The sequence below is a fragment of the Genypterus blacodes genome, unplaced genomic scaffold (genome assembly GCF_046128005.1).
Source record: "Genypterus blacodes isolate CSIRO-AG114 ecotype Tasmania unplaced genomic scaffold, CSIRO-AGI_Gbla_v1 ptg000118l_1, whole genome shotgun sequence".
Classification (NCBI taxonomy): Eukaryota; Metazoa; Chordata; class Actinopteri; order Ophidiiformes; family Ophidiidae; genus Genypterus; species Genypterus blacodes.
Window position 1 is genome coordinate 529131 of NW_027466921.1, and position 72089 is coordinate 601219.

At 43.9% G+C, this 72089-nt stretch overlaps 3 protein-coding genes across 3 annotated transcripts; 1 reads left to right on the forward strand and 2 right to left on the reverse strand.

Annotated features, from left to right (window-relative positions):
• Window positions 1-4245: 4245 nt before the first annotated feature.
• kcnj3a (potassium inwardly rectifying channel subfamily J member 3a) lies at window positions 4246-26406 on the reverse strand. The gene is made up of 3 exons (XM_076161981.1): window positions 25729-26406; window positions 24570-24786; window positions 4246-5319 (listed from the first exon to the last, which is right to left on the reverse strand). The coding sequence occupies exons 1-3, from the start codon at window positions 26404-26406 to the stop codon at window positions 4724-4726; spliced, it is 1491 nt and encodes a 496-aa protein (XP_076018096.1). The 3' UTR covers window positions 4246-4723.
• A 13372-nt stretch (window positions 26407-39778) lies between these two features.
• galnt13 (polypeptide N-acetylgalactosaminyltransferase 13) lies at window positions 39779-61269 on the reverse strand. The gene is made up of 12 exons (XM_076161898.1): window positions 60886-61269; window positions 56975-57255; window positions 52439-52607; window positions 50342-50508; window positions 50047-50254; window positions 48226-48396; window positions 47672-47789; window positions 47012-47192; window positions 44797-44936; window positions 42161-42259; window positions 41528-41662; window positions 39779-39974 (listed from the first exon to the last, which is right to left on the reverse strand). Exons 2-12 carry the CDS (start codon window positions 57114-57116, stop codon window positions 39789-39791), a joined length of 1716 nt encoding a protein of 571 aa, XP_076018013.1. The 5' UTR covers window positions 57117-57255; window positions 60886-61269; the 3' UTR covers window positions 39779-39788.
• Window positions 61270-62622: 1353 nt separating this feature from the next.
• Window positions 62623-63617, forward strand: rprma (reprimo, TP53 dependent G2 arrest mediator candidate a). The gene has a single exon (XM_076162011.1). The coding sequence runs from the start codon at window positions 62817-62819 to the stop codon at window positions 63123-63125; it is 309 nt and encodes a 102-aa protein (XP_076018126.1). The 5' UTR covers window positions 62623-62816; the 3' UTR covers window positions 63126-63617.
• Window positions 63618-72089: the final 8472 nt, after the last annotated feature.

Genomic DNA, 72089 nt, shown 5'->3' on the forward strand with positions numbered 1-72089 from the left:
TCATTAGGCACATACTGTCTGTGCGCCGTCATGATTGCATCGAGCGAGAGGAAACAGCGCCACAACACAACCTGCACATCGGTAAATCACACCCAGAGCCGGTGAGTCATGAAAATGAATTAGAAATCTCTACGGGCACCTTAAAAACACGATTCAAGCATTAAAGACGAGGATTTCAGAAGTAATCATTTGACATAAGAGAGGTGATCTACAAAGCTCAGTTCAACTAAGTAATGTTTATATGGTAAATGGCTGAATAATAAGGATACTTTCAATACAAGAAGAAACACATATACAGTATAATCTGCTATATTTCCCATTCAATATGGTGCATGCAGGGAAACAGAAGAAATAAATGTCATTTGTTTGAGGACATTTTGTGACCTTAGAATGATAAAGTTCTGTCTGGTTTTGTGATTCGGGGCTTTAAAGTTTTGCCACTCTGTTTTGCTGGCTGACCTCTCGTATCGACTGACTTTTTGAAATATTAAACCCATAAATTTGAGAATACACAAACATAAGCCCGCAAGAACATAAAGCATCCCTCACTGACTAATGCTCTTAAGTCATTTTCGACCAAAATGCCAGGCAGAACTCTATGCACGATTTGTCTTGCTTTGCAGCATCTGTCAGAAACAGCACCAGCCTCACTTACTGTATGTCACAAAATTCTTTTAAATGTGTTTTAATGAAGAGGTTAACACATGTAGAAGACCCTGGATAATCAATGGGTAATGATTTTACATCTAGTATTATTAAAGGGTCTGGGATTATTAAAGGTTTTGGAATCAGGGACTTAATTCACAAAATGTACTCTTGGTTTCTATCTAAATCTAAATAAAGCAAAATATATCAACAAAGAATAAAAGTATTTGATCCAATCATTGGTCATGAATTTCAGAGAGCAACAAAATTAACCACAATCACAACATAACATTTGGAACCAGATTGGAATTCTGGAATTGATGAATTGATGAAAACCACCTGGAATTCGATCCGCACCCAAATCTGGTTGCGGTGTTCAGACCTGCAGAACTGAACCGGACCAAGAGGAAGAGAGGAGCTTTTGTCGGATTGAACTGGATTAAACCAAACCATCAAAGGTGTGTAAACGCCCCCACAGTAGCAGGTGCGACCGACCCAATCCAACATATTAGATAATGAATGTGTAACAAACAGCAAAGAAGCTCATTGAATCGAATATTCTCAGTTCCATGTGGAAATAAATCTAATATGTATTAAATATCACTGCGACGATCATCAAAACACACAGATTTCTGTAAAAAAGACCCGTGTTCACTTCCCAGTCTCAGTATCTCAAGCTTCCTTGTGTCTTCTTACCGACACAATTGGGTTGGAAGCAAGGGGATGTAGTCTTCGTCACTGCATCAGTAACTCCTACTGGTCAGTTGGGGCGCCTGCATGGATGAAGGCAGGATGTGGGGATAGCGTGAGCCTCCCGGGGATGCCTGACTTGTCAAGCCTGACGTATCACGGAGGCAGCATCTGTCTACACCCAACTCCCACCCCCCCACTAGGCAGACAAGCAGTGACAAGGAAACGCAAGAGGATGGGGAGTTATAGAGTCCAAATTAGAGGAATATCAAAAAAGTGGGGGAAAGGTATAAAAAAGGAATTGAATCAATATCTCTAGACATAGCAGAAGTAGTAGAAAGTGGGAGAGAGTTGCTGTGTTGTATATTGCTTATGTATTAGACTGCTGTGGTACTGAATACAAAGTTAAGTAAATTTCCCACTTGGGTGACTGATGTGTTTTGGTGAAATGCATGTATGGGGACGAACTCCTCAGAGCCATTTCCAACACAATTCAACCCACATTGAACCCTCGTTTCAGTGCAACAATTGCATTCCATTTGGACTGTAATCAGCAAGTAGCGCCAGCTGTTTTCTTGCCACCGGCTGCTTCGAAGTCAGATATTAATTGTGAAGAAGCCTGATAATGAGCAATATCAAAACATCTCTCAAACATTAAGCTCTTTCCTGAAATGCTAATGAGCCTTTAAACTCTGAATAACCGCTTTCTTTCCTCCTACTACAATACTCCCACATCTCCCAAATACACTTGAGTCAATTATTTTAGTATTGAAATGCTATTTGTGTAAGATGCATTAATGGCTCTGTCGGAGAGCTCCACTCTTCCCAAGACTGAAGGGAAAAAACAAAGACCTCTAGAGCAAAGAGCTCTGTGGTGATGAAAGGTGGCTGCTCTTTGGCAGAGGGAGCGCTGATGTAAGGCGCACTAACAGGATTTGCACTCTGCCTTGAAGACCTGAGAGGAAGATATTGCCATCAGCAGTTCTAATATCATGAGCCATCCTAAAAGTTTATTTGAACAATTCAGAAGAAAGAGTTCTCTCAAGATAAGGAAGGAACAAAATTAATCCAACTGCCTTGGATGCCTACAGTGATGGCACATACTGAATTTACCCTTCAGGATATCTCTTGAAGTACAACTATTATTTATAGAGCTTATTTGACAACAACAGTGTGCGTACTGTGACGGGGGAACACAATAGCAGTGACACAGGTGTGATCGACATAATGAAAGACCCCGAAGAAAGACATTTGCCCTGTGTCACTGTGAGTGCTTTTATCTGGCACAGTTACCAGCCTGGTCTAGATTTAGAGAGAGAGGGGATCAATTTGCAACCTGCACAATGTGCCAGTAAGGTCAAACACACTTACAAAAATAGCAAGAGTGATTCAATGGGAATGTGAAAGGTCGATCAAATGAGACACTGTTAAGACTCCCACAGACACTAGCCGCTGACGAAACAAAGCAATTGTGAGATAATCAGAATGAAATCTGTACAGTCTGAGCAAAGTTGCACGATGTGACCGGCGATGAACTCGTTGGATCGCTGTAATCACAGTCTGTAGGAGCCTGGAGATGTTGCAGCAACTCTTTGTCTACTTCAATGGTTCTCAAACTGTGGCGTGGACGTATTTGTGGTAGATAGAGCGCCCCCTGGTAAATAAAATGGGTTCCATTTGTCAAGTTCTGGCTCAAGTTTCAGACAAACGGAAGGAAGGAGTTACTCAGGTTTTTCTGTTTCTTACAATTGGTGTCTTGTTAATGTGTTAATGTGTCTCAGGTTTAAACCAAAAATACATTGTTGTTGTTGGAATGGGCCGGTACAAAGTACAGCAAGCATTATCATGCTTTTGAAATAATAATCCAAAGTGACTGGTACACACAGGCGTTGTTGCTCTCGGTGACAAGCGTTTATCTCAAGGTGACTATGACTAATGACTGCATATTAATATTCATATCCTGAAGCAGGGATTAGACCTATAGCGATGTAGTTAATGCACCATAGCTTAGTTGTTATTGTGTTGTTTTTTTTCATCATTTTGACCACACAATGTACGTTCATTTGGAATATTGAAGTAATTTGAGTGGGTAAAGCATGCATTACATTTAGTCAAAGTATCAAGATGTTAAACTGTTATGCTTTATTCCTGAAGAGATTGGGTATCATACAATGTCTTTGATGAATTTAGAGCAACCAGATTTAATGGCATGGAGTCAGTAAACAGAATGAATGCGGGGCTGTGGTGGACCCTGTGGCTCTATAAAGATTATAGTTATAATAACATTATTGCTTTCATCACAGAGGAGGGAGAATATGGGCTCTTAAGACAAAAGTTACATTTCCCCTTAATGTAATAGGGCCATCTCTAAAATCTATGAGGAACCAGTAACACCTAAGTTGAAATTGCAATGAGGCGTATGACAAAGCAAACCTACTGCAGATTACATTGTTGTGTCTAAATAATGGAACAAAGTGGCTGCACAGTATTGATCTGCTGCACTTAGCAGTTCATTTGTGACAGAATGCTCATAAATGTTGTTGTTTTTTATAGTAACAATCGATATTGTGCTTATCAGGTAAAAGTATTGAGCTTTCAACTTAAGTGTTACTTTATTAAATACGTGAAAATTGCGTAGCATCGTTCCAAGTTCATGGGTAATATGGTGGAGATAATGCATTTATAAATGGAAAATGCATCAATCAGCAACATATATTTTATCAACTAATAAAATGATAAAATTGAACATGGTAAAACAAGCTATATACTGTATGAAATACCAAAAATACAGCTGTGAACAAACATGGAAATGGAAACAAGGTAATATAGTTAAGGCTAAACATTTTTGTCAATTACCTTTGTATAGCTAAGTCAATAAGAGGAGCATGCAATCAACGTAACATTGTCACAATTTTACATTAAACAACAAAAGCAAGTAACTGAAAAACAAATGTATGTGCCTTTTGCCACTACAAATCAGAATCATGTAAAGTAAGGTTTTCCACATCGTAAACCATATGGCTTTGTGCAATTTTTCACTCGCAGTAAAATTCACTAATGAAATCGCTCTTGTAAAATAATATATCAATAAATGTCATGCCAGAAATCGTCGAGATTCTGATTCTACATGCGTTAAGTGTTTCTTACATGCCAGATTGTGCTAATTGTACATCATCCCTAAAAAAAATCAGGTCTTTCATCATAGCATGTACATTTACATCCAGAGACAAATGTGCTTGGTTCCATCACCCTATGTTGTATAAGGTATATGTGCACAGATTCATATTCTACAGTTCTTTTCATATAAGAATATTGTCCATTAAAATTAAGAATAGTAGAAGATAGGGCAATAAAAGGGGATGGCATAAGATAAAATACGTGGCCTGCTTTACGTAAAGCGATCAGAGTTCATCTTTCTGAGTTTGGGGGGGAGGTGTCCATCCATCCTGCCCCCGCCTCCCCCAGCCAGCCGCTGCAGCTTGGGAGGTAAGTCCGCCACAGACTTACTGATGGGCTCTGTGCTTATCTTGGACACCTTACCGGCGTGCTTGTCGTCGGACACGCCGGGAACAGAGCTGATCCGCTGCAGCTTCATGGGAAGGTCTCCGAAGCTGTAAGTCATCTCTGAGGTGGTGGAGCTCATCCTCAGGAGCTTCTTGGGAATGCCGTCCCGACCTGACATCTTCTGGAGCTTGGTGGGCAACTTGGTGGTGCTCTCATTGTCCTCCAGGCTCTCAAGGCAGTCCAGGGAGTTGTTTTTCTCCCCACTGTTGCACAGGGACGGAGCCATTAGGGGCGAGGAGAGTAGCAGGGCCTCTTCCTGTTCCTTCACACTGTAAGGAGGGGTCGGTACCTCAAATGTTGCATGGAACTGTGAATAGTCCACCTTGAAGAAGCCCTCCTCCAAGGAGATGACTGGAAAGAAGCGGTGTCCCCACAGAACCTCGTCCTCAGTGTACGATGTCCTGGCTTGGCAGGTCATCCCTGTCAAAACAGAAATGACAACAGAAAACACCGTCACCTGGATGCATTTTCAAACGGCAAATTCATTCAAGGTCATTCTCTACAAGAAGCTCATTCTCTGAGATTAAATGTTGAAGACATTACACCTCGAGTTTCTTTCTATAGCTTGGCACCATGTTGTTCATTCATATTCTATCACTTGGCTCGATTCCATAATAGTAACAAACACGGTATTCATTTCTCGCCATTTCAGGACACAAACAAAACAATATTACAAACAAAAGTGCTTCACTGAGGTCTTAGTATAGTATTACAGAGTACTTGTTTGAACTTTGATTTACAAACAGGAGGTTTATAAGTAAATGCCAGCAATATAACCTGAAAAAGATTTAAATGCACAACTGGGTCTGTCACAACGTTTTTACATGAATGACATTGTTCCTGATGTTAAAGACAACATTTAATCTACACTTGCTGAGACATTAAATGCCTCCAACTCTACAGTACACTAGTCAATGTAACTATAATAGCATTTGATTGTTTAACTGATGTATTCCATCCATGCTCGCTACACTGATTTAGATGTAAAATGTATAAAACAGGTATGGGCAACAAGCTTTATAGTGTATATACAGATATTTCTCCTCATATTATCATTTAAGGTCTATCTTGTAATATAAATGTTTGCATTGCTTTGCCCACTGAATGAAAACAGAGCATCGTGAGTGCTGTGTTTTGGAGGCCCCTTCCCGGCAGACTGCTCTATTCTGACTGACATCAGGTCTGAGCTGGCAACACCCACAGACTGCAACACAAACACTTGCACGTTAGCCTCGTACTATGTAGGCGTGTATAACCACATGTTGTTACATGATGGCATCAAACTGTTATGAGAGTAAAGGACCAATCAGAAACGATGCTTAGAGGGCAGTTCAGGACCCACGAGTTTGTCTGGATGGATGCATTTCTGTAGGCGTCAAGTTCTCAAGTTCTGGCTCTTTCACAATGTTCAGTGTTCAATATATCTCTCTTTAAGACAGAACATTACTATTTGTTTTACTTATTGAAGCATGAAGTTAATGTACAGGCCCTCACACAGTCTGCTGCTATTAAACAATTGAGTCCACAGCTTAACCTTGGCTAGACCCTGCAAAAGATAGTGGATTAAGATAACCAATTTACTGGAGAGGCTTACAACTGCCGGCGAGGCCTACTGGGGATTCACCTCTCAACCAAATGTCTTAAGATAGTAGAAGCTTCCCCTAACAACAACAATGACAAAGGTGCTTCATACTAAAGCAAAAGCACTTCCACAAATAACATCTTTAATGCCTTTAAAATCATTCTACACCCGACGTTCAATGATGATGTACTTGTCACTTGTTAAAGCCACAGTGAAACATTTCCCTCATGAGGTTTACAACGTTTTTCTTTAAGTTCCGAGATGTTTATCAGCGATCACTCATTACCATTAGTCAGCGGGTGCTATCAGACCTGTCAGAGCGTTATATCACACAACGCTGCGTACAACAAAGGCCTATCATCTCTGCATCGTTAACAGCGTCACCACTGGAGAGCAGGAAAGAGTCTATATTTATCTATATTGGTCATGTGAGTCCACAGTGTAAGTATCAAGCATGTTGCAGCACAGAGGCCTGGTCAGGGATACGCTACACGTTTAGGCTTGTTAAAACCCATTAAGGAAATTAGTGAAGGCAGAATGTTATTATCACATTTTAATAACTGATTTAACATTGTTCTAACAGTGCCAATTGGGTCCAAACCCAGATGAAGCTCTAATTCACAGACGCCGCCGCTGATTGCGTAGATGTCATAATAGCATCTGCGATTCCACCCAAGGTCATGAAATAATTCACTGATAACGACTCTGCGCGTAATCACAGAGCGAGAGCATCAAGTGTGGATGGGGTGTTCACTGAATTACTTCTGCACTATTGCTTCAAAGTCCTGGAGGCTTGAGGCATATGGAAATGTGCTGCAGTGAATAAAGTGGGCAAGGCTAATGAGAATGTTAGGGCCGGAACGTTTGCGCGGAAGTGAGAAAGGAAATCTGTGCCCGTCGCGAGTCTGTTAGAAACGCCTTCGGCCAAAACGCTCCAGCATCAACAGGCGTTTGCATTCCGCATTAGTGGAAAACTCCTTGTTTTATTCGATTCGGCTCTTTTCTTACAACTTTTTAAATCGCCGCACCATCAGATCTCTGTGTTCTGTGCTTTGTTGAGACACTTGAGAACTCAGACTTAATGGTAACTTAGCTGGTACATGATAAGAAGAGGCTTTCAAATACCGACGGAGAAATTGCTCCTCTGGCACAAAAGGTTGGTACAGTAATACAAAAGACACAAAATAGCTTCATGTTACATCTATTAATAAAGCTCTAGTGTTCCTGTCGATGGTGTAGGAGTAACGGTTAGACCTCTTGTCTCTGTAGAAATCAATGCACCCTGCTGGCCTGGGGCTGAATCCCTGAATACCCCCCTCGCCCCTCCCCCCTGCAACCAATCAGCCTCCGACTGCCTCAAAATAGAAGTCTCAGTGGTGCAAACTGTCCGCTGTTTTAGGGGGAAAAAAAACACAACTACGATAGTGGGGTAGATTGGCTTCGTTAATGCGCACTTAAGAGCGGTACATCATCATATATGCACTGCTGGCTCGCTGACGACGCGGCGCTGTGCAACACCAGCACTCACACGCATGTAGGGTAACGGAGGCAGCAGTGCTAATGAACTACACCTGCATGCCTTACCTCTCACTCACACTTACATTCACCAGGAGAATGTATTTACTCATGACTGCGTAAAGTAAAAAAAAAAAAAAGACAACAAAATAGCAAGAATCCGTTCAGAAAATAAAGATTTACGGTGGATTATTCCAAATAATACAGACAAACCGTGCTTGTGTATATTTTGTATTCCTGGTAATGCCTTATGTAACTCTAAAAGACATGCCTGCCTGGAAGTCAGTGTTTCTATGGAAACCAAACTGTAAGAATGTGTGTGTGGTTGTGTGTGTGTGTGTGTGTGTGTGTGTGTGTGTGTGTGTGTGTGTGTGCGCGCGCGTCTGTGTGTGCGCGTGTGTGTGTGCGCGTGTGTGTGTGTGTGGCAAGACAGCCATAGAGCGTTTATACTGCTGAGTTTGGAGGAAAAGTAAGAATGACAACACAAAAGAAAAAGAAAAAGCAGCACCTCTGAGATCACAACAACCACAACAAAAACCTCCTAATGGCTGCAAAATGGATGTTCCGCTGCGCACAAGGTCACATCGTCCGCCCATCGCTCCAGACCCAAATGATTTTATTGTCAGTCCAAGCGTGACCTTTTACGACAGATAACCCGTGATTCATATATTTCGCCGACTTCTCATCAAACCGGGCCGGAGCTCATATCACACACGTCATCTCTAATAGAACACAGAGCAATGTTCTCTTCCCGTGTCATCCATCACTCGTGCATCGTCTTAATGTTTACACCAGTGTCAGCTTTGCGCGGCTACATCCTGTAGCGCCTGTTGTTTTCATTTATGGCTCTGTTTTGGAAACGTTTAATCGCATTTTTTGCCTTAATCACAGTACAGACAATCAGAATATTGAGTGCGTGTAAACATTGTGATTAATCCACTTGTGCCACCCCTCGCTGTAGCACTGCTGAGTAAATTGCGTGAAAACAGCTCCATTTCTGAACAGTTCTTTTCTTGTTGGCCAGATGCGTCGGGGTCTGAGACAATAACATCCACTAACTGTGAAACATGGATCCTGGCCAAACACTAACACACTAACCTCGCACACTAACTAGCCTCGCACACTAGCTTCACACACTGGCTGGGTGTGTAAAGGAAAATGTGTTTCATGTTGACATCGTCATGTAAAAGACTATTTGAAAACAAAGCTTTTACAGCAAAAGGACGTATAGATTGGATGCATTTCTATAAATGTCAATATTCAACACAAACTTACTTACTACAAGATTACACTATCAAAATGAGAGAAATCATTTAAAACACTATTAAAAGGTAAAAAAAAAGGTAGAGGATTGTGTCTCTTTCTATGGTAGAGGCAGGTGCCGTCTGACAGATTTGTAATGGTTGTGATTTGTGACGCACAAGTTTTCCTACTATTAATTACTAAGAATGAGTTCTGTAATAGTTCACCACTCAAAATATTTACTAACTGTACTAGTACAAGGAGATAGGAGCGTGTTGCTTAACAACAGCCTTCCAGTGGTTTAGCTGTGGAAAGCTATGAATATGAATCAGCTGTATTCAATTTGCATTAACAGAGACAACACGCAGCAACAAACCTCACATGTCCAACGTCACAGCAGATCAGAGAACAGGAGGCCGCTGTGTTTGTGGTGGACGTGACAACAGTAACGTTCTCAAGTTACACGAGTAGGAAACTGTTTACGTTAGAACGTCCCCAACATTTTACAATGGTCATCTCTCTCTACTTCACTCGTCACATCTCAGGCCAGTCGGTTTGCAATAAAGCTAACACAGGTCAGAGTGCATCCCCGCCCTGCTGTGCACTGGCTGCAATGGAAACATGTACAATCACAGCAGGGCACCCACAGCTACGCTCATTATATGGAGACAGTGGAAAGTTCAACACCAATAAGGTTGCACAGTCAACACTGGATGTTCCCCATGTACGCCAATACAACCGCTTCACTATATAAAGACTGAATGCATTATTTATGTGGCTTGAAAGGTGACTAATCTATGCAAAGTGCTATGTGAAGTGCTTCCACAGAATTTGAGCTTTCAGACACAGAATATTATGCCACATTAATTGATTAATAGAAGCAGTGTGCACAGATAATTAAGATTGTGGCTGTGGCGAGCCGACCTATGTCGAGTGACAAGTGGGAATTAAATATTAACTTCATATTCATTAATTTAATTAATCTCATTTGAGTTTTATTTGAGCGTATCTCAGCTGCACAGAGCTCAGAGGGAACTTGTACTGCTGCTGTAGCTCACGCTTACTCACCTACAGCACATTTCTGGAATTTCAGATTTAAAAATGTACTACTTATACTTGAGCATATAGTTTAAAATACCAATTAATTTTATTATGTTATTTCAGAGACGTAGTGATAACTTTGTAGATAACTAAATATATATAAATCTAATTTGGAAGACACCATAGAGCCAAACAAACACCACCATTCACCACTAGGGGCATAAGCACTTCAACTGTCGCTCATGAGTCATTTTTCCAGGTGGGAGGAGCTGTGGGGGGGCAGGAATGAGGTGCAGCAAGTGGGGGGGTGGGTTTGATCGTGATACCACCCACAGACTGCTGCTTTATCCACAGCACAGACACATTCAGTGTGCACGGAAATGATGGAGGCCTCTCCAAGACGTTTGATTTGCTTTTGATAATCAAAGGTGGAGTTTATTTAATATGATCAACACAAGTCCGTGTCTGTGGCTGGACCAAGACCACCTCCTTCTACAGGACAGCACAGTTGTTTTGGTTGTGACTGCGCTGTTTAGACTTAAACAAACAAGTCAGGCGTTGTAGTAAAATGACCCAATTCCGCCATTTCACACCTACATGTAAACAATTTAGGCATGAAAGCGTCTGGATTTAAACAAATCCACTTAGTCAAAGTAAGACGTTCACTTCTTGTTGGAATTCCAGCATGGAGTGTCACAGTTTTCAGTCAGTATAGCAGAATTTTACGTTTCTGTGTCATTATGTCATAACAAACTCTTATATGGCTTCTTTACTCTGTAGTCGCTTTTTAATGTTTGTGTATTTGTCATTCCCTCTGCTTGCCCTAGGGACAGCTTAAGTGTGTCGTGCGAAGATCCTTTCCTCTGGCTATACGGCAACTGTAAACCATCTTACAGGAATATCAATTCTTTTCATGTCTCGTGATACAAATCGGCTGTTCCTATTGGTCCTGACCTTTCTGTAGAGGTGTTCCATGTGACGTTAGGGCCATGCATAAATGATGCCACTCATTTGACTCACATGACGCCCCGGCTGCTTTTAGCGTGTTTAGGGTGTTTTATTCTCTGTTTTGTTCAGACTATTCTATTATTTATCCTGTGAGGAGAGTAGTTGAGTGAGTGATGTCGAGGAACCCTGGAGGAGGAATGCATTTGAATCTGGTTTCATTTTTACGTTTTTTGTAGATTTGACCACAGATTTGACTTGAAATTAGTAATATAAAATTCGAATTTGCAGAAGTAGATGAACTCTGAGCAATTTCATTGTTATTTTTCACCTGAGACAAAAGACAAAAGAATACCTTTTCCCATCTGTTCTAGATCAGAGTAATTTCACAGTCATATTTGTAAGGCTAGTTTCATTTAAGATGGATTCCGAAGATTGTTGGCTTTCCAGCGAGGTCATATCCGTGCATATTGGCCTCGTGATTGTGTAGTTATTCTTCATTTGTTTGGGGTTTTGTCATTTTAAGCGAGAATACACCTTAAAACGCCTGAGGGCTCGGGGGATTCATGGGTTGAATGAACTCGTATTCATTCCCCTTGGATAGAACAGCAGCAGTGCTACATTATGTGAAGCATCTTAATGTGGATCTATAAAAATTACCTGCAATTCTGCTTTTTTTACGGTTACAACATCCCCCAGCAAAACAAGTCATAGTGTTAAAATGACCTATTGTAGAATGCGTCTACATGCTCAACTATACTGTGTAAAGGGTTTTACGTTTCAGAGTTTTCCACACTCATTTCTACTGTGAAGGACACTGGTTAGTCACACTTAAAGAAGATTACGTTGTTGTTTTTTCTTAGTATAAAAAAATTAATTAAGCGTGAGGAACAAAAAAAGGCATTTCAACATCACTTGTAAAGGAAATGTGCGCGTGTGCGTGGCCTGAATTTATTCAGCGAGGCCTTCACACTTGATAGTCATTCCATAAAGACTCAAACAAGCTGATCAGTCAACATATCACATAACCGCAAGCTCACAGTGTTAGAAGAAAAAAAACGGTAAAATTAAAAACCCATTTACATATTCTGGGGAGGGGAAAAAAAGGCAGCATAATAAAGCCACATCTGCAATCATCTTCTACAAGTATGTGCAGATTCGCTCACAACTGGGATTTGGTTTCGTGGGAATTGTTGGAGGAGCAATTCTTCATTCGGCGTGACACCAGTCAGATTTCATTTTGCACCTATTTTCGGGAAATAATGATCTGTCCCCTCTGGGTCTTGGTATACATTCCAAATCAATACGTTTCAATTCCTTATTAGAGTGGCCCAGCTGAATAAAGTGCTAAACAATGGGGAGACTCTTTGACTCGCATGCAGCGTTTATCATTAGCTCCCTGCTTTGTTTTACCAATACAACCCCCAAATGCAGCAAACGATGTATATCACACGCTGTCGCAGTTTAGAGCCGTCTCATCTAATGTTCCTCGCTCGCACTACGACACATGAAATATTTGTACAGACAATGAATTAGCAACATTTCCACCCCAGCCTGTGATCTGAGTCTTTCTGAAGTCGGCACATTTGCTTTGACTGCGCTATTCTCTTATGTAAGCAGCCTTCAACCTCCGAGAGCTCCGTTTCATTCATTATCTGCTCTGTGTGTTGCTAAATAATCAATCAAATGCTCCCACTTAGTTGGCAGAAGAAGTAGTCAAATCCCATTAATGAAGTAAAATTACAAATGGTAAAATGTCACTATGTATCAAAAATAAAAGTACTCATGATTAAGAATTGTGACTTGATTGGATCTGAGGTGATTGGTGTGTGTATGAATACAAATCAGGGTTTGGAATTATTGATGCATACAACTTACATATGCTATATATATAATATCTTCCTTACATAATGTATGCAGTATTAAAATGTAAATGACCTGAGCAGAGATACAGCAGCATAGCATTACATCATACCCTCGGGGAGTTTGTTTCTAACAACGAGTCATATTCCTACCTGCTAAAAAACAAAATGCATCTCCCATTGTGGTGGTTTCTATGCGTACAAATCAGTATGAGGATTGCATGTTTAAATGTAATGTAAATTGTATATTATATGTTTAAACATTGATTGTGCTCTTCTCAAAAAGGAAGATACAAAATCCCAAACCTGCAGATTCTGAAACCACAAACTATTCACCTCTGGAATGTATCTGGCTGAGTCTAGTGATGATAATATGCGTATAAAGAAGCACAAAGCTGTAATGTAAGTCCTCTGTTTACATGCTGTACCTTGTAGTTTCTCATCCGTGGCTATAAGTTTTCACCGCCGTCATCCCTGCCGATATTTGTGAGCTATCATTTGCTAATATTGATTGGCAAAGATCCCTGGAGGATTTTGTCTTTACTACTTTCCAGCTCAACCTGGCATCCTTGCAGCAGAGGCCTTTAATGACTTCATGTTTCATAGAAGCTCAATGTTTGCCCAATAAATCAGTAAACCTACTTGTACCAAATACAAATATTATCATATTGGGAGTATACGTGCTGCAGCTTGTAAGTATGATCCATTTTTATTCTTCATATCTGTGCCTTTACAGGCTGCACGTCACAGTGTATCTGAGTCCCACACAAAATGTTCCAAGTGTGAAATCCCCTTTGAAGTGTCTGGTTTGCCGAAGTTCACCAAGCAGTTTACTCCTGTCACTCCTGTGCGCATTATCCATATGACAGCATGAGCGGCATTAGAATAAGCCTCTGCTGATTCCACAAATCAGAAGAAACTGACACATCATAAGAGTCGCGTCTCATTAAAAGGTAGCAGATAACGCTAATCAGGAAAAACGGGACATCTTCAACATTCCTCCATTTTGAAATCTCTTAGATTCACAATGTCACTGTTAAATGTTGTGGATGGAAACTCTGCTGTCTGTAGTATGCATACAGTATACTGCGCAGAACTGTTCCCATTATGGGGCTGCGATAAAGCTATGAGGCAGCAAATCGTATCTTGAATGAACTTAGATTCAAAGATCCCGAACGCCGCCGTCTCAGTATGAGACTCCAAATGAATGCACTCTCCCTTGGTAGAACAAAGCCGGCTGCTTCTGTGGCCTTACAAAGTGAAGCAGCGGCAGCAGCAGAGTCAGCGGAGTGACAGCCAAGATAAAATGGGTTCTTTGGTGGCTGGAATAGAATAGCACTGTAAACTCTGAGGCAGCGCGCCAACGGTTCTTGATAGTAGCCGAGGAAAGTGGAGTGGCAGTCACAGACTTCTTAGGTGGCTCGAAAAGAAGAAGGGGAAGAAGATGAAGAAGCTTGTACTAAGTCATTTCCATGTTTCCCTCACTTACATCTTCTCCTCTCTTTAAACCTTAATATGAACACCTGCACCACATTCTGTCGTCTATTCTTTGATTCGCCTGCGTATCGCACATGCTCGCACGGTTGAGCTACAACGTTCATCGCCGGCTGCAGCCATTCATCAGACCACAGACCGGATCAATGTCCGGGTCAGGAGAGGATTGAGGAACAAGCGGACGCTCCAATAAGAGCTTTTAGACGTCTGCACATCACATCCACGCTTCACTCATATCCCCCGCCGCTGACGTGCCTCAGATCGGACCGATCAGACCGGAGTGTATAGATCTATTTATTGCGGCGCTGTCAGTCAATCTAGGCTGGAGTTTGAATCTGGCTTTATAAAAAATGCAAAAATCGGAGCTATTATATGATTCAACAACCCACAGGCACCAAGCAAATAACACTCAAAATTGATGGCGATGTGAAAATGAAGGTTTATTCAAATGACTTCTCTAGATGAACTCTCACAATGCCAGTTACTGAAAGGAAGGTGGGTGTTGATGAGTTCTTTGCAACCTCCTATTTTGTGACAAATTCACAAATAACCTCCCTACCCTCACTCTGCCCTCCCCCCCCACCCCCACCCCCCATCTCCCCCTCTCTCTCTCTCTCACTCTCACTCTCACTCTCTCTATCCCTCTGTCTCCTTTTCTGCCTCTCTATCTTTCACTAAGTCACTCAAACGCACACACGCACGCACACACTCCATGCAGTGCTGTCAGCAGAGTCCCCTGACAGTCTATCAAGGCTGTGGAAAAAGAGCTCAAGTGTTATGTATGAGGTAAAAATGCGAGCAAAAACAAGCCTGAGAATCTGGATGGTGACTACAGAGAACATCGATACACGACACCATCCCGGATCCATAGTTTTGTCCGAGCGCCGCCGCCATTGTTAGGCACCTGCGACGGCCGAGCCGATCGAACAAACGCTTTTTTGCATAGCTAAATGGTGAGGAACAGCAGTTAATGCCAGACAATTACTCTGTTCCTCATTTTGAAAAACCACTGAGAAGAGAATTCCCCTTTGTCTACTTTTAGGATCTATGATGTGACGAGCGGTATTAAGCAGCGAGGCTGAACGAGATGACTAGCAGAGGGTAGAGAGCTGAAGAAGAGGAGGGAAACGTATGCTGGGCAGCGTTCCCAAGCTGACTGAAGAGAGGAAAGATCAATTTGGAAGATGAGCAGTTTCGCTTCTTTCGCAACTGGCTGAGGTTCCTTTCAATAAAACGCTCGGCAGAACAGACAACAGTATCTGCAATACAATGACAAAGTCTCATTTTGATCAGGACATTTCCATTGAGGCTACAAGTCTTGTCTCATTATCTGTTTCTATGGTGACCACCATCAAGTGATCAAGTGTGGAAAAATCCAGAAGCATTCAGTGACCTGTTTTTTTCTTTTTTAATGGTTTGACTTTTGGAAGATGGAAAACAGTGTCAGATACTGTTTTGGTATTCAATCCATTAGTAAGGTGGCTTCCAGCCTCTGTGTTTATTCCTCCCGTACAGCACTGAGCGAGGAGCACAGAGAGAACAGAGGGGAGGGGGGCTCACAGAAGGGAAAAGGCAGGGGAAGCGTGCTGCTGTGGGGGAGGGGTGTGTGCGCGCGTGGAGAGCCAGGATGCTGAGGCAAATGCTCGAGTGTGGAGGTTGTTGGAAAAAGGAAGGAAGAGAAGGGATGAGGAGCAGGAGCTGCCAACCTTCTCCACACAAGGTGGGGCGTCGGGCGGACTGGAGGAACATATGGCTGCGGGCCATTAACCCAGCTGGGGAGGCACACATCACTGTGCTGCATGCAGCTGTAAAGGGAAGCAGCTCGGCAAAAACGACTATCCGAGGATTCTCTTTACACCGGTGCAACCAGTATGAGCCGTGAGACGGTCACGCAGGGGGTTGTTGTGTCTCTGTGCAGTTATGAAGGGCACAAATGACAAGAAATTACATAAGATGTGTCGTGTCTGATTGATCCTGGCAAAGGAACGGACAAAGGGACGGAGGGAGGAGACAGCTGAGGCCTGAACGCTGTAACGATCTGTGTTACCGCTTCGTAATCTGTTGATGTTTATAATCAGCCAACGCTTTGTTCCTGCGCGGACTTTAACTCGTGGGTTCTGCCGTGATGTTTACTGTGATGTAACCTGAGTCAAACTTGAAGCGATCGGTATGTTTGGTACGACCCAAAACAGGGGGCTTATTTAGTTTTGGTGTGTGCCGCTACTGTCCGTTGTGTATTATTATAATTGTGCGTGGCCGTCTGGCTCCTCACTTTAGTGTGCGCCTCACTAACGAGGAAAATGTCCCTGTTGTTTTCCTGTTTGCCACTTCAGCTCCGGCAAATTATCCTTGTAAACTCAAGCATGTCTGAGTGACAGGGAGAGAGAGCGATACCCCAGAGGAGGGTCGGGCCGCGGAGACGACGCCTCGGAACAAAACCGTCACGTGGCTCTATGTTTAGGCCTCCGATTGATCCGCCTGCACTTCAGGGACGGGCATGGCTCTCCAAATCAATACCAGGCACATCATAAGGGAAAGCCTCTTAACAACTGGAGCCTGGATATTCTGTCAGTTTCAGCCGTGTTACGCATCGCACCGGTGTGGGCCCCGGCCGCACATTGTGACAGGCGTCGTGAAGTTGTCAGAGCGCTGAGTAAACGCATCTTCGGCGACGCAGGAAATCATTTGGAATCAATAATCTCTCGTTGCTCCTGCCGTAAAGACGGCGGCGGCGTCATCGGCTCGAGTATTTCGGGTGCTTTGGTCACTGAATGAGTTCATCCCAGGTCTGCCACCTCACCTCCTCTACCGGTGATTTATTGCCATCCAACAGGGACTTGACAAATCCCTGAAGATACAATTACCTTGTTTCCACATGGGAGGCCAACGCGGTTCATCTAAAAGGGATAATGAATCCACAATGTCATCGTTGGTTCGTTGCCATGCCTGTTATGTAGAGTTCAACCCCGGTGCAATTATGATATACAGATATACAGAAGTGATGAGAGGTGAGGCTCATCAATGTGTTAGCAGAAGAGTTTTATTTAGAGTGTTCATTTAGTCTGAAATGTCTAACCTTCATTCAGGGTTTTTGCTGTATACGTATAAAACACACACCACACACACCAAGCTGCCGTGTCCAAAGCACAAAGCAGAGTCGGAGGGTAGTTATCAATAAATGAGGCGTCCACACAGTGTCAAGAACATATTGACGGTGCAAATGGACGCATCAGCCCCGCGATAAATCCTCTCTGTGAACTTTTCAATCGTCGTCACGAGGCTTTATTCATCCAGCTTTGTACTAACTTTGCCAACAGAACACCAAGTGCCTCCAGCTGGTGGACGTTTTCCATCCAAAGCCTCCAAACATGGCAGACAATCTGATCCATAAAGCAAACCAACCACCCAGAGCTCAAACTGACCAGCGCCGTACATTAAACATACGCCTAAAGCCACCAGTTTCAGCCTATCCTGGTTGTTTTGTAATTAAAAGTCTCTTCAACCTCTGTGTAAGCATACAAGCAGGAATTTGGTCCGAAATTGAATGATCCCAAAGAGGAAAATGTTATATTTTGCATGATTCTGCATATGTACGCTAGTGTTTTCTGGGAATTACAGGATGAAATCACAGTTTAGGTGTATAGAAACGTCCTATCTCAATATTAAAGGAAGAAATATTCCCTAACCTGCCCACTGGGTTTCCTAAACATTGATATATACCTTTGAAAGTTGTCCTAAGAACACACAAACATATCAACATGGATGAAAATACTGCCTTTACAGTGAAGGTAACCAAAGAATTAGCATGATAATGTTTCACAGGGGCAGCGTTTACTGTGGGCGTGTGTGTATTGCTGTTCATGTAGTGTGTCCAGTAGCCAGTGAGACGTATTTTACTGCCAAGCTTGTAGTTATTTCACAGCAGATCCTATTTCCTTTATGGCCAAAACTAATATGTGCAACATTCGGCTTTCTGTTTATGACTATACTAAGTTGTTGTTTTTTGTCAACGCGATAAATAAAAAAATGAATAAAAGAAATTAGCAGTAGGAATCCTGATGCCATTGTGCTCTGATCCATCCTTTATGTTTCCCTTCATCCCTTAGTGACGCTGCCAGCAGAGGCCATGTTGGATGCAATCAAATATTCAAGGCAGGTACCTGGAAAATGTGCTGTTAATAGAGTCAAATGGACCAAATACATGAAATCCATTTGAACATGATGACTATGAGCTTTCATAGCGATGGCTTATGGTCTCTGCTACACAGGTCGGGCTCAGCGGGGACGGCCTTTCGTCTCCTGTGTCCTCACCCTGAGCATATTAGATTTAATTGGAGAGTCTCGCTCTCTGCTGATCTGCAGGTTTACTTCCCCGCTGAACCCACATTAACCCTTTGACCGCAGGTCCGAGGCAGAGAGGACAAGCTCTCTGTGTAATCACTCAGAATGAATTATGGTTGCGTATCTCCAGAGGTTTCCCTACAGTCGGCGCGCATTGTGCCAATGTTTGCGTGAGTCTTACAGCTGCTGACTTCAGGTGGCCTCACTTCTCCAGGGCCGCAGCCTCTGAACCACACGCCTGAAGGCATTGGACCTCCAACCCAATACAAAGCTCTTCATTTTCATTTTAATTGATGCTGCTAATTATAAAACATGGATCGGACCACGACACCGGCTGCTCTGTTCATTTGAGGCAATAGATGTTTTCAATTCATTATGCTGTCTGGCATTAGGCAGAGTCTCCATCAAACTATTTGTTATCCTTAAAGTACTTATTGTATTTATATTTGCTGAATATAACCTCAAGAAACAATACTAGTGTAACACAACTCCAGAAAGTTGCTCATTAGGGTTCATACCTCCACCAAAGCCGAACAAGCCTGCAGTATGCCTTGTTCTTTTAATATAGAGTAAAAGTTATGGTTGGAGAAATAGATAATCAATTGTATTCACTGTTGGTAATCAATCAAACAAATATGCCTGATTTATTTCCAAAGGCATTGATGTATTACTTTTGAAGTAATTTAAAAAATTCCTGGATTTGCTTTGGATCTGCATCAGCATCAAAGCTCAAAATCAGATCATCAATATTTAAGTATTCCTGCTAACAAACAAACGACGGATAATGGAATTAAATGGACGATAACGGAAGTAAAAGATTGCTGAGCTTTATTAATTCTTTATTTTTTTATGAAACTGTTGTTCAGATCCGGCTCTTCACCGCATCGTCTCCCTGAAGCCAAACTCCCTGAGGCTGATTACACAAGTTCAAACAGAGACTCGCAAAAGCTGCTGAATCCTGTCCATAGGTGTTTCATTACTCACAGCTGCTCTCTCTCCACTCACACAGTGTAGTTTATCAATGCATATAAAAAAACACATCAATAAAGACAAACAATACATCCTGCCTATATGCACCATCATCTGCCTCCCACACTGACTTTTAAATGAGCGGTTTACTTGATTTCTTCCATTTCTTATTCTATAGCAGTGAATCACTTGGTAAAAGGAGCTTTGGGCTTTTGAAAGTGATCCAAACTGACTTGATGGAGGAGAAGTGAGTTTTATCATCTCTTTAGCACAGTTGGATTGAAAAGTAGTCAGGAGATGAAGTGATATGCAGCGTTCAGTCAGTGGACGACGCACATTTACACACGTGGGGATTATCGATCGTTTAGAGAGTTTACATACAAATGCAAGCGTCCAGATAGACACTATGGCAACCGTGTTTCCTGTGACGTGTGTGTAAATCCTACATATATACATGAAGACACTTTTTTGCTGAGACTCTCCCGTCAATGACTTTGCAACATTGCACGAGATGTTCCTACAAGAGCAATGATCAAACCCCACGCATCTACACCGGAGTAAACAATAAAAAGGTTAGTGCTGAGGATACAGTTAATACTCCTGAATCATCTTTTCATATCCAACAAGTTAATAAAAAAGACACTTTGCAGAATAACTGAATATCTCACACTGTGCACGACGTATAGATTTTAATTCCTTAACTGATTGATCTCTTTACTAAACATCAGTCCCTATGCTGGTTAATGTCAGCCACATTTATTTTCCATATACGAAATGTACGAAAACACATTAAAGTCATTGTTTGATTGCATTCTGTTGCAAATTTTGGATTATCTAGACAAAAACACCCAACGCCCCAACTTGAATTAAAAACACAATCTTGTTCTCTGTATTCATCCTGTTGTTGTGATCTAATCTCAGAAGTTTGGCGGTTAAACCTGTTTCCTCTTAGCCCCATGGACGAGCGTCATCCATCTTTAAGCCAACAAATACCGCTTCTGTGTGTGAGCTGTTGCTGTCCATGTTCCAGGTGCAAATCCAGAGTCAAATCAACGTTATTAGAGACAGCGAGCGGAGGAAGAGACAGTGGAAGCATTTTCAACATGTGTGTTTTATCTCATGAATCGGTCCCAGCAGTGCGGATTGTGTTTACACCCGATGCCTCGTGACTGAGATCTGATCCCTGCACGAGCGGGACCACACCCATGTATCAGAAATGTACATTATCTTTAACCAGAACACATTTAACTGCAAGATGTCAATGTGTTCATTAAGTGACTTAACTAACTATGGTATATATAAATGTTAATGAGTGCTGTCTATAGGATACGGCTCTACCTTTCTGATGTATTAATAGTTGTGTATCAGCTGAGTCAAATTTATGTCATCGTCAGCTACAATTCCACAAATACCAATCAGTTTTATCCAAATAGTATGCAGACTTGACTTTCGGTTGGCTGATTCCTGATTCCATTCCTGAATGATTGCTAGTTTACAGTAGAGTCAAGATATCACAGCATATGATTCAGAACAAATCATCGTCATCATCACAGACAGACAGTCTTTAGACTCTGCAAACTTGTGACCAAAACACTAATCACACTGTCATAATGTGATGTTGGCTCTGACCCCACAAATCCAGCATCATTCGGGCTGGTGGATCCAAGCAGCGTCACATTCATCTCCAGTATCGGAGAATCTGTGGTGCTTTCAGTTTATGTCTAATTGCAAAATGAATTGAATTAGGTGTTTTTGCGTCGAGATCTACTGATTACAGGCATTATAACAACACTAAAGCACTCACACACACGCTATAGACGCGCTGGCTCAATATATATAGGCTGCAGTCACTGAAGCTACTTGACATGGTTCATGTTCTCTGTATTGATCAGTCCTGTGGCAGAGAGTATCCATATTATAGCTGTTAACTCATCCATAACCTGTTACTAAAGAGGCCTGACTTGTCTTCTACCATAACACGGCTCGTGTGAGGGCAAAGAGGCGGTTCAGTACGCTGGGAGGTGATGAGACGGTTTATCCTCAGCATCACCACCCGAGCATCTTCCTGCAGCGTGATACCAAACAACCACAACCCAGCAATTACAACAGAAATAAAAGCTCTGCATCTACGTATCCTGCACGTCTCAGGACGGTGAGCTCCGAATCACAGAGGAACAAACAGCTCAGGCCTCCAACAAGAGCCTCCTCAGCTACACTGATCCTCCTCAGCAAAAGCAGGTTTCTATCTCACGCAGACTGTAATGTTGTGTTGTACCCAGAGACGTCAGAGTAGCGGAGAGCTGCTGTGCTTTTATCTGCAGTGGACATTGTTTGGACTTTGGAGTACCAGGCAGAGATTTTTCCACATATTAATAAAACAGACCTGGGGAATCGAGGCGGCTTCTTCACAAGTAAACACGCAGCCTCATAAATATATTCATCTGATTCTTTCCCTGCTGTATCACCTGTTCTGTTTATAAGTGATTATCCGTAATACACTTGGATGTTGTCAACATTCTAATTTCATCTTGTGTTTGCCGTCTTACAGATGTGTTTGCTAGTTTGTTACTGAAATTGCGTTATGATTCCTATACCATAGAAATAAAAAACCTAAGTTTAGGTGCAGTGCTGCAATCCTGAATACTCAAGGAGATGTTGCCATGGAAACAGAGTTACATTGGCCAGAAATGAAAGCGTCTGAGGATTTTGACTTTCACTGTACATCAATTTTTAACCGTAGATTGTTTCTACATCAGCCTTCCCACCAACTTCACATAATCACAACAGCGGATCGCGCCAAGGTGAAAACAGAAGAATAATGATTCCAAATATGGAGCCAAACAAGTCGAACACAACACAGATAGAGAGGATTATAAATAACCATGTGATACTGGCACATATCTCTGTGTTAGTAACATATTATAAATATCATGTGATGCCACATTGATCGGAAGTGTTAACCTGAAAAAACACACATACGTCTGTTTTTAGTTTTAGTTTGATCATGTGATCATGTGAATTCCAGGTAATATCAATCAAAGGGATGGAGTATTAAAATCTAAAAACAATAAGAAAATATACAAGATTTTGAGCAAAATACAGTTTTTGATTTTCATTACCTGGAATAAACAATATTTTAAATATATACTACAATTATTCAACATTGATTAAGCTAACAAACTATTTTATTTATAGGGTTAGGGTTAGGGTTAAATATATTTCTATATGTTACAAATATTTCCAAATATTACAGTAAACAAGAATTATTCTCATTAAAGTCATTTTTACAGCAGATGTCTACTGTTTTGTACTTGACAACGAAAGAAAGAAAGAAAGAAAGAAAGAAAGAAAGAAAGAAAGAAAGAAAGAAAGAAAGAAAGAAAGAAAGAACGAACGAAAGAAAGAAAGAAAGAAAGAAAGAGAGGCGGTGGCAGACTGGCAGCATGGCACAGTAACTTTTGATGGACGTGTTGAACACATGCTGCTGTTTGGCGACTACGCCGAGTCTCGCCCATAAACTCAGTGATACAGAAAGAGAGAAAGAGGCTGCGTGTCATTAACTGGAGACTCGTGTGTCCCATATGTCCTCGCTCTGTGATAGTCTACTCCATTTGCCATAAATGTGTGTCCAAACTACGTACGAGCCCGTTAATGTCTTTGCTGAGAGCCGTCTGCGGTGTCAGCATCCTGTCACGTTCCCGCATGATGTTTCCTCTGAACCGACCCCTTCTAACTGCTCTCCTCTCGGTTCCATCACCTGAAGCGGCTCTCACACACTACACCCCCTGTGTCAAATAAGCCTTTGAATGCAGAATGACCACAGTAGAGAGTTTTACTCAGGGTATTTCTCATCTGGTGGGAAATAGAGTTCCCTATTTCCAAAGGGACTGCAGAGCAAATTATTGCCCCCTCAGAGGATTGGAGCCATGAGCTTAATGCTGCAGGGCACAGTTTAATGGATTCCTCCCTGTTTATACTGAAATGGAGCTTATAAAGAATATCACCTAACCGACCTCCTGGGGTTCTACTGGGTGGAGAAATGGGCACTCACCTGTGATTTTTAAAAAACCTAAAAGCATCTTTTCAGGATGTCTCTCAACCCCAGAAAAGCTTTTTATGGATCAGGTTAGAAATGTTTCAATTAATGTCTGAAACCTGAAAATCAATAATCGGGGATTTCGACATGCAAATCTACCAACTATGATATGAGGCATATTTGCAAGAGAAATAAGAATCGATAAAATGCATTACATTACGATCATTTTGGCAGACGCTTTTATCCAAAGCGAATTACATTACATCATATTACCACCCTTCGCAGAGGGGGGAGGAATTGAGGGTTCGGTGCCTTGCTCAGGGGCACCTCGGCAGGGACTCAAACCGGCAACCCTACGGTTCTTAAGCGGAAGCTCTACCCACTCGACTACTGCCTAGTAACTCCATTTGGCTGTGAGCTGTAAACACGTATAAGAGCCTCCGATCGGCTCCATACACTCATCAGATCCTTTTTAAAAGAAGACCCTACAGTGTCTCTTTCTTTAAGTCAACAAGCTAAAGATAATGTTCAGCTACTGGCATTATCGCCTGCAATCAGCCAGTAGATGCAGCGTGACAGTGTGACAGTGTGACAGTGTGACAGCGTGACAGGCCAGTGGAGGTGTGTGTTTGTGCTCACTCACCTGTGGTCTCCACTATTCCTTCTAGTATGACTACAATTTCAAATTGCTCTGTTTGCATGGACCTCTGGGAGAGTTCGTAGAAGGGGCTTTTGGTGTCAATCACATGGCAAATCGTGAGCGGTGAGACGAGAAATAGCTGGTCCGCCCCGGTACTGAAGCCCACGTCCAGCTCCAGCTGATCCAGTGGAAGAAACTCGCCTTCAGGCGTCTGGCGAGACTATGGAAGCGTACATAGAGAGAGGCAGAGACACAGAGACAGGCAGGGACATAGAGACAGGCAGGGACACACAGAGAGGCAGGGACACAGAGAGAGACAGAGACACAGAGAGAGACAGAGAGACACAGATGGTTAATGGGGAAAGGCATCAGACGGGTTAACTACAGCCATCAAGTGAGCCTTTGTGGCAGCTATTGTCATTTTGCGAGCAATCAGATCGATCAATACTTCTGTGAGTGTAATCATTACAGCTTTAAGGAGCTTATGTGCAGGGAAAAAAATACCGACCTGCCTAACTCTATTTTTCTTGACAGCTAAATTCATTTTCGATATTGGAGGATTAATCTGTCATATTGAGATCTGCTGTAGAAATGGAGAATAGAAACACCTCCAATCATCCGCCTGCAGTTAGTGTGTGTGTGTGTGTGTGTGTGTGTGTGTGTGTGCGTGCGTGCCCGTGACTAAGTGATCACACTTTTAATCTTTACGGCTTCTGCATTGCTACAAATGATCTAAAAGGAAAATTGAGGGATTCTCAGTAATATCAGAGGGGTTTCTTTCAGATTACTCCAGATTTTGAAGTGAGACAGCAGGATTGTTGGTCTGTTCTCCTGAGGGACTAAGTTGTAACACACTGGCACACAAACTCCTTAGTCACTCAAGAATTCAGCAGCTGTATGAACCAAACTCACTCACAGGACATGAATAGGTGCAGTTTTCTGTGTTAGATGTAACTGGCTGAGGCCTTCAGTGCAGGCAGATACAGTATCTGGTCAGTAAACGCATCATTTGGATCAACTGCACTGTATCATCTTCAAAAATAAACATGGAGATGATGATAGCAGCAGCAGATGGAGTTAAGAATTTGTGTCGTGTGTCCTGATTATCGACTGGTGCTCATTGACCTACAGGCAATAATCCTAAATAGTGATCGATACTTACTTTCAGTAATTTGCAGCGGATCTGTGCAGACACCATATGGCTGTTCCGCAGGTTTCCCACCCTGAACATGAGAGTGAGTTTCCCATCTCTCATGGAAATAGCTGCGTGTTCACTGAACATCAGCGTCTCTGCCCGCTTCTTAGGCTGAGACATCTTGATGAACATACAGCCGATCAAGAAGGCATCGACGATCGATCCAAGGATTGATTGGAAAAGAAATAGAATGATCCCCTCGGGACATTTGTCTGTGATGTATCTGTAGCCGTATCCTATAGTGGCCTCGGTCTCTATGAAGAAGAGGAAGGCTGAGGGAAAGTTATAGACGTTGGCCACACATGGAGTGTACTTGTCGTTGTGGACTCTGTCCAGGTCTCCTCTGATGTACGCGATGACCCACCACATGGAGGCCATGAAGAGCCACGCCACCGTGTAGGTCAGGATGAAGATAAATAGATTCCAACGCCATTTCAGATCTACGAGTGTTGTGAATAAGTCTGAGAGGTATCTGCTGGTTTCACCGCCCAGGTTTCCATGCTGGACGTTACATCGCCCGTTCTTGTCCACGAACCGTTGCCTCTTCCTCTTTTTCTCCGGGGCAGGCTGGTTGAATCCAGACCCGCTTGATGAGGTGGTAACTACCTGATAATCGTCCCCAAATTTCTTTCGAAGTGCAGACATACTACGATGACAGCAGCAGCGGGAGAAAATAACAAAGGATTCCGATGGGGGAAAGTCTGGGCTCCGTTTGGATTGCTGCAGTCCGTAATGTCCGTGCGCAACGTCTCCTAGTTTTTGGGGGAAGAAAGGCGAGGAAAAAGTCCGCTGTCTTCGCCTTAATTAGTCATGCATCGTCCCGTTTCTCCACACGCTGCTCCCGCTGCACTCCACAGCCATCAAACATTAATACCGGACACGTAGTTTACAAACCCCGAAGAGAGAAGCCATAAGAGAAACAAACGACGCACAATTCAGGTCTCCAAACGCGCCAGTCGAGGTCCAGCAGCTTTTTTTTATGACCGGTTTTTACCAGCTGGTGCGTCGCAGGATTACAGGTTGATGTTTGGTTTGGATCTGCGGGTCGGAGTGTTAAGTTTTCAATACGAAAGTTCAAAATCCCTCCGTGGTTCAAACAGACACACCGGATCTCTGCGTAATTAGCGGCTGGACACGGGGACGGCAGCCTGGGTGAAGCGGCTCTGTGCGCACTGGCGGCGGTGATGGTGCTTGGGGATGATCCGGCTCACAGTCCCTCCGTGGCGATCTGGACACATCAACGATTCGCATCCGAGCGTGTAACTGTAAAATGTGACGGACGAGGGAAGAATCACTGTCGTCATTTATGGCTGCGCGCATCGACGCCGCTCGCCAAAGCCGCTTCGGGTTTACCTGCTCGCCTCTTTTTAATGGAGTCTGGTCCGGCTCGTCATGTTCACTGCTTGGTCGGGATCCATCAGATGCTCACTTTGGGCTGTCTCGGATCCTTCGCTCCGTTCGATTTCCCCCTGTGAGGCTCCTGCGCACTTGCACGTTTCCTTCGCAATGATGCGTTCACTGTTCGCCTTGTGGTACTACAAAGACAGTTTGGAGGCGGAGGGAGGGAGGAGGTGTCGCCTTCTTACACTGTTTAGAAGTGAACAGATGAGCTCATTGGCAAAAGCACACAACAAATCTATTCTATTGTATTCTTAAAACGTCAATGCTCATTATTATTATCATTATTATTGTAATTCATTTGAACCCAACATCAGTTTGATCATATTTCCTCGACTGTAGACTTAGAAAACCAAGCACCAATCATGACTATCACACACACACTCCACTTATGTACAGCCTGTAAAAAGATACAAAATACAACTGTGCCGCTTTCAAGCTCATACATGTTCATAATAAGGTTATTTTAAGCAACACGGTGACAACAAATACAGCTTTGTTCCTTATATCTTCCCAACTATCTGCTAGCTATCCGACCTCTTTTAATAACCTGTATGTTGTTAAGTTAATTAGTTATTCACTGAAGAATTCAAAGCTCCAGTTGAAGTGTAACTCCCCTCCCATAGTGGACAGTTCTAGATACTGTGTCACCTCTGCTAACAGATAATGAAGACAACAAGTTATGCGGGAAAGCTGCTGACACTTACTGCAAACTTTATTAGCTCTCATGGGGGACAGAGACCTCCGCATCCTGAATGCACCACACACCATTCACACACCATATTACCAACATCAGGGCCACAGAGGAATACACCCACACCATAGTTACACGGGCTTACGCACTGCTGTCTCTCCAACTCATGAGGCAGGATGAACAACACCAACACCCCTCTCTCTCTCTCTCTCTCTCTCTCTCTTTCTCTCTCTCTCTCTCTCTCTCTCTCTCTCTCTCTCTCTCTCTCTCTCTCTCTCTCTGTCTCCCCCATGCTCCCATTAATATTGTGATGTTGTGTAATTTCTAAATCACTGTGTCCTAGCAATAATGCGCCCAGTTAAAAAGCTATTATCACTTAATTGATCAAACAAATCATTGATGACGGCAGCCTGGGATCATGTAAATTCACACCCAACCAGTTCTAGTGAGAGACATTCGTGTGAGAAATGGAACAACTTAAATAACTGACCCCGCCCATACTGATTAACCCGTCTAGGCCCGGAGTCTTGCAGGATGTGGAGATATATTTATGTGAATGTCAAACACAAAGCACTGCACCCATCTTCTCTGAACAATCAGCCAGAAGCTGCTATCCTGGGTGTTCACCTTTCCTTACATACTTCCCACTGAGTATAAGGAGAACCAGCCCCGATCACACACATCCTCACCAGCTTCTACAGGAGCTCATGGGAATCAGCCTACCGACAAACAAGGAAGTCTGCACGGACCGGTGTTAGGGTAAAGAAAGAAACCTCCAGAGGGACCTCACTCACCCATCCCTCCCCCATTGGAGAGAAGGTCATTCACCATCCAGGCCAAAGTGTTTGATCGATGCTAAATCCCCCTGTGACCTGCACAGCAGCACTCTAGACTTGATCTGCTGGTTGATGGTTGTCATTCTTTATGTACTATACATGTACAAACTACAGGCTATCTGTCGGCAGCTAAGCTACACAAAGCTATGAACTGTCATGCTTATAGTATTGGTTCTAAAAAGTGATTTGTTGTTGTTTTTATTGATCATATCTGTTTCCTTAATTACCCTGCATCTGGTGTAAGCATAGGTTTGTTCCCTCTTTTACCTGCATATTGTGGAAAGGCAATAAACCTCCTCAGTCTTGAGTCTAAATAAATAACAATTACATTTTGAGTTGTATTGTCTGTGCTCGCAGAAGTCACCATGCTGCCACACAATTTCCATCACTGTTATTACGCTGTGACTGCCTATAGTTTAGTACAGCCCTGCATGCCTGGCTGTTCAATTAAACAGCCTCTAAAACAGCACTAAGGCCTGACATTACCATTTCTTAATGAATGATTGCGCGACAGTACAGCAAAATGTTGATATACTTGTAATTGTTGCCTTTGAAGCTCTATAATTCAATCCTCTTGAAGGGGGAGGGGAAACATCTTAACAGCAAGGTAAACATTAGTGACAGGACTGCAGCAGGACTTGACTGTGCTTTTATAATGAGAGCAAGGGGATACAGGTCATCCAGCATGTATCCTGGCCCTCATTAGGAGGAAAAGGCTATGCACATATTTGCAGAGGAAAAAAAACCAACACCATTAGTTTGAATGGGCCGGCAGGCAGCCCACACCGTGAGCTAGACATTCTTAATTGCCATCTTCACAGATACGGAAGCTAAAGTTTTTCAGAACTTTAGTCCAAGTGTCTGTACGTTTAGGAAAAGCAATTAACTCTAAAAGTGGAATAAGTCGTCTGAGCGCTAGACCGTCTTGTTTCCTTTTGCTCCCATTGGTTCGTGGCTTGTACTGCTCCTTTTTGCCATGTTTTGAATTCTGTAGCTCAAATTCTCTCTGTGATTCATGCCAGGATCAGTCCAAGTCAGTTACACGCTCAGAAATAGCACGTGGTGGAAAGGAGAGCTATTTGTGTCCAGCCCCTGGCACGGTCAGAGATAAGGGCTTTATGGTAACCCGTATTTAAATCATCTTTTTCCATTACGGCAAGCAATTCCCAACCCAGAAAAATATTTTTTTTTCTTTAATTTTTGCTCAACACGTTTGCTTTGTAACTGAAAATTAAATACAAGAAAGATGTTAAGGTTTGAGCTTGTTCCGTTCACACACCAAGAGGCAGCTGATGTATAACATTGTGCATTAAATTGGAATATATGCAGATTAGTTTGTGTCTAATGATGAGCGGCTTTGAAAAATTCTCCTGCAAAACAAAAACACACTCTGCCTTCACCCCCACAAAATGACAGAAACAGTGTTTTGTGTCATGCTTCTTGATTGCTTTCCTCCACCGCACTGGCTGTAACACCATCTTCCATCACCATCATTGGCTGGTGTGGAGTAGGGGCATGTAGTCCACGTTTCAGCCAAGAGTCAATAGATAACTCCCATTAGAGAATGATGAGGAATACTTTGATGTTCTTGTGCAACCCATTTCATAAAAATAGCCCCGGCCCAACCTGACGGGAGGGTGGGGATGGGATTGATTTATTAATCTAATCAGACCAATGTAGGAGAAGAGATACATCTGTCCTCCTCTCTGTATCAGCTAGGATAGCACTTGAGGTCATCCTCAGGGAAGATCAGCTAATCACTTTAGCCGATCTTCTCTAATTTTCCATCTTCCTTTGTAATCACTACAATCAAGGATGTAGCAGGAACGCCGCCTTTGCTTTGATGCCGGGGCTCTGATGGATTTGTTTTTCCTCTCACAAATTCTTCACTTCCTCATTGAAAATTCTCTGTAATCTTATTTTCTCTAGTACATCATTGCTTCTTTTTTTTTAAATGCTAAACTAAGAACCACGTGTTGGTGAAAGATGTGTACTTAGATTTTTCTCTGAGCACATATTAGGTTGAAGGTGATCTGGAGCATGTTGGAGGGATGCTGGTGCGCTAACAGGCAGTATCCTTGGCTTGGTAATGTGAAACCATGTGACAGATGAGCAGAGCAGCATGTGTAAACCAGTGATTCCATGGAGCACCGCAAATAGGTCAGAACGTGGAGCCTTCAAGGGACATATGAAACTGTCAACATCTTGTGGTAATCAAAGAACATTACAGTTTTCATGAGACAGAAAACAGAATGGGTGAGAACGATGCTGAATTAAATCACAATCGAAGATTTCATTGCAGGCAAGCTAAAGTCTGGTATTTAGAATTACAGGTCTTGAACTCAAAAACAACGTCATTGTGCTCTCATTGTCTAAAAGTTTTTCTCTCTCCATCTGAGGCAAGACCTTAATATTAGTTGCAGTCAAAAAAAGCATCTGAACAGGAGTGTTTTCTGGAGCAGCTCCTGGAGATTGATGATTGATTACCACACAATTACTGCTGAGAGCAGCAGGGCTCCTCCTTCTAATCACTGCTTTCGTTGCTAAAAGGAGATTATCACATAGGAGACGCTTGTTAGAGCCACTTCCTCCCTGTAAGTCAATAAAAATTACTCAAGAGATCACAAACATACATCACATAAGAATCCACCTATTAGGCTGTGTGTATGTGTACGTGTACGTGTGTGTGTGTGGGTGTGTGTGTGTGTGTCTCTTGTGGCAGAGGATCTGACCCCCTCTGAGAAGACTGGCCTCAACCATGTCTAATTAAAGCTGCTTTTCAATGCAGGCGCTTTGGAACTTCAGGTCCCCTCAACAATTAAGTGCAGGATTTCTCCACCGGTCTCCAGAGCAAAGACAGAGTCCATCCAAAGGTTTGATTATCCCTTCCCTCCTCCACATTCCCCCTACACATTATTGGATTTACTTTCTTCATAGGGATCCAGATATTGCACAGGGAGAGACAGGTTGACCTGCTTACAACCGAGACATCCAGACATAGAGAGGAATAGGGAAATAAGCAGATACGGGAGCTTATTTGAAGTCAAAGCACAAAAGTGTTAATGGTTGGTTCATGACAGGTTAGAGAGACAACTGTGTATAAAGAAGAAGAGGTTAGAATCTCAATCTGTGCCTCAGGATGCTGGCGTACAACACCGAACACCTACGACCAGAGAGTAAGGTGCCCTGGATGAGAACATCGACCACCTGGGTTAAAAATAGCCACAGCTTTATTATTCAAAACAACACAAAGCCTCATTTCCTTCATGTAGTATAGCTGTTAACAGTCAATGGAGCTGAAAGAGTTAACTGGCAGGCAGTCTCCATGGTGAGAAGCTCTGATCATGTAGTACCTTAGAGAGCCACAGCAAGCCACAGATAGGCACAGATAAGGCCTCCATTAGGGCTATTATTTTAAACCATCTCACCCCTTAATGGACTCCCCTGGCCCGGCCGCAGACCCGCTATCTTATCCTCACAGGCCCAGTTTACCAGCCTGGTTCTGCTTCCTACAGGTGTGAGACAGGCTGATTAGCTCAGTCCTACAGGGCGCCTGCTGAGAGCGCGGCGAGCCACTGATGGGTTGTCAGCTCCACAAGAAGCCATTAATACGTGCAGCAGTTGCGACTGAGAGAGAGCAGTGAGAGAAAAAAAACAGTATGCAGTAGCAGAGTGAGTTATTAAGGAGGGAATTACTTTCCATCAATGCGCTCTTCACAATACAAACTGCTTACACCATATTGCTGTAGATGTTTTCATTTTAGTTAGCTGGCGAGATGATGAGTTCAAAACATGTAACATTCTTAGTGCCCAGTGACATGACACAACTAAAGCAAAGATTATTGAACCAATGACAGATGATTTGCAGCTAAGTCTACATTGTGTAGCTTTGATGCAGTGGATCTGCTGGGTATGTGGTCAACGGTGACACATTTAACACATGCAGGTGTTCAACAGGGCTCTAGTTTAGGCCCCATGCTGTTTTTACTGCATATAAACAGTATTTGCTGAAAAATTGCTTGCTTATGCAGACGATACTGTAGTGTTTCTGTACTTGGCTATTATTCATCTGAGATTTTCACCAGGTGACCTGTTTTAAAAATACCATCACTGTATAATAGAAGAAATCTTCATTGGTTGATGTTCATTTAGAGATCAAAAACCACCTTACCGCTCCCAACTCTCATTACAATGGTTGGGTGTGTAAGACTGTGAATTAGTCCTCAATTGTTGACATAAATAAATATATACCTCACCAATTTTAGTTCATTTCTGAATCTTTGATCTTTGTTGACCTTGTATTTTCAGTCTTAGAATCGGAGAGAATAAGAATGCCTCTGAGAATCTGAAAAGGGCAGCAACAGCAGCATCAGTCAGATCCAACCTGGCTTGCTGTACACAAAATAATGAGCCTTCATTGGTTGACAATGACAACCGCCTTTACAGAGACCAGACAAAGCAGGAGGATTACGTCCAGCACCATGTGTTTGTACAGGCACCCTGTTGTATGTGTGCTGTACCTGAATGTCCACCACGGAACAGATGCTGCAAATGACTGTCTTTAAAAGCCTGCACATCCCCCTCCAACCCACTAAAGCCCAGTAATGAGATACACACAGGTCTTAAAAGCTTCATGTAGAAGGTTTATTGAACAACTGATGATTTGTTGTTCAGTTTTCATCAGTTGGCTGACATTGAAATTAACAGTAATTCTGTTTGAAGTTTTCTTTTTTTACGAAATAGGCAAAAGGTACAAACAAATAACACCACTTTGCGACTAGAACATGGAAACATTACATTCCTATTTGGACGCCATGCACATAATGGAAAACAATAAGTGTGTGTGCGTTATGTGAAAGACTTGACTGAATCCAGTCAGAATCCCAAGCAGACACTTCAAAGATTCAATACTCAGAAGCATCGGCGGTACTTCAGCATCAGTTGCTCCCTTGTGAACACTTGCATGAGGTCCTTTAGGCTTTCTGACAATTGGTTTCGTGGGACAGATGATGATTTTCAAAACACACTGTAATTTCAAAAACCAGGCAGAGCACTGAGCTTTATTACCACATTTCCAAATCAAACGCTGCGATACCTCATGATATCCTTTTCAGAAAACAACTGTTACAGCATTTTAGAAAAATAATTGGTCTGTATATACAACAATAATGGTGATAGAAACATATTAACAGTATTTTCAGTCATATTTGCTGCCTGATCGAGAACAAAGTAGTGAAAAGTACCTGTGACATTTGCTCGCCAGCCGACTTAACACTGATTTACTGAATACAGACGGATACTGATGTCCGACTCATTGTTTGGTCGAGCGCAAACACAGTAATGACAAACCCATGACAGAATTTATATGAACTGAAAACAAACGGAACATTCTCCTTTTATACAACATAATAAATTAGCCATCTAAAAACCAATACAATATTGAATCTTCTAAAGGCACACGCAACTACTCCATTCCAAGACATCTTGTTTGCTCGAGATATTACAAAGAATTAGGATCATCTTCTCGGATCATGTACAACCTGATAATGTGTATTTGTATTCATGAGGCCCTTGGATAGCCTTGATAACTCCATATGGAACAGAAAGTGCCACAGTGCAGTTAAAGTATTTGAAACCACAATCATGCCCGTGTTGGGCAAAATAGGACATTCATTCATAATGAATCATATCTGCACATGTCAAAGTGCTACATCATTCCCAACCACTTTACATGTTCCACGCAGCCTGTGATCAACTTCACTGTTTCCCCTATATCAGCTGTGACCTCACTGTGTGTAATTCCTCCATAACAAGATGTGATTGTTCAGGTTTTTGCTTTAAGAAAACAAAAAAAACAAGAACGATTATATAGCTGCACTGTTTTTACTTTTGTTATATGCTGTATTCTCTATGGATGGTAGTAGCTTGAAATATTCAGCCGTTTCTGCCGACGCCTCAGAAATACCATCCTGGACAAAGCCGCTTACATCAGGCGAGCTCAGGTCTGACACTGACGGCTGTCTGATTAAGACCGTACCTGCACACCGACTGCATGTCCGCAGCGCCAGGCAGGTCATTTACAACACGGACCTTTGGAGAGATGTGCGCGGCAATATTGTTGTGATTGATGCTCTTGTTTTTCACTGTTTGTCCTGGAGCGAAGCAGCAAAGTCTGGGTAACACAGTGCATGCGCGGCTAGCAGCTGGTGTACACGCTGTGAGCGCTCTGATATCAGCATTTTCCATGTACCGATCTCAGCCCTCACAAACCACTCTCCCTTTCTGGACACAATGAGCAGGTCACCGACGCCGCAGCTTGTTATGTTGGCTGAATGGCAGGTGCAACCTCTATCAAACGCGCGGTGAGCTGGAAGAGGAGACACCTGTGGCGGCTCCACAAAGGAAGGGAGGCAGCCGCTTTTCCGGATCCTTGTACTATAGCGGGAGGAGATATGGGAGAAGTGTGACAAGAGCCACCTGGTTAAGGTGCAGAGAATCTGCGTCGGCTGAGATGAGGAGAGATTAGTGGGTTGGGTGATGAGGTGAGGGCTCAGACACTCAGGGTCATGTTGCGGAGCAGCCACTGCTGGGAGCGACTGCTGCTGCAGTCTCTCAGGGTGGGGACCATCTTGTCCTCGTCGGTCGGCATGTCCAAGCACTGGTTGCTGTTCACGTGAAGGAGGGTGAGACGCTGGAGGGACGAGAAGAAAGCAAAAGTAGGCAAGTGCACAGATGCAACGTGCAAACACGGCGAGATCATCATTTAGTTTCAGGGCCTATTTTTCCCTGCCTGAAAAGGTATCAAGACATTAATGGAAACATAACAAACCACACCTGCAGCATAATCTACTCCAATCAGCTCCAAACACTGACAGGTTCTCCAATCTGTCACTGAATACTTTACTGTGACAGCGTGTCAGAGCTTCACCCAGGCCGATATCGCGGCACAGACGAAGCATATTCAGACATATTCTGGCAAGATGACGCGAGTTTGGAACATACTGAGCAAGCAGATGAACAGCGGAGAAGTGGATTATGCTTTCGAGGAGTTTCTGTAACATTTCTATACGAGCTGTTTTTCTCCGTCATGATCGAGCTGCAAACCTTTTACTTTACAGCGAATCCTTATAGATAGTGAACTGCTGATCCCACTTATAATCATTTCATTGGGTTGCATCTATTTGCAGCTTTGCGGAGTTATCTTGCTGCTTTAATTTGACATTTTTCAAGACAAAGACACTCGGATGCAGCGTTTGTTTCCTCCGACACAGGGACGTTATTAATTAACATGACAGAGAACAACAATTTGTAGGACATAAGAACAAAAGAAAGGCCAAATAAATTTTCTTTGATACTTTTCTGTCCAGATGCTACACTAAATATTTATCACTTACAGAAATGACTTATGCAGCCAGATCAAATCATGATTTTAATCCGTATATATGAGGTTTGATGTCAGACTAATGGGAGTTGTATGTCACTGTTGCTGTATACTTCCTGGAATTCCCTTTTGTAGAACTCCTGTCTTTACAAGCATTACTTATATAAACCCTTAATAAGTCAGATTTAGAAGAAGCCAGAGTTATTCTAATGAATTATCCATAGAAATACACAAGATCAAATAACTTCATCTGCTAACAGTGGAAAAGGAGAAAACATGAACCGGAGTGAAGCGGCACATGAGCATGAACTGTAGAAACCAGAGAGAAACTGACATCATCTCAAGAGACGATGATCACACACTCTCATGCGCGCACACACGCGCACACACACACACACACACACACTCACAAAAGGAAGAGAAGTATTCAATGGTCTTAATTAACCATTTATTCCCTCAGAATGAACACACTTCAGTTATTTTGATCCTCGGCGCCTTGAGCTGCTTTTTCCAAACCCTAATGGTCACACTCGGAGGAGAATTTGGAGTCGAGTGTGTGTGTGTGTGTGTGTGTGTGTGTGTGTGTGTGTGTGTGTGTGTGTGTGATGGGGGGGGGGGGGCTATTTGGTATGGAAGATAATGTCAAGACAGTAATTGAGGGAATTAAGATTAACTTTAGGTGGTATTAAGTCAGCATAAACGTCGTTCTGTCTGTAAATGTCAGGATTTTCAACAGAAAAGTGGCTCAGGGTTCCGGCTCGGAAAATCCATGTTAATAACGTGTAAAGTGGAGATACTGTTTACTCGGTGTAATACCTCTGCAGGGCTCATAGAGTGAGTCAGGGGAGTCGTTTTCACACTAAACTGCACGGAACACATGCAAGAAAGGGAGCGTCCATAACTACAGACTAAAAAACCTGCAGGTGGCATTCAAACAAATGTGTTGGCGGCGTCTTTCATCCCGAGGTCGCGAGCTCAACCTTCATTAAAACATGATTGTGCTCTGCCTTTGGACAGAGGATATTCAGAGTAATGAGCACGCGGCAAAGCACCAGGCGTCGTCGTCTGATCTTAAGCCACAATCCGAGCTCCAAAACGCAAGGGCCTGACGCTCTGCCTGGAAACAAAGCGTGCAGACACACACACGCACGAAAACGCACACACACACACGCACGCACGCGCCGCAGACGACCCTACTGACAAAGAGCGACAACAAAGAGAGCAGGTGGCACACGGGCTCACACACACCTGCCTGAAGAAAAGATCAATCAGGGAGCTCCACACCAACAGACCTTCATCTTTTCTTCTTTCATTATTAAAATAATTGTGTTCTACAGCATTATTTAGTTTAAAATCACACCCTTCAGTTGGTGCAGTCGTGGAATAAACACAGCGAGACGACGACATGATCTCAATCCTCAATTATCTCAAAAGATTTAAGGCAAAATCAGCTGGTTAGTTCCTGGTACATTATCACGGAGCGCCAATGACACTAAAGAATGATGCTCCTTAATGCTGTATTCATACGCTGACCTTCTCAGAAGTGGATGTAGGTCTAATCTATAAATCATAGCTCGGGCAATAATGAGGGGAGTAGTTTTGCTTTCTTTGGCTGATCCAAACCTCCTACGGTGGCACAGATGACAGCAGAGGAGTACAGCGGAGGGGAAAGAAAGCCATTCCATATTTAATGGAAGTATTAGAAATGTGGAGGCCCTGTCCTTTGCTTATAATTATTTCATGAGTCCTCTGGGGCAGTAAAAAACTCCCATCTCAGCCTCCCAGCGAAAGCGGGCGGCGTCGACGGAGCTGCTGTATGTCTGTGTGTGTGTGTGTGTGTGTGTGCACAGCTGAGACCGGCTAATTAAATGAGGACGGTTTCTAACCATAAGCTCCGGGTGAGGAACATTGAAGCTCTTTGTCACCGTGCAGCACACTGGACTTGCTGACAGACGAGAGTGCACTTGCGTTTGTGCTGACAGTGGAGGAGGATCTACAGGGCTGCGACATAAAGAGTCCACTCCTCCTGTCTGCAGGCGCAGGCAGGCAGACAGGCAGGCAGGTAGGCAGGCGACAGTCTCATTTGCTTTAATGGTCCCTGTGCCTGTGTTCGCGTTTCCCCGTCGTGCCGGTGATGCCGCGCGGACCTGAGACAGGGAACAACAAATCAGGCCATCTAACAGCAGGTCACTTTCTCTGACACACACCGGCAGCCATGGGAGCCGCTTCCCCAATTTACTCTGGACACTAAAGCGGTGGCTCGATGTGACGAAACTGCTCTTTACCTTACGGAGGCGTGAGGCAGCGCAGGAGGCAGCGGGCTACAGACTGAAGGTGGGCTGACGAGCTGGGGGGGAACTACGTCAACCAAACAGACAAAGAAACAAAAACCCACGCTAGTCCACAAAGAGGGCACATACCTCCACCAAGGCCGAGCAGTCCTCCAAGTATGACTCTGCTTCTCTCAATGGTGCAGTTTAACAGGTTACTGACTGACAAACCTTTGATTCTACCATGTGTGTTTGCAAAGTTATTGAAAATAATGCGGTTATAGCGCCACCATCAGGTCGATTGTCAAATTGTCGTTACCGTCTGTAAAAGCCGAACAAAACCCTGAGTAAGTCTGGCCCTAAGACTTAGGGTTCAAAGGTTAAAGTGGTCATTACATCACCACCATCGGTTCCTTCCTTGATGTCCAATAACTAATCATGGACACAAAGTTTCATTGGAATCTTTGACATGTCCTGCAAACAGACAGACACATAAATAGAACAGAATTTGGATAAATGGGTCTTATTTTGGTGATTGATTGGTGCATCCCTTTTGAGGAAATTCACTAAATTATTGGCAACAACACCCCATCTCACAATATATAATATCAGGAAATGGATTCTTGTGATGGATTCTTCCCTGAAACAAAACAACCGACAGACATGGAGGTAAATATGTTAATAGGCAATCTGAAGCTAATTGAGATTCATTGTTTTCATAATATGTTGATGCTACACAATGTACACAGCTGCCTCTGGGCCGTCGGGAGGCTGCTCAGATGTCGTGTTCACTTCCTGAAAGACCGCAGCCGTGAAAGGTGGGTTCACAATGAAGGATCACTTCAAAAGAACTTGTAAACAATGGAAAACCCATTTCAATCAGCCCCGCGCACAGATAATAAGCTAAAAATAAACACGGCCTCTTCCACTCGGGCATCATTCAGCGGCGCCGGCAGGCCACAGGACAGCCTGTGAATTTTCACATCAAAATAAAATATTTATGTTGGAAAATAAATGTCAAATGAGATTTAATTTGGCATGACGGCTGGCGAAAGGTCTCGCACATAGCAGCTTGTACACAGCACCATCTTGATGGGACATCTGTCAAAGCTTTATGTGTCTCCGGCCTCCTCTTATTCATTCTCTCCCAAAGGTCACCAGTAATAGCTCCTTAATAGTTCCTAAAGCAGTTTGCATGCACATTCTGACTGATACCTGAATGATCAAGCATCAAAGCAACAATATCTGCATCTATCTCTGCTGACAATAACAAGAAGATGAAGAAAGCATTTGAAAACAGAAAGGACAATCAGCCACTAGCCTACATACTACAGCCTGAACGAGGCAAACAAACCTTCATCAGCGCTACTGATGAACTACGCTGAGCTCCAGCCTGGACTCTAAGCTTGGATGTACTGACCTGCTCCCCCTCCAGCTCAGGCTGGAGCCTAGAGAACATAATCAGTGGCGCTGTGGTAGAGGCGCCTGGCCACCTCCTGGCTGGTGTAGTTGCGGAGGATCCAGGCCTGTAAGGTACTGTTGTTACAGGGCTGCACGGTAGGGCCGTAGGTGCCGTCCGCCAGACGACTGATGGTCAGGCATGACTGGGTGATGATGTGGAAGAAGGTGTACGTCTGCAGGAGGCCAGGGGTGAAATGGAGAGATGGTGGTGAAGATGCAACATCTGAGAGGGATCGGGATCTACTACCTGGTGGTTATTTCAGTTAAACTACGTGGAGTAGGAGTGTTTATGCTGTATGAGGTTGAACTTGGCAAACATCCTCCAGGTGGTAATAACTATATTAGCTGGGATAATCCTTACATTTCTGCTTATATTTCAATGAAACGCAGGTGACTGGAGGAATAACCTGATTGCCAGCATGTGACAGACACACAGGTGTGTGATTGCTGCTCGCAGGGTGAACACAGCTTATTTCTGGCTGAAAGAGCCATGTAGGAGGTAAACGTAGGAAGTCTGTCTGCCGTGGCTGTGATTCAGCACAGCGGGATGTGGAAAAGGTCTGGTATTCCTGAAACTGATGACCTGATGAAACTTTAACAGTAGCAACTGGAGGCTCAGTAGTATCAGCCTCCGTCACGCTGAGACTTAAATAACTTAAACTACTGACAGTGATGAAATCCCAACACTGTTTATGACAGAGGCCAGTCTCCTCGGCTGATGAATTATTCAGCGTCCCTTATTAAGGATGCACCCAGAGAACAAAGTCTAATGAATGGATTTCTCCCGGGTTTGTTCAATGTTTGATGATGAGGCCTGCAGGCGTCTTCCAGCCGTACGTACATGTCAGCGCACGAGACGTCTCAATCGCTGGACGGTGACTCAGCACGCGAGACAATCTGCTCACAATAACGCTTTAATTGCGAATACGACTGGATGCTTTCTGAGTTATACAATCCAAGAGTGCGTGGCGAGTTCACAGGGTTTGAAATAATCTTTTTTCCGCTCTCCTGTGAGATTCAGATCGTCTATTTCTCCCCCCCAGCCTGCAACATCTGTTTGTGCAGATGACTGAACACAGAGTGGAGAGGCTGCATGACTGTTACATCTTGCATAACTAGTCAAATTAAATATCACAGAATTACGGCGTTTAATGTAATTTCCTCGCAATTGTTGAGCCTAGTTGTGGTGACTGTTACGCTGTTATCTACAAATTAACTCATCGTGTTATATCAGCAGCAGGCAGACTGGTTTATAATGTTCTTTCCCGACATTTAATTATATTTGATCATAATCCACAGAACGTTCAGCTGTGTTCGTCTGTCTGGAATGCTGGATGATCTACGCTAATCACCACTGACATAACATGTTCACACAGTGTTAATTGGGATGTTACCATTACGGAGGCACGAGACTCAAACTAACGGGGCAATAATCACACCAGACGCCTACAACATCTTACCTCAGGATCATATTCCCATTTGCCAACAGACTAGGAAAGGAAGACAAGTCAAACAAGTGGCAGAGGCAAGGACACAAGTTGCTTCGTGGACAATGAAACATCTACTTTGCTTGAAACCAAACGTTAGAGTGAAGCGCTGATGCACAGCTCCACCTGGTGGCAGAAAGGAGGCATTCCATTTCTGTCTGGTCCATGTGCAGACCGGCCACACTGACCAGCCCAATCATATCAGTGTGTGTGGCTACTTCACTGAGTGCGGGTCGTACCTCTGCGTCGTACTCGAACATCTGATTGCCCTTCATGTGATGACACTTGAGCATGACCACGGGTCCGTTCAGGCGGGACACGTCCAGACAGAGGTCGTCCGTCCGGATCTCTTTATCCGCGGTGTACGAGAACACCTGGAAACAAGACAAGACCAACCTATACATGACCTATATATCTTTAGAGTCTCATGCAAAGAAAGAAATCCTAACACAATCAACATCCGTCATTTGTAGATATTGACTTTGCACATTTTGAGGTTACAGTAGAAAGGATGAATGTTTGATGCATCCAGATGTGGGACGTCACCATCTGCCAGCTGATAGACATAATCATCCCAGGCACATCAAGTTCATCTTTGTTCCAGATCATTGTTTACAATTTTTGTAAGTGATCTCTTCACGTTATCTGAGAAATCTTAATAATGAATAAAGTGAATAATCAACACCGAATAAAACGTAATGGAGGGAACGAGAGAGAGACGGAAATAAATGATTAGAATCAAACACAGTCAAGTATTTCGGCGGAAAATTTGCATATGTTTCTACAGAGCTGTTTTCTGTTTGTGATAATGGGTTCAGTTTATAGAAACAGATCCCATAGATGTGGAAATTGTGTGTGAAATGTCTTCTTACTTGGTTTCCACCCATGCCGTGGCAATTGAAGAAGCCCACTTTCTCGTTCTCCTTTCTCCCCATGTTGTCCACACATTGGTTGGTCTCCACATTCCTGATCTGTAAGCAGGAAGCAGACTTTAGTATCGACCCTGACAAAAACTCTTTTTCACTCTCGTTTGCCTGATAGTTGCCAGACACTTTTCACTTTCCGTCACTGAAAGCACATTTTCGCTGTAATATGGTCAAAGGTTTGCAGACAATGTATCTTCCAGCTGCAGGTTCTTCATGTAATTTCATCATTTTATTGATTCTCAAAGCATCCCCATCTATTTCAGCTGTGTCATATCGTGTTGCTTTCCAGCGAGCCGGCCGCAACCTGTTCAATATCTCCCCATATCTCTGCAACCGCCGTCGCTGTTCATCTCTGATTTCATCCCGCAGTCCCGAAACACGCAGGTGACGCGAATTCCAAAGTCCATTTCGCCTGAGGGACTTTATCTTTGACTGGGAATCGCGTTCCACATCTTATAAATCATCCGTTAGCCTCGTTGGCGTAGCAGGCAGCGCGTCAGTCTCATAATCTGAAGGCCGTGAGTTAGACTCTCACACAGGGCAGCTTTCTTTAATGGTTTGCCCCTGTTGCCTGACATGAAGATTGATTTGAATGGAGCTCGGGCCTCTTGTGTGTGTGTATCTCGCTCGTGGCCCAGCGCAGTTTCCCTCAAAGCTCGTGTTTTTGATATCACAGCCTGCAGGCATCATGAATCAATATTGTATCGTAACATGCGTCTCTACAGCTGCCATTTGCTACCAAAGGTTAAAGATCGTCATAATGGATTGTGGGGATTTTGTACGGTTAAGAGTGTGTGTCTCTTTCCTAAATGGAAGCTGGAATAGGCTTCATCTCTCTGCACAGCTTAAGTGGGTGGAGATAATAGCAGATAGAGGGTGAATAAACCAGAACGACAGCGTGTGTGTGTGTGTGTGTGTGTGAGGCTTCAATGCTCAATATGCGAAAAATACACGACACCAAAGGAGTGATGCAGAGCTCTTTGGCACAGGGGGCTGCGCGTCAGTCTCACCATCTGAAGGTCATGAGTTGAAGGCCGACATGGAGCCGTTGCTTTAGGACAGGTTGACTGAATCAGGCTGAGGCCACTGATGCAATTGTGCTGCTGTTACTTCCCCTAATTACAGACATTTTATAAGCTCTAAACCAGCTACGTGATCTGACTGCACAGTACTGCAACTGTAAAAGAAAAAAAAAAACTTTTACTGGCTTTATGACCCACTGAGCAATCCATTAAACTCACACGTTCACACTGATTTAAAGCTGGAGTGGCTCTATGTGTTGCATCAGAGAGCGTATCGCGCAAGAACAGTGGCATTCATAATTACGTGATATAATAGGTAATGTTTCCAGCTGTTCCATATTGGCTGACTGCGTGTTATGGAGGATGAGAATCGTTCAGGAGAAGATGGGAGAGGAGGTGCTGCAGTGGCGGAGAGAGAGAGACAGAGAGAGACAGAGAGAGAGAGAGAGAGGGGTAGAGAGAGAGAGAGTTTCTACTGCAGTATAGCAGAGCAACAGAAATGAATCACCTGCAGCAGTTAGAATGTTGGAGGATTACAAACTCATCTCACCATCAGCTGCTGTTAACGCAGGAGCAAGGCCATGAAAAGTTCCCAAAAAAAAGTGGGACGTGTGAGAAAATCTGTTTCTGAGTACCGATCACGAAAAATTCGCCAGCAAACTGACAAAGTTGCCAAAATCCTCTTTTCCAATTTCAAGCGATCCTGTTATGTTCCATGTGACAAACATGTTCACACAACTATTTAAAACAGCAGTGAGTGAAAATCAGCAGATCCCTACAACTGAGAATAAAAACAAAAAAGCATGAAGCAAGAAGGACATAGGTTCAAATCCCATCGGGGCCCTGATCTGTTCTGTGAGGCGTTTGCATGTTCTCCCCATGTCTGTTTTGGTTTCCTCCAGGTGCTTCAGTCAATGCTCTTGCCATTGCCCTTGATCAAGGTCAATGTTGAGTTGGAGGCATTAGGCTGGAGGCGTTCCTCTGGCTACTCAATAGCTATTAACTAAATAATAGTTATGATGGGACGTGTGTGTAAGAGTAAACTTAAGCTTTAACGACGCCCCGTGTGAGGCTCAAACTCACGACCTTCAGATCATGAGACTGACGCTCTGCCTTCTGCGCCGACGAGGGTTAGAAGACTCCTATTATTCAAATGTTGCTGAAAACATAGAGCTAAAAGTCAACTGAAAATTTGCACAATCCTCCAGACATAATCCATAATGAGTGAAAATCACTGCGTGTACAAATCATGGTTAATAACTTCCCATCAAGAGGGGAGTCGGAGCTTCTTCTCCATTATTCAGACAAAACACCATTTAGTGCACTCTCACACTGCTTTATGGGTAAAACAATCCTTTGTTTTGTTCAAATCTACAGTGCTGACAACGCAAATCAATTGAATTGCCCCTCTGAGAGAGATTATGGCTTGCGTTGACAACATAAGAAGCTCCACAGGTGGATGCAGCATGGATGTGGACATGTGGACACGTCAGACTGCAGGAGGAGGAGACGCATGTATCTGCTGCCTTAGTGGAGGTCAGAGAAGCAGAGAGTTCATACTTCACCAAGTGAGTAGTATCTCCTCGGGATCTGGGAATCTGGGTAGATGTTCTCTAGGTACCAGGAAAAGGGTTTGCACTTCAAGGCGTCTCGGAGGGCTTTACGAGAGGAGACGTCCCCGTAGTCCACACGCATCACACCTGCGGAGACAACAGCACACATCCGCACATGTTCATTTCCTCTCCTCTATCCTTTGACAGACAATTATAGAACATAATGTAGAATCATACAAGTCGTGACCAGTGCTGAGATTCAGCTTTTCAATGGCGTTTCCACTCTTAATGTTGTTACAATGAGCCGTGTTTATTATTGGTTGAGCTTGTGTGTGCAGAGCGCCGACACTAAACGCGTCAGCAGCAGGACGAGCACAGGTGCGGCTCATTAAGCTCGTTCTGGCCACGTTCCATTTAGGTGCTCGGTCGCTGGTGCAGGGCTTTGTAATGCGGTCGTTAGTGATATTAGTTACACCTGCGCTCCTCCTGCTCAGACGCTCCAAACACCTGCTGTGAGGGAGAACGACACGCTTGTTAACATCCAGACGGGTCGGCCGACGTTCAGTTTGCCGGCTGTTGCTCAACACGGGAAAGTTCACCTCGGAACGCCGACGTGTCTTGTTGGGACAACGTCGTCGTCCTTGTTGTGTTGTGTCCCTGATGTACCACTTACCAACGCCAGTGTGTGTGTGTGTGTGCATGCAGATTCCTTTTCTACTGCAAGTTCTTACTGCCGAAAAGGAATTTGACATAAACATCATCTTTGTCAAGCTGAATCAAGTCTTAGTCACAAACATGAGTACTCTAATGAAACGTTGGATGTATGGCAGCAAATGGCACACACACGCACAGACACACACACACACACTCACAAACACATTAGACAGATGGTTCTTCCCCAGAGTGCCTCTTAAGGAGTCATAGCTTGCAAGTTGATGGATCCGATTGTAATTTATCAAAGCAGAGCGTGTTTGCATTAAGGACAGAAAGAGAATACATTTCCAGAATTCGACGGTGCGTGAGAGCTGCATATTCATCAGTCAAGACACCTGCTGTAACATCCACAACCTCCAACTCTCTCATCTGGGGAAGTAGAGGATCAAAGCGCTCCTCCACTCTCTTCCTTTCTGTCAGTTGGTGTGTGTCGGGGTCTGAGCACACGGCGTGTTTAAGATGATGAATGGCCTCTCTGGTAAAGCAGAGGAAAGGGGACGAAGACGAGGCGGCGCTCTTTTGATGGGACCGCCGCACGCCGGCTCCCAGCCTGAGCCGGAGGAGCGTCGTGCCGCGTTCCTCGGTGCCAATAAGGCATGTGCCTGGCAGCGGCGTGGCCCGAATCATTCTCTCTAATATCCCGGAGGAGACGACAGCCATTGTGGGGCCACGCTACACGGGGAGACTCATCCATCAACCAACTCCAGCTCTGTCTCCGCTCCTGGCTGAGTGGAGGAGAAGGTCACCGCTGTGCCAAAAGATCAGCAGATTACAGCCGATCCCTTATAGGTTGGGCTGGCATCTAAAACACTTACACAGATATTTCCAGGACATCGGTTCCTGCTAAAGGGTAATCACATTACTAGATCGACAGATGGAGGGGTACTCATCTCTCAATCTGCACGATCGTATTGTTCTTGATGGCGCGCGTGTGTGTGGCTAAGCTGCTGCTGGAGCGTCTCCAGAGGATGCTGGCATATTGATCATCTTTGACAAATTACTGATCTTATGCCGAGAGAAGTCTGACAACATTTCGACTCGTGTACAAATATGAAGCTAAATGGAGGATTTGGAGTCCAACAAATGCATCATGTTTGTGATTAAACAATTGGAACTGTAAGCCCGCTCAGTTGATTGCTCGTTTATTTAGGTGGCGAGTTTGGATCTGATCTCGCGCATATCCTTGTGCGTCTTCCTCACACGTCAACATCTGTGCTCTGCATTTGCCTCCGCATTTTTACAAGAGAAAGCTGCAGAATGTTCTCTCTCACCACACACACACACACATCCAGTGCCTGTGTGTGTGTGTGGTGGCAGTAATGAGATTTGCTAGTATCTGCTTCTGGACGGCGGTGCATAATATCTGAACTGAAGCCCGACTGAACTCTATTTTCCTTATTTTTTAAATCACACAACACTCAGGCATTTTACTTTTTCCAACTCTATCCTGTCCTACTCCACTGATAAAAGAATTGAACAGCAGCCGCCTCGCCACAGGACCTCTCTACCTGGCGAGATGATGTAGAAGAAATCTTTGAAGTCGTCCATCCAGACCTCGGCCAGCCGCCTGTTGTTCTTGTTGATAACTTGCCCCGTTCCCCCGGGGAAGCTATACGGCGTGGCCTTCCGGAACACATGGCCCACGTGGGAACATGTGACGATCTCCAACGAGCCGCCGCACTGCCAGATCTGCAGACAATTAGAGAAAATGTGGATTTACATGTGACGTGAGAACAGACAGATACTGTGAAGTAGATACACAACAGAGGGGTGCGTCCCATTAAACTCTCCTCATCTCCTCCTTTCCTGCACTTTTCACCCCCAACTACATCACCAGGAAGAGAGTGTGGAGGAGGAGAGAGGAAATGAATGGATGTCCTGTCATAGTACTGTAATATATATATATATAATAATCAATATTCATATTTTGAGCAGCTGGGATTTAAATGAGTTAGACTGATTTCATGCGTGAGCGTAAAAAGGAGGAACCACCCGTTTCCACCCATTTCCTGTGGCAGCAGGTGGGTGGAGGATAGAGGAGAGGTCGAGATGAGGACACACACACACACACACACACACACACACACACACACACACACACACACACACACACACACACACAAAGACAGACAGAGTACAGGCCAAGCCTCCTTTGGTCTGTCACTCACTCTGAAAGACATTTCCAAGTTCTCTCCGCCCCAAATATCCATCCCTGGATCATAGGTTCCTATTTCTTCAAAGTAAGATTTGGCTATAGAGAACAATCCTCCGGCCATGGTGGGAGTCCTGTAGGAGACACACGACAGATTAGGACTGAATGCACCAAGTCAACAAAAACCAACGTGTTTGATTTCTAGGGGTGAATATTTTCATCTGTAATTCACTCTATGCTGAACTCAAACTAAAAGGACACCGTTTGTTACTGCAGGCAATTTGCATGCTGATGAGAATTTGTGCCCGTTGCTGTTTAGCTGAGAAAGAGCTTAAAACTAACCGTGGGCAGATTCTATTTTTAAACTATATTAACTCCTAGAAACTGGTGCTTACAACAGAGCGCAGCCGCAGCTCTGTGCCTGCTAGACTCACAGGACATGAATGTTTGTGTTTGCGAAGAAATGTCCCCAAATCTGCTGTTATTACATCACAAAAACGCTTCTTCATTTTGTAATTTGCTATTTCAAGTAAAAAGGCAGATCGCAAGCAATGAGAAAACTCTCCTCACCTGACAGGAAGTGTTCTGTCCCCCTTGCGTCGATCCATTTCACGCTGGGGAACAGGGTACCAGCGGAAATTCAGCTTCCAGTTGAATCCACCGTAGGTCATATCTGACCCTGCCATGTACTCGAACGTCTCATCGCTGATGACATCAATGATGGGACACACCACGGCTTTCCTGCACGCACAGACACACAGGAAGGTTAAAGGTTCAATGAAACACAGCACAGACGAGGCCTTCAAGTGACATGAGGCTAAATCAGAACGAGTGTATTTTCAGAAATGACTCAGTCCTTAAATCATTCCAATTAACGTGACACAAATCTATAAAGGATGTGTGTTATTATTCTCTTTGCTGCTATTTTTGCAAAACAGGATGTGAAATTTTTGTAAAAACGATCCAAGAGGCTGTATTTGCTATTTTCACACATACACAAGAACACTGGGATCAGAACACACTTCCATGAGCCAGTTTTTAAAAAGAACATAAAAGCAGATTATGAGGGCGACTATAAAAATAATGTGCAAAGACCTGAACAATAAAAGAGAACAATGACACAAAAATAGTGTCTGTGCAACAAAGTTAGGAGCCTTATAAAAGGTACACGGTTTTCAATATAGTGTTTACACAGGTTATTAGAAAGGTGTAAATAAGACCTTGGATATAGGCTGCAAAATACTGAAAAGCTCACTGTGTGTGTGTGTGTGTGACATGTTGTATTACAATTTTGTATTATATTTTGAATAAGGAGATATGTAAACTCCGCTGCAGCATCTAACTGTGAACTCACCACACTATAAAACAACATAGGTGAAAACAAAAGCCTTTACATTAAATCTTGTAGGGATCACGCACAAGACTAAAAATCCTCTAAGGGGAGATTAAGGGTCACAGGTCACTGAACCCATCGATTGTTGTGACCGACAGGGACTCATCATCTCCCCTTTGGATCACACAAATCAAACAACGATCAATACTGTGCGTCGATATACCTTTTTGCACAGTCTGATCAATCTGTGCAGATGGTTACAGATGTCAATACATGTGTGTGTGGTCAGTGCATCAGTGTGCAGTAATGGCATGATAATCTCATATCCTGTGTCATTACTGCGGTGCAAAAATGAATGCGTGGCCTCAGAGAAGAGATGAGAGTGCAGCAGACGCATTAACGCTCCATCTGTACGTACATATTTACATCACCGCACACGCAGCAGACACACCCTCTGGCATTCAACGCAAACATGAAAGCATTTAATAATGTCTCCATGAACTCAACACTTTGAATCAACAGTCATAGCTCCATAACTATAAGCACAACTGTTTTAAATGAGGCATGAGAGACAAATTATATTAAAACAAACAATCTGGGTTAAAATATTTACCCCCCCCCAATCAGATTCCATCAGTAGGAGGCGCTACCGAGACAGAAATAACATTTTATGAGGACGTTATGAGAATTTCAGCAAATTCTGCACAAAGTGATTACAAACAGTTAAACGCTGCAGCTTTAAGACGGCGACAGCGGCAGAAGCAGATGATTTTCAGATGATATAAATGATCCATCAGCAGTTACAGCCACAGAGAGTATTTATAGTGTTCTGCTTCTTCAATATTCACACACATCTCAGGCTCAGGAGGCCCATGATGCAACTTAAGTGAAATGTGATCATACCAGTCTGACTAAAGCATCACGCAGGGACAGAAATGGGAAAATAATAATCATTTCCAGTCGCTGCGATATTAAAAAGAGTGTCAAAGACTGCGAGAGTGCGCAGCAGAGCGTCTTCACCATCAACATGTGAGTATCAGGGTAGTGTCTGTCCCTACCTGTCCTCTTTGATGCGGGCCAGCAAAGGTTCCAACCAGCCGACCGTACACTCACAGTGGGCGTCCAGGAAGGTGATGACTTGACCTTTGGTGGCGGCCGCGCCCCTCAGCCTGGCCCTGATGAGCCCCGACCGCTGTTCCATCCTCAGGATCCTCACCGGCACCTCCAGAGTCTGGGCGTAGCTCTCCAGCTTCTTCTTGAGGAACTCTGAAAATCAAATGGGAGTCAAATCTACATCCTTCTACATCAAAAGCGCATCCTTTATCTCTATGGCTACAGATGTAAGTCACCGACCTCTCTCGCTGGCGTCGTCGACGAGCAGGATCTCCACCAGCAAGTGTCTGGGGGAGCGGCTGATGACGCTGTGGACGGTGCGCAGCAGGGTGCTCCAGGCCTCGTTGTGGAACACGATGACGATGCTGGTGTTGGGCAGGTCATCCAGGTACACCTTGGTCTTACAGCTGACGAGTAAACACACAGGGATCGATCAGAATATGGATCTTTGTTAGGCGAGGTACGCTTCACGCCGCCACCTCAGAGGAGATCCATACCAGGTTCAATACCAACGCTCGGGCTGCGATGTCATTCTGAGAGATTAACTACTTTCCTGTTAATGCGAGACACCAAATTACACAGGATTTATAATATTAAGTAGCACTGATGCAGTAGATTACTCCAGTGCAGACTCTAGCCTCGGGTTGATGCATAAATTAAACATCTACGTCATGTGGGAAATAATGAAAACTACAACGAGCATGTGAACGAGGCACAATTTTGGAATGTTCATTAGTAAAAACAGCAAATCCTGGAAACCTTAAAGCCTGAAATCCCGTCCACCTTCAGTTCCTGTCTGAACTTAGCCGTCTCTCAAAACTGTATGTAACTTGGTTGCTACTCTGGTGTTGATCTCAGCCTACAGTGGAGTTCGCTTTCTTGTGCCTGAAGCTGCTTGATATATTGAAGGAAACCCAGCAGGGGAGGCGAGAACATTAAACCGGTGTGGGCAGCTATGACAGAACCTCCCGGGCTTGATGGAGCGCCTGTCACAGTCGGTGAGTGACGGCGCAGGAAGGAACCATTGTGCGTCGGGGAGAAAAATGAGGTGGAACACTGAGGAAGGAGAGTGTGGGAGGGAGGAAGACGCTCTTACAGGTTCAGGCCTGTCGGGTCAAAGTGACAGCGGAGACCGACGCGACCCCCGGGGTAAGAGAGACGACTTTGAGAGAGAGAGAGAGAGAGAGAGAGAGAGAGAGAGAGAGAGAGGGAGAGAGACGTTGTGTTCTGGATAAAACATTGCAAAACTAATCTGCTTTTAAACGTCTCTCCCAGGGTGTTTATACTGAGGGAGAGACGAGGCGGCGTAATGGACGGAAGAACTGCGGGAGACGAAATGTGCTGAATGCTCACTTTTCACTCCGAAAATATGCATCCTCTTTTTGCAGCGCGTCGGCAAAAACCACCTTTTCTCTTTGCAATCCCTCGCCGGAAAATGTGATGTTAATATCTGGGCGCGGGCGGGGTATTCCGGGAGAGAAAACAATAGAGACGTCCTCTCGAGGCCTCTTCCTCAGACTGACTGACGGGAGTTCTTTTGGGGCAGGGCGGTGAATGAAGGAGCCGCAGTCACACACACACGAGTGTTCCACTGAAATATTTAAACGTGACTCGGGTTGGATAATGTCTTCCAGAAGGGGGGGGGAGGCTCAGAGATGAATGCGCTCATGTTTCACACAAATTGCGTCTCAGATTTTCATTAAGTGCTCCAGAGGATCTCGGATGACAGTAAACAAAAATCCAGCTCCCATTCAAATGTCAACACTAATGTACATGCTTGAAAGATCTGATAGTTTAGCGTTTTTTTTACACGTGGCCCTGTAATTAGCCATGTTCCTGTCACATCAGATGAAATTATTTATGCTGATAGTGAAACAACTAATGCCTTTGACAAATGGCTTAAATACCGTCTTCTTTACTCAGCAGAATTGAGTTGCTGTGATGTTTGGGAACATTTCATCTGCAGGAACGCCGCTTCTTTATCACTGTCAGCAGCCCTGGTGGGAGTGTTTTGATGGGAGAATGGGATCCCTGGTGTCTTGCTAAGGCATCAAACACATTTGTCAGAATTCTGGAACGGTTTCAAGTGAGCCCCGAGCTGAAGGTCTACACGCATTAAAGAGTCGGGGAACACAAAAGGAGCTAAAGAAGCGGAGAGCAGGGAGTATCTGCAGAAATGGCGGCTTTCTAATACAGAAACGGTGCCTGGGTGCCCTCTGGTTGCTCTGTGTGTGTGTGTGTGTGTGGCTTTGTCAGTGTATGCATTCACACATTGTAGCTGCAGTATCAGGGTTAGTCGAGTAATTCCCAGTGTGTGTGTGTGTGTGGCTCACGCACCCGTCCAGCCGTACGTCTGGCAGACTCCTGTTGAGCGCGATCATGTCGCTGGCCATCAGGTTGAACTGGTTAATCTTGAAGAGCTCCTTCATCTTCTCCTGCTCGTCCTTGGGGATTTTCACCGCCTTGCCCATCTCGCCTGGACCCTCGTGGCTCCGTGATATTACCGCTGTAACACAACACAACAAGAGTCACACAGGAGGATACTGTTCATAAAGTCAGAGCCATAGTTGTGTTCCCTGACATTATATTAAGTGAGAAACTAATATCTATGCGTTAGACTGTGCAAAATCCCTTAACGTCCGCAGTCTAGACACTATGTCAGGTATAAACCTCTCCTCTCTATGTAAGTGCTGAGAATATGAGCTCCTGTTTGTTGAGGCTTCTCCACTTCTCCTGCACTAACAAAGCAGCTTCAAGAATAGAGAAAGTGGATTAAATCTTAGATATAGCTCCAGATTGAATTGAAATATATTGTCCAAAGCTCCATACGTACATTCGGTTTGTTAACATCAGGATCTGGGTTTCTAATCTCTTGATCTCATACACACACAAGTGATTTAGCTATAATTAGGGAAATATGCAGCCATGGGGCATTAGAGGATGGAGGAGCACTGCTGTTATGTAATGTTAAAGGTATTAAATTCCTGTTAATGCACGGAGAGAACAAAGAGTTTTTGTTCGCTACCAGATATCAGGGGTGAACTGGACATCACAGAGTTTCAGCAAGGCACACAGAGTATAACCAAGGTTGCCAGTTCGATTCCCCATACTTGCAGAGGCTCTCACACTCTTTTTCTCGAACACACACACACACACACACACACACACACACACACACACACACACACACACACACACACACACACACACACACACACACACACACACACACACACAGTAAACTGTAGTCTCTCCTTGGAAGGTCGATATTTACCAAAACAAAGAACATTTATTGCTTAATGACAATAATTTCATATTGTAATATAACACAAATCTCAATTTCAGCTCTGTCGAATTCCGAAATATGGAAAAATAACAATTAATGAACTGTAGTGTGGGAGCAGCATCACTCTTTGTCCCGCTCAGCCAAACGCCTGCAGAACATCAACACAAAACTCAGAGGCACAAAGGCAGCTTCGCCCCCCCCCGCCTCCTCCTCCCTCCCAGCCCTCTATAATAATCTGTGAGAGGGAGGCAGTGATCTCTATGAAAGGGCCACACACACCGGTCCCATTAGCTCCATGGCCCCAGGTTAAGAGGATTCCCCCTGACTCCAGCCGGGTTGTTAGTCTCAGCCTATCCTGCTCTTCCCTCTACGGAGCCGCTGACGCTCCATATTCCGGACACTGGCTTAAATCTGGCGGACTGAGCAAGATTACGGCACAAACTGTTTATAAAACGTAAGCACTCATCAGCCTCTCCGGGCTGGCGAAACGATACAGATCGCCCCTGAAACGCTTAGATTTCAAGACGAAGCTCAGCCGTAAGCATAAATTCAACACCGGCTTTGCTTCGCTTTGCCGTCGTCACATTATAAACTGCTATCAAGTGTGTTACGGCGTCACGCGGGATTCAACAACGACAGCTCCGGCAGCAGAATCACGCTTTTCTCATTCAAGGATTATGACTCAGCCTGAACTCGGTGTGCTGACATCCAGTAACAACAACCAACACAAACAAAGGTCAAGAGCCAAACACAGTGGGTGGATGTGTGTAGTATTACATGACAAACACGGAAGAATAAATACTACATGTGTGAGTATTGATGGTGTGCGGACAGATTCATTTTACGGACACATAACAGCAGATTATTATTGATTATGTACAGGCAGATGTGCTGGAGGTTTAGTTCATCTTCTTTCCTTCTACCTGTAAAGAATCGTAACATCTGATTGGACCAACAGCTGCAAACTGTATTCAAACAGCCAAACATGACACTAGGAAGCATCTGGTCTCTGCTGTGAAGGACATTATGATGTAATATGAAGTCATTTCGATGAATCTGAAAGTAATATGTCACCCGTTAATTAAACTGTACTCCGTCGCCAAATCAAATGAAACTGAATAATACAGTTTTCATCTCGCACAGTTGGAATATAGCGCAATAGATTTCTGTCTTCTCATTAACCTTCCTTTCAAGTGAACCATATTGGGTTTGAAAAGCCTGTGTGAAGCCGAGAGGACATGAAAGACTGCGAGTGGGCCGATGTCAGCAGATTCTTCCGCATTAGGGGGAGCGAGTTACTTTGCTCATTACATCTTATTACATCATGTGTGAAATCATATACGTGGGTTTTGGGGATGTGATTAGCACCTTTACTACCAAGGTCCTCATTAGCACTGCAAAGTTAAGTCTTTGGCCACCAGCAGTTTTAAAACAGCCAGAACGAGGAAGACTCCGAAGACGACCGGCTCAAACGGACCTTCTGACAAATATGTTCATCGTAAAAGACGAACGCGGACATCTGGGAAGAACATAGCGGCTCTTTCCATCCTGCTGCCTCATCGCTAGCAATTACGGTGTGAAGGTTCTTCCTCTGGTGATCTGTCACATTAAAGCATCAAACAGATGTCCCGGATGTGCCGTATGTTTCTCTGTTGCGATTCAAAAGGTCTGCTAGTCCCTCTCTATGTCTCGTCGTACCAGTTAACAATATCAGTATGCAGTATTGATGTACGGTATTGGCAGTTAGCTGAGCCCAAGTGGGAGCGGAGCCAGCAGTTTCAGGGGTGTGCATTCATTACCAGTAAAGCCAGTGAGCGCAGCCAAACTTCATCTCAACCAAAACACGTTCCCTGTGGATACGGGAGTGTGTATGTGTTTACTCAGCCGTATACTGGATCTTTGCTCTCTGCCCCTGGAAGCAGCCAGATCCACAGGCGGCGTGCCAGAGAGAGGGAGAAGATGAGAGAGGAAGGTGAGTGCAGGAAATGCTGTTCCCCGTTCCTCACCATTTGGTTCAAGCGCGATACTCACTGCCGGGGCCCAGTAATGAGTAGAGACATCATTTATCATTGGACTGAGGCTCCTGCAGGAGTTCCCCCCGCTCCAGCTTTCATCATGGCGTCTATCAAATATACATGTAATATACGTCCTCCAGATATTTTCATGCTGAAACTGCTTGACAGAGGAAGATGTGCGAGGCGGTGCAGGGTTGAGGGCTTTTTCGTACTTCCTTTCCCTTCTGACCTCTTCTTCCTCTTCCTCTTCTTCCTCTTCTTGACACTGATCAGAGACGCTCCTGTTGCAAACACCTGAGCGGGACCGAGCACAAACATCCTGTCCCGAACGATTACATTACTTGGCGTAGTAGGCGTGATTGCTTTCGCCAGGCGCATAAATGTAAAGTTGTAAGGATCGGATGTCCTGTACGACAAACACACTCACCCTAATCAAGATGATGCACCTCCTCCTCCTCCTCCTATCTCCACACATTAACACAGCACCTAAAGCAATTATACCTCAGCGCCTCAGACACGTACACATTGTTCTACGGACATATGGTTGGAAGGAACAGGCCATAAAGCTGATGGCGATCTGAGAGGAGAGAGCGGCGAATTCAAGGCAAACATTCTCTCAAAGGCCATTATCAACCCGGTGACCGACACTGTGAGCTTTTATCCAGATTAGATGAAACAGAGTAGAAATGATTGTAATCCAGACGTGTACATCACAATCAGCAGCAGGATTCCAATGATGTAACATCCAATACTGCAGTACAGGAGGCTGTTTTACTTCACATTACCTCATACATTATACATAAGCTTCGATCGGATGATAAGCAGTTTATTTAAGACCGGATCTCCCTTCACTTTTGATTCCTTAAATAATCAAAATATTAACTCAGTGTCGGATTTAGGCTGTCCTAAACACTTCTTGGATGATGTAATCCTTTCAAAAATGGAAAAATAGTAACACACAGTATTAACAAAACAGCGCGTGGGCCCATTTAAGAGCATAAAGTAACACAGAGTTTCCTGTGGTCGTCAGATTCAGCAGCTTAACTAAACCACACGGAAACCTGCTTATTTGTGGGCACGAGAGGAAATGAGCCACACACACACACAGAAAAACACACACACGACAGGCACATAGAAGTTGACACCCATAAAACTGTATTTTCTCTTCTTCAAACAGTTCAAACAACTCCAACAGCCCTCAGATGAATGGATATGAATTCACTTTTTCCTCCACTTTACTCTTTGAAAGTAATATCAACACATCGCCGAGCTTGAGGGTGCAATCAGGACACAAAAGTTCCTTTGCTCCTCTGTAACTCTGCTGAGGTAAACGCACCTTTGACAGCATCTGGAAACATGAATAACTTAAAAGTACTTGATGTCTAGTTTTTAGAATTTGTAATCAAAAGCATTCAGTCGTTCGCTTTGATATCAGTTTCGAATCTGCATTTTGAGCTCAGGGGGGATTTAAATTAGGATGAGATTGAGATTTGGCCACGTTGTTGCTTGTTGCAGCCTCCATCAGTGTGTTTTCAGTGAGCGTGTGTGTGTGTGCCGGCGGCGTGGACTCACCTCGGAGGGCCGGGAGCAGGGATCGGTCCTTCCTGTCGTCGCATTTGTTACACTCGCTGAAGTAGAGCAGCAGGAACACGTCCACCAGCACCCACACTAAAGAGGTGGTCAGCACCACCTTGCAGTAGACGAAGCGCCGCATCACCTCGCCGGGCCGTCAGCCAGTGCGCCGATGCTGCGGGGCGGCTCAGGAGTGCTGATGAGGTGTCTGAACGGCGGTGGCGACGGGGTGAGGAAACGGGGAGGAGACAGAGCAGGTTCCACAGAGACGTATCATCCCACTGGAGAGAGAGAGGGGAAAAGAAGACAACCATCACTCAGACACATTCCAAATCTGAGCTGTGATGACGATTTTAATGCTTTCTGCAGGGAATAAGTGTCACAATCACTATGAAAAAGAAAAGAAGCATTATGTCAGTCAGACCTGTGAGAAACTGCATTCAAACACTTCTCCCACTCGGAGCATTTTCCCATTTGAGAGAATTGTTTGAATTTGTCCTTCGGATCGATCCCACGTCACTGCTGGTGCCGCCGACGCAAAGCGAGCAGCAGTCAGACGCCAGAGGTGGTGTGTGTGTGTGTGTGTGTGTGTGTGTGTGTGTGTGTGTGTGTGTGTGTGTGTGTGTGTGTGTGTGAGCCATAGATTGAAATGGAAAGTACGACTCATATCATTTCTGATTTCTGCACTTACGGCGGTGAAATTATATGTTTGTGCTGACAGGCTGGGGAAGGGGCACTCAGGACGGCGGCAGAATGACCAAAATATGGCACTTTGGGGAGAAGAGAGCGAAACATTGCGACACACACACACACACATACACACACGTCGACCTCAGCATGCGAAATCCCTGCAGATCAGCATGCAGACCACAGTTTACTTACATGTGTAGATTATTTTCACCTGCGTCACCATATCACATGACACTGCAGCTTATTCTATACGTTGTGATGCTGATATAACTCCAATAAATCTACTTCTATTCCTGTGTGACGCACTTCCAATCTCAGCGCTCACTTACTATTTCAACTTTTCTTCTCAAAGTAGTCCAACTTTATTCTCATAACATTGTGATTGGTCTCTCCATATATTTTGACTTTATACTCCTAACACTGAGGTTTTAAATTCTGAATTTATTCTCCTAACACCGACAGTTTTCACAATAAATCCTGACTATAATCTTGAAACATTTTTACTTTTTCACAAAATATGTCAACTTTAGTTTCATTACATTTCAGAAATGCGGTGAAGTAACAAAACAGCCTTAGAAAAATATTAATATTCTACTAAAACCAACACTCAGTCTGATGCTTGGTCTCTTGGCGTCTCTGAGTCAGATGGGGATTCACTGACATTTACATTACAGGTTAACACTCATTCAGAGCTTTAACGTTTAATGTCAAGTTCCATTCATTCTGCCACACACACACACACACACACACACACACACACACACACACACACACACACACACACACACACACACACACACACACACACACACACACACACACACACACACACACACCTCATGAAGCACAGCAGCGTGGGATGATCTGCATATATGCGTGCACGTGATGGTCAATAATAACTCACTATAACCTTCACTTTTACCACTAATGGGAAATGCCTTCAGCGTCTCCTGTGGGGAATATGACAATATGCTCCCCTTATCTTTCACATGCAGCACGCTGAAGGTTAAGCAGTCCACACACACACACACACACACTGTTCTCTCCAGTCTCTGTCTAAATGTCCATCACAGGGGTGGACATCGCTGCCCTGAGCGAACTGTTATCTCATTTAAAAACAAGGCGGCCTCTGTCCAGCTGCAGCAGAGCCTCAGATCACACACACACACACACACACACAGCACACTGAAGTATTTCCAGACACACCATTTATACACTCCGAACCCAGAGAGATGGACATTTGATGGGTCCAGACTACTGACTCCACTTACTGGAACTCAACAAATGATCTCTTCGCCATTAAATCCTAACAATACACTGCAAGTCACCAGGTAATACATATGGACAACATGCTATTAAACCTATATCATTAAAGTTTTGGCTGTCATTGACTCAGATAGCTGTTCGATGGAGTCATGAACGCTCCTCCACCGTCCTATTGTATTGTATTCTCATTTGAATACAAAGTGCTGCTCTCTTTATGTCATTGAAGCTCACAGAGAGAGTTATGCTGATCGGGTTTGATCACGTGATCATGTCTGAATTTATGACCATCTGCTTGGTGTCAGTGTCATATTTGTGTTGGGTGCCACCAGCCGTGTTACAGGCAGCTGGCAGCATAGAAACTGCCTCTAAAGTAGTCTGGGTCAATTAGTCCAAAGCATCTGCATGCACCCATAACTGCAGCTTGCATTAAAATGGAGGCAGGCACATCTTCCAACTATCCAAACAAACACAAACTTCGCCGCATTGTAAACTACAACCTAAGCTGCAGGAAGGTTGTGTTGCGCAACAGCTTGACAACCACTTAAGGTGCAGCACAACCAAGTGAATTATTTATTATTCACTCATTCATTCACCAAGAGAACTTCAAATCAATGATTGGACTGTGTTAACTAATGCTGCTGCCAGTTATCTATACAAGGATCTACAGCTGCACACATCTCTTAGATCAATAACAGTATATCAGCATCAGCAGCAAGCATTTGAAGAAGAATAGCAGAAAAGAGCAGCAAACTAATCAGTGTCTGCCTGCTTGTGTCCATTCTGCGCATTGATGATTAGATGCAGAGGTGCTGCAGGTTGCTGAGATGTACGTGTGGGTTAAGTGTCAAGCTCCCGGCCACTACAAAGGTGCAGGAGAGCTGTGAGGCTTTCCATCGCAAACCCTTTTTCTTCATTGCCGCAATTGGGAACAGCAGGTGATTACAGAGCTGATCCCTTTAAAGCCCATCGGGTCAATCTACTGTAAACCCTCTCAGCACCCAAACAAGGAAGATTGTGAGTGTGCTCTTTTGAGCCACGCAGCACAGGTTTCCCAGTAGAAATACACACCATTCTGATTGTGTAAAGACAGATGGACAAAATGTGTCACCTGTAATATTTCACTTCTGAAAGGTTGTGTGTGCTGGCGGGGTTTCTTATAGGATGAAACACTGTCTCATAAACGATAAAGCCAGAGAGAGACCGTGTTTACGGTTTGTTTACGGAGTGTCAACACCAGGGGAGCTCACACTGTTGGAGCCAAGTACCACCTCTCTGAGCAAGGCACAACATAATATCACAGGAGGAACGTCACGCCTGCACGTGTGTGCCGGACTGAAGCTGAGACGTTTACAGCACCAGTGTGAGAAATGATTGAAGAATAGGGGTGTATGGTGTGTGTGTGTGCGTGTGTGTGTGTGTGTGTGGTGGGGGGGTCATGGTCGAGTCAATAGCCTATTAAATGTCATCATAATTGAGAGAAAGAGTCAGGGAACTGGTGGTGTTACTGTCAAGCTTCTGAAGGTGCATTCAGGTACTTTTGTAGTGGATTGTGGGTAAATGTAGCAGTGGAGTTCAACATGTCCAACACTGTGGTGAGTGTGAGCAGCTCCACACACATGCAAATGACTGAATGATCAGGCAAATACTCTGACGTCTGCATTTGACTAGTTTTGATTGATTAATTGTTAACCCTTATTATCTGCAGAGAGGAAAGTAAGATGAGTAAACAATGAAACAGCGAATCAGCACTCCACTCATATCCACCTGATAGCTGCACATCATATAGTATTGATTGCAAGGTTATTTGAAACAAACCATCATCAGATTATCATCCTCATCATCATCACCACCGAGGAATTCACTGACAGGCTGTGATTTATTGCAGGAGGTTTTTAAAGCAACACTCCCATTAATCCTGGGGAGAATATTAACGAGAATATTTCATTTTTACTTACCTGAATTATGAATGATGAAGTGAGGCAAAGCGCGGATCTTGCTTCGGTTTCGGGCAACGTGTTGAACACAAGACGGCAGATATTAGCGGACGGCGGACATTAGCTGGTGGCTGGATGAATCTGGACGCACGCAGTCCGTCAAAATGAGACCTAAGTTACGGTCCATCTCACCAGCGAGGTTCTGTCCGTCCCGCACGCCTCTGATCATCCGGATCTGGACTCATTCGGTGGTTTTTTGTCTTCACGTCGTGCCGCAGTCAAAGCGTCAAGATGAAGAACCGCCTGCGTGATTGCAATGGGTGTGTGTGAGAGACATGTGTATGTGTGTGTGTGTGTGTATGCACCTGTTCTTACGGAATATTAAGACGGTGAGCAGAGAGAGAGAGAGAGTGAGAGAGCGAGAGGGAGAGGGGGAGGGAGAGGAGGAGGTATTACCGCACAATCTAACCTCAGCCTGCGGGGAGCTGCTAACGGCTCGCTGCTCCTCCGTGATTCGTTCAAAGACACGTCAGTCATCTAATCCTGCCCGAGCCCACAGCGCCCCTAGCGGCCACACGCTAAACTGTAGGACACAAAGTGATGCTCGTTGTAGGACTTTTGAGTGACATAAAGAGTAACATATCGACTAAAATAGTCTTTGAAATTACATTTTTAGTTCAATTCGATTCATAGTATAAACAGTGACTTTATTGTATTGTATTTTAGTAGGTTTCTTCCTGGGTTCTCTTTGGTATGAAATGCAATATACACTCCTCAGATTTAAATGAAAACATGCTCAGAAAAGCACATAAAGATGCTAGGTGGCTGTCTAAATAGATTCAAAACAGTTTATGACAAATTATTATCAGAGTTGCGTGGTGCGTGGTGCGTGTGCGTGGGTGTGTGCGTGTGTGTGTACGCGTGTGTGTGGTGTGTATTTCAACCCAGGCCATCACATTACAATGTTGAGCAATGGCGCCCTCTGCTGCTGTGATAAGAAAGTTCTGCTTGTACATAGGAATGAAGTAATTGAAAGGCTCAGTTCTACTTCCACAAGTGGAACCCCACCATGATTGCCATTTCACTATCTGTAATGCTTATAGAATATGTTTGTGTTTAAGTATTAAATATTTAAAAAAATATATCTACACATTCAAGTGCAATTGATTGCAGATTGCAGATAATTAAACTAGGTCGTAGATGCAGATTAAAGCATCAGATTAATTCTGATTATATCCACTAGATGTCAGTGTTTGTCGTCATTCCTATACATTTTAGCGTGGGGGCGAGGGGGGGGGGAGTGTAATTGGGACGCCACATAACATGGGAAGTGAAAGCTTTAATGAGAGATGAAGCTACAAGTGATGGACGTTTGTGTGTGTGTGAAAGGAAAAATACATTTGTAAAAAAAATATACGTTTTCATCATATACCTTTGAGGCAATTGTGCATCTAATTTGGATGCCCTCATCGTGAAAATGACGAATAGAAAACAGAACAAAACTTCAAAAGGATTCAAAAGCCATATTTTTGTGTTATTTTGTATTCAAGGTAATATCATTCAAGTTTAATGCTCTTTGTGTTGTGTTAACTTATTAAATTATCTTTTTGTTCCAATTAGCTGTTGTACATAGATAGATGGATAGATAGCATGCTGCCATCCTCTCCATCTCCTCGTGGTGGCGCTGTTGCTCCCGGCACAGAGCTGGTTAAAGGCGGACGGACGGGGCTTGCTGGTCTATATAACCAGAGTCACAGGACAACACGAACACTACAAGCCTCCAGTGATGCTCCTGACAGCCCCGGTAACTTCTCCAACTCTCCTCCTCTTCCTCCTCCTCCTCCTCCTGCGCTCCATTACTCCATGACTCTCTCTCTCTCTCTCTCTGGGACCCCGCCAATGCAGCGCCTCTTTCCGGGCTGAAAGTTTTCCTCCTGAACAAGTGGAGAGAGATGAATTCCACCGGCTTCAACCAGACGGACGGCGCGCTGCTCAACAGGACCGAGGAGTTATTCTGCTGCAACTTTTCCTCCGTGGTGACGGACAACGGCTTCGTGGCGGCCGCTCCGGACGAGAGGAGCCTCTTCGTCATGCGGGTGGTGCAGATCGCCGTCATGTGCGTCCTCTCCCTCACCGTGGTCTTCGGCATCTTCTTCCTGGGCTGCAACCTGCTCATCAAATCCGAGGGGATGATCAACTTTCTGGTGACGGACAGGAGACCGTCCAAAGAGGCGGAGGCGGTGATCGTTGGAGCTTATTGACATTAAAGTTGGTGTCTTTGATGGAGGAAGATGGTAATGATGATGATGGTGGTGGTGGTGATGATGACGGACTTCTTTCAGTCACCATGTAAGAGATAAATGACTGCGTGTGTGTGACTGTGGTTTGTTAAACCCAAGAGAGACTCAGTCATCCCAGAGGTATTGTTGCATTTCCAGCCTCTCTGTTTATAAAAGTATTCAATCACACACTGTTGTAATTAGCAGAAGTAGAGTTGATTTAGCAGCATCCCTTTGTCGTGTGGTGGTGCTGAGTACCTTCCCACATTGCTAATGCAATTGAGAAATTCATGTTTGACCTGTATGTTGTATGTGTTTTTGCATACAATGTGCAACCTATTACTGAGTGTGTGTGTGTGTATGTGTGTATGTGTGTATGTGTGCGTGTGTGTTTGTGAATAATGGTAAGATTGTCTGTGTGTGGGGCGGAGAGCTCGGCACACTGTGGAACTGCTTCATTGGAATACATCTGTTCTGTAATTAAAGTTTATGCCTCTAATGAGTTCCATATTTCTGCTTTACTTGTAGAAAATCTTGAATTATTTCCTCGTTATTACACAAAATCTTCTGCATTGATTGATCATTTTATTGAATATCTCTCAAAACAACATCTTCTTTATGAAACAACTGAATGATTGATGAATGGAAGCTGTGAATTAGACGTTTGCTCTGTAATGCACAGTGAGAAAATTAAGGATTTTACAAAAAGCTTCTTCACATTAATCAATTAGTTCAAATGTAAATATTCACTGTGTGTAGTACAAATCAGTCATACTCGTTTTCTCTTTCAGCTTCTCCACAAATGATACATTTCTCTAACAAACACACACACATACGTATCAAGTGGCCTTAATCCGCCGGTCTGAAAATATCACATTCCATGTGCTTTTTCTTTTTTTTTGGCAGCAGTGTCATTAAGCAGATCAGATCTGGGCCACATGTGAGTAATAAATCAGAAGTGGGACGTGAACCTTAGTGGTGTAAACGTGCCCTCGGTTGTGTCAGAAGGGTAAATGTGTCCGTCTGTCTGTCTGTCTGTCTGTCTGTCTGCCTGTCTGTCTTTGGAATCAGTTATCAAGCATCTGCCTGTGTTTCTGGCTCACGTGGCTGAAAGCAGCTTGTCATGTCGGCCCAGAGACGATGAAGCCAGTGGGCGATGTGCTGCCGTCTGATTGCCCACCTGTGCTCCATGTACAGAGTTAAACTGTTTAAATCGACTTACTTCTTCCGCTCTTCCTTCCTTCCTTCCTGATTTCCCAACTGCCCGCTGTGGATCAATCTGATGGCCGGTCAGCTCCATGTATCCTGCTTGATAAGGTTTGTTATCATGGGGGTTGTGATGGATGTGATGAGTGACGTCTCGGCCCTAATCTTCTCGCCCTCCTGGCATTAATTATGCGTGACAAGAAGAGAGAAACACAACACAAATGGAATATATGCAAAAAGAGGTATTTGGGGGAAATTACTTTACTTTTTAACACAAGCAAATGAAAATCAACTGAGGATATAAAGTGTGTGTAAGAAAACCACAGCCTGTACAATCAAACGCCACCGTAAATCAACAAACATGGACAAACACAAATACCTTTGTGACGCTGATGTCTGTCAATCAGAGTCAGAGTCATGACGATGCTGGATTGTTTACAATGTATATGGGGGGGAGAAAATGTTACAATTTGCAACATAATGCAATCCTGGCAACAGCACCGACAGCTAAGGCCTCAAAAATAACAAGAACAACACACAAGCTGCAGAATAGTTGTGTTCATTGTGTGTTGCTGAATGTCTGAATGCTGTGTCAGACAACATTGAGAATAAAAATATAGAATAATATAGTTTTGCCAATCAAAAGCTCGTAGTCACAAATCAATCTTAGTTGATGACACATTTATATGCATTAAATGTTTAAAATTTATGCTTAATACCTCTGCATTCCCCTACCTGTGCATAAGCAATTGTTTAAGCAATTTCATTTAACAATAACCTTTCCTCATTTTCACCTCGGACGTAACTCTGTACAGTAATGAATTGAGACTTATTATTACGGAGCTGTGGTGATGATTAGATTTGGATTGGAAACAAAATTGGATTCCCTCCTGTTGTATGGAAGACAGACAGCTCTGTTTTTTCCTAAATTACAAAATAAAACCTCATTCCGGCAGTTTCATTAACTTGATCACATGTTATGGTGCATTGGCTCGGGCAAAATTAAGAATTTTTAAGGCAAAGTGGCACAGAGACTCACTTTCTGTTTGTCATGCCAAATGTTTCCCTGGGCTTGGCGTGATTGCTTTCATTACGGAGCGCTGGGAATAGCTCCTGGAAAAGTGTTCAGGCAGTGTAATATCCAGCCGAGAACAATTTCCTGTCTGCAACCCTGCAATCGTTAGTTTGTCCCGTGGTGCCTGATTCACTCCGACTGGGTTCTAGGTGATTTGGGGAGGTTTCAAGAGGGAGATGGAAATGTATATAAACATTTTTGTCTGAAATCAGTGTGGACTGGCCTTTTTACGGAGCCTCTTCATAAACAGTCCGTGCTGCCATCATGTTCATACTTCAGTGCTCAGAGAGATGTAGAGGATAACAAACTGATGTATTTGCCTTCAGCCTCCTGCTATCAAAAAGGTGATGACTTGTGACTGATGGCTCAGGAGCGGCTCCTCCCTCGCCACTTCCTGTTGCGGGGAAGCTCAAATATATTTCTCACTTCACTTCACTATAAACCAAACCGATTTCCACAGCGATGAACATGTGAGTGATATTTAAGTTCAAGAACTCTTTAGATCGTTGTGTGCGTGTCTCTCTTCATGCAGCTGAGCCAAAATCAAAAGGGAGTGGACCTGTTTCCCCTCAGTATGAATGGGTATGATGCCGCTGGGATATCAGAATTCATACTTGCACGTCTTTCATCGCTGTCTTTCATCTTTTCCCCCCCGTACTTGTGATCAAAGGGAGCAAATATCAGGTCAAACCAAGGAACAGAACATTACTGCTCACATAATATTAATTAAATAAATGCCTGAACACTATATAGCATAGATCCAAACCGATCCGGGTTGCTTCCTTCCTCCCTGCTGAGTGAGAGCTCTGGTCCACAGTCCACAGCATCTGCAGGGTGCTGATTGTAGCCTAAAAGCATCTTGGGGTCGTGACTTGCTCGCATATGATTGGCCAGCTGGTTGAGGTCCAGTCGATGAACTGGATAGCAGCTAAAAGCTCCAAATAGCAGCCAGGCAGCAACAATCATCCTCCCCTCCCCTCCCTCCTCCTCTTTCCTCCTAGTGCCCCCCAAGTCCCCCTCTCAGTTCCTCTCCCTCTCCCTCCTCCGCACCATATCTCTTGACGTACAGTATATTAATTTTACACTGTGGTTGTTCTCAAAAGGACCGAACTTTCCTCACTTCAGTTTTCCTGACCTCAATGGAACGACACTACTGAGGATGGATCCAATTTACAACAAAGCAAAGTATCACACTGGGCTAACACAGACACATAAAAGGGTCGTCAGTCTTAAAAATGAGATGAAACTGACATCATCTTACAATAAGGAATCTACAACAGCATCAGCGTGTGTGGAATTCAAGCTGCGATCTGTCCGTAGGCTGTTTCTTTGTGTATAATTCCTTTACTTGACGTCTCAGTTGGGTTCCAGTGTTCGGATGATTCATGAAGTGTTGAGGTTTTCGTGCTGAAATGTCGCAGGGAACGACCGAACCGCCAGCACTTTAGTGTTCAGTACTGTAATCCGTGTGTGTGTGTGTGTGTGTGTGTGTGTGTGTGTGTGTGTGTGTGTGTGTGTGTGTGTGCTGCATTGAAATTATAAGATGTAAATAACCCAGCAATAGACAGAAATGTCTAAAAGAAAATAGTGCCAGTTTAAAAATAGGGTCAAATCTGGAGTTGCTGGAGTGTGATATAAATATTTTTTGTGTTTTATTTATAGAAAGTATTGTGCTTGTGCAATATATACAGCAAATTCATCCAAACAAGTTTCATTTCTGGCCATCACAAGTCATTTAACATAAGAATGCAGCATTTTGCATAATTGTGGACGCTTAGCAGCAGCAGCTCCTTAGTCCTATTATTGGTAGTCATGCAAAAGCATAATGAGTGTTGTTTCTTTTTAAAATAATAGCTGTGATGATGTGATATTGACCCTGAAATCCATTTCGATTCTTGCGCTGGAGTATTTCAGGCGTTATTGACCTCCTAATCAGGCAGCGCTCCGGCTGCTTCATCAACTTCAGCACAGCCTCGTCTGCGGAAGTGAACTAATCTGATGCTTTGAGGGGAAGGAAGGTCCCACCGTCAAGCATTATCACAAAGGTAATAGCTTTTTCTACAAAGCCTTCCAAGCACAGATGGGCCTTCAAGTGGCTTTTTCATACAAAATGACACATTTTCAAAAGGGAATGGGATGAATGCCGTGTTTTCATAATACTAGTCAGTAAATGGATGTTTTGATTATATCAGTATCTGTCACCCGCCCGAAGTTTTAAAGAGCTTAAGTTGACCTACATTCTGGTGCGGTACACAATCCATGCATCCATCCCAGCCTGCCTGTCTCACTCCCCTGAGCCTGAGTAAAGACACCATTAGCCTGCCAAGTCTTTCTCTAAATCCTCTTGCAGTCTGAATAACACTTTTTAATGGACTGCACTGTGTGAGCTGGAGGACAAGCAGGGGCAGGTGTGAGGAGCAAGGTGGTAAATAGAAATGTGCGTTATTTAACCAATCGCTTGACTCAAAGCACTTATCTTCACACCATAGATGAAATAAACACGTGTTGAATACAAATTCTGTTTTTTCGCCAGGGATACATGACTTGTTGTAAGAATCTGCCTGCTGGCTAATTCCACTTATAACACAATGGATCATTTACATGCTTAAGCAAATCAGATTACAATCACATCATTCATGTCTGTTACTTCTACTATTACTAGATTTTTGTCCATCTTAGTCAAATTTTGTTGTTAACATGACTGAAACCGCCATTCCGGCAACTGTAGAGAGACTTGTTTTGTGTTTTGTAGTACACCAGAAGGACTCATCTAGTACTAGAAATGAGGATACAAAGAAATACTGCTTATGTAAGGAGCTGGCTGTACAGGTGAATGCATTTTCTCCTATTGTCATATTGTATTGCTTATATTTTGACTGGAAGCCTCACTGCTGTAGCACATTGTCGCCTGAATTGTGTATCTTTCTTTGAGCCAACAGCCCTTTGTGTTGAGCTCCAGCAGAGAATAGTACATGCTCGGATTATGCAGCATGACAAAACACCTTTACAAAAACATACATTTCAAGATTTCCACACACTTCTTCCATAATGTAAAAGCAGAGATGATAATACAGCACTTATTTCTAGATTCCTGGCAGTGTGAAGCCGGTTCCAGCAGGTACGCGAGGAGCTGCAGCGGTGGGCTGAGCACAGATACAGTGACGAGGAGCTTTCCCTTCAGACATGGCCGTAGAAATGAGCCGTGACAGTTCAGACCTGCCTGCCAAGTAGCGGTGTCCTGGCTGCCTGTGGAGCGCGCTCCTATGCCCCAGCTGTCAGCTGCACTCAGTCACTGCACTGTAATGAAGCACCCTCGGCTAAGACGTCTCCTACCGTCCCATACTGTCTGCCCTGATCATCCTCTGATCACAGCAACATGATTTCTATACTTAGTATCCTACAGAATATTCCAGTATGGAGTCGGCACTGTACCAAGGTAATGATTCTGGATTTGCTTGAATTAGGGATTCAAATGTAAATGTATGTTAACTGTATATACAATAGATAATAGAATGTGTATAGACATAATAAAATAGCCACTTTGTTTATTTTTATTTGTCCATCTAAAAGAGGCCCTGTTCATAAAAAATTTATTATTCAAGGCACAAATTTAACCATTTAATTTTATCTGTCTGTCCTCAATTATTACTTAATGAATGAATCTTTGCATTAATAGGAAAACATATTTAGTCCCTTGCCCTCAATCATCAATCCAATTTCCATTTGGTAGTAAACTCATCTGCTCACTCTAGTTTAAAGACCCATAAAAAAAGAAAAGCATCTATATATGTAAAGCTTCAATAAAGAAATTTAATGTCAATATAGAATTTTCCCCAATACCATTTTTTGTACATTATTGAACAAATATTGTCTTTAATAATTCCATTGGCTCATTCCAGACTCCAGTGTTGCTAGTGTGCCTGTATGAGGTTGTGATGTTCCACAGGAAGCCTGCATAGTATACACACACACACTATGGATGTTGGGTATCACACCTCTAATGTGATTTGCCAGCTGAGCAAAGTGTCCCGTGTTTCAGAGCTGATGCTGTACCTTGGGAATTCATGCCTAATGGTGCACTGCCTGATTCTGTCACATTACATGAAAGTTAGTGCGAGTGCTCTATGATAAAAAAAAAACCTCTGCAGGGTTGTGACTTATTGAGCCTCCTCAAATTGCTTCTCACCATGCCGGAAGCTGACCCCCACCCCCCTAACCCCCCACGCCCCCATCAGACCCGGCTGCATTATCGCCTCGTTCAGTCTGCAGGTGCTTCACCATCGCGTCCCTGCCATCCTCCATGTAAGTGAGACCAGAGCTTGGGGAAAGGTTTGTTGGCAGGATTGCTCAAAATGTTATCAACCAGTTTTGACACTTGATATAAACTTTGTGGCGTGGCATGGCCCAGGGAAAAAGCTCAATACACTTTGCCATTTGTCAGTTTACTTTAGAGTAACACAACAATCTCAATGAAAACAACAAAGACAAATTTATGTATCCTGTGATATTCTGAGAAATAGGGGCGGTTTGGTTGATCAGCATCTGGACCTAGTGGACTCAAATACCTGCATGGACAGGTAACAAATAGGGCAGAAACACCAAACAGCCACTAATGTGTAGCTGAAATGATGCAGATTCAATAACATTGACTTGCTGAGCATTGGCAGAGATAATGGATGTGCTCCTGTATCGTAGCGTACGAGTAGCTGGACAAAACTAGTAACTATCTAAGAATACTCAATACTTAATCACAGTTCTGCCTTTGAGAAAGAGAACTGTTACACCGATCTTTGACTTTTGATTTAAAAAAAAGACAGATTCCTTCAAAGGACGACTGGGTGGGCAAAGATAAGCGGCGGCACAGACAGAGCAGATCTATCATCAAGCAAAGGAGGCAGAGACGGAGACAGGACGAGAAGGAACGATAACAGATCAGATGGAGAAGAAACTTAAAGCAAATGAGTCAGAAAGAGGAGAAATGATGCTATCTGAGCACACACACACACACACAAACACACTCATTCAGTGTCTAAACCATCTTCTTCACTTCACAAGCTGATGGTTGAGCGATGAACAGAACACGTGACATTAACAAATGTCCCTGTTTACAGCCTTTCTGGATCATTTTGTTCAGTTGGAGCTACAGTTGGATTCCCGGAGCTCCCCCATCTCTCTCTCCCTCTCTCTCTCTCTCTCTCTACCTCCCAGTGTTAACTCAGCCTCGGCCGCGGCTCCACAGAGCGCGTGAAATGACAACCCCAGCCGAGCACAGCCACACCTCGCGACACAGCAGCTGTCACAAAGGATCAGCATCCAGCCCGCCACACTCCAGGAGCTGCTTTCTCCTAAGACCTCTGCTGCTCCGTTGTTCCTCCGCTGCTTATTCTCTAACAAATGAAAGGTCAGCTGAGTCACGTGGCCCCGCTAAACTCTTTTTGCCCGTTTGGCTGCGTCACTCTGCATCAGCTCAGGTTTACAGTCGCACAACGGGGATCTGTGTGGTTTATTCAAGGTATAAAACATAATCATTACTGTCACCAGGAAGGTTATGTCATCCAGGAATTTGTTCATTTTGCTCCGATCTCAATTTCTAAATAAACCCAGGCACATTTATTCCACTGCTAACTATCAATAGGTGCAATCTAGTGAGGTATGTGCTCTAATGACCTTCTAGTTGTCATACCATTCCACAGCAATGCCACGAATTCAGTTGAACACATAATGAAAGCTGACATCGACTTTCATTCGAGCCATTTAGCCTTTAAGTAGCACTCGTCAAATTTCATAAATGAGTTATAAACCGCATCTTGTCTCCGGTGTCACCAGTCATCCAGTCAAGCATTCCAAATAGGATTAGTCTATTCCTGATCATCATATGTATTGCCATTCCTTTTCATTAAGAGTCCATTTTAAAACAGGGCCAGGCTATAGTATCGCACAATACAAACTTGGCCGTAGAAATAATAGAGAAAAGCTTTGATGTCAGAGCTTTGCACCTGGTTTCTGTAATTGATGCTTTGATCGTCATCTCTTCTTGTTCTCCTGCTTTGTAACCATTATACAGGCTCCCTGCTCCCTTTGAGAGGAAATTGATTAGTGATTAAAATAAGGGGAACGAGGCGGAGGTGTCTCAGTGTCCAAACAGACTCCTGGTAGTGTGGCGATAGTGACAGGACAGGTTGAAAGCTGTTTGGTGTGTTAGGAGCCAGCCGGGATGCTATCCTCATTAATCTTCGCACTACGGTCGCATCCCGTCTCATCTGCTCCATTTTTCCTCTGTCTCCCTCACCCCAAATCTGACCTCCACCCCTCTCCGGCGATGGCAGAACTGATCATATCCCTTGACAACGCCTCAGGGCTTCACCTGAGCGATGGCGCTTCCCCCTACGCCTATCATCACACATTTGCCTGTCAATGGAGCTTGCAGCGGTGCATGACACAGAGCATCTGTCCTGCCTGTGTCCTTCTCCAACCTGTTAGAAGTCGGAGTTGGGAAGCTTTATCATCTTTCTGACAGCTACGTATGGGAAACCTGCATCAAAATGTCCAATGAATGAATTCAGTAGTTAAGTTATTCTTTACAGATACTGAAGTCTATTGGTAGAACACATGGGACAGAAGAAGCACTATTACTCAGGGCCTCCAAATATACACGTATGTATGTA

Bases quoted from the DNA above. Each gene is read 5' to 3' on its own strand.
- kcnj3a (XM_076161981.1), bottom strand. From the start codon at position 26,406: ATGTCTGCACTTCGAAAGAAATTTGGGGACGATTATCAGGTAGTTACC. The intron at 24,787-25,728 runs GTAAGTATCGAT...ACGCTTCCATAG, and splicing joins TCCGCTGCAAATTACTGAAA to TCTCGCCAGACGCCTGAAGG. The intron at 5,320-24,569 runs GTGAGTGAGCAC...CTGTTTTGACAG, and splicing joins AGGAATAGTGGAGACCACAG to GGATGACCTGCCAAGCCAGG.
- galnt13 (XM_076161898.1), bottom strand. From the start codon at position 57,116: ATGCGGCGCTTCGTCTACTGCAAGGTGGTGCTGACCACCTCTTTAGTG. The intron at 48,397-50,046 runs GTAGGGACAGAC...CTGTGCGTGCAG, and splicing joins GCCCGCATCAAAGAGGACAG to GAAAGCCGTGGTGTGTCCCA. The intron at 47,790-48,225 runs GTGAGGAGAGTT...TGTCTCCTACAG, and splicing joins GACAGAACACTTCCTGTCAG to GACTCCCACCATGGCCGGAG.
- rprma (XM_076162011.1), top strand. From the start codon at position 62,817: ATGAATTCCACCGGCTTCAACCAGACGGACGGCGCGCTGCTCAACAGG.